This window comes from Rhineura floridana, chromosome 11 (genome assembly GCF_030035675.1).
Source record: "Rhineura floridana isolate rRhiFlo1 chromosome 11, rRhiFlo1.hap2, whole genome shotgun sequence".
Classification (NCBI taxonomy): domain Eukaryota; kingdom Metazoa; phylum Chordata; class Lepidosauria; order Squamata; family Rhineuridae; genus Rhineura; species Rhineura floridana.
Window position 1 is genome coordinate 29,571,896 of NC_084490.1, and position 72,089 is coordinate 29,643,984.

Sequence of the window (72,089 nt, forward strand, 5' to 3'; positions counted from 1 at the left end):
ATTTTTTAAAGATCTAATTGATTGTACCCATCGTTTATTTAGAGCACAATCCAAACCAAGATCTACTGGAGCACGAGTGTTGGGATCTGGCAGATCTCCAGCTTAATCGAGAAGAATATTAGAAATGAGGTTTAATAATTTATTTTCTTTATTACCAGCTTCTTGAAGTTAGGGCCAGTTCTTAGTACAATAATGTAACATTTGGGAAGGATGATACACTCCAGTATCCCAGTGTTAGAAGCCAAGATGGCAAACACCTTCACAGCTACTGTGATTTTCCCCTTGGCACTCAAGTAAACTGGCATAAAGGAGATCCAAACACTGCAAAAGACCAGCATGCTGGAGGCGATGAACTTGGCTTCATTGAATGTGTCTGGCAGTTTTCTGGTTAGGAAAGCTACAGTGAAGCTGATGATGGCAAGAAAGCCAATGTAGCCCAAAGCACAGTAGAACATAGTGATGGAATCTTCATTAAGTTTCAGTATGATTTGCCCAGTCTGTGAACGCATGTCAGCAACAGGGAACGGAGGGGAGGTCAATAACCAGACAATCCAAATACCTCCTTGAATGAAGGAGCAGGAGAAAACATTGGCATTTCCAACATTTTGCCCTAGTCATTTCCTCATCCTGTTGCCTGGCTTTATGGCCAGGAAGGCCAGGATCAAAATGGCTGTTTACGCCAACACACAAGAAACTGCAACAGAGAAAATGATGCTAAAAGACATTTGCTGGAGGAGGCAGGTCAGCTTTGCAGGCTCACCAAGGAATAGGAGGCAAGCCTTAGATCTTAGCAGCTTTGTGTTCATTGTCATATCCTACCTATGCCACAGGGTTGGGAATACCCTCCCTGGCAAATAGGCAAAAAGCTTTCTCTACTTGCATATCCCACATCACTGTTGTATCCATATTTTTTGTTACCAGCGTCTTTACTCATCTTATTCCAGCCCCTAACTCTCCATACATTCTGGATCAAGTGTTTGCTCATTTAACAGAAGTTGCAGAGGGATGACATTTTGGTGTGTATCTCTTGAACCAGACCACCTAAAAATTAATTTCTATTTTTAATGAAAACTGTGGGTCCAGAGATTGGGGTGACTCATGTGGAGACCCAGAGATGACCTCAAAAATCCAGAGTCTGCGAAAACCGGACTCCTGGCAACCCTTTCATATCCATTTGAAGCTGTTGGTAGCAGTTATCAGGAGGATTTGGACATAATGTCACCAGTATGCTGATAACATCCAGCATTATTTTTTTCATTAAATCTGAGTTGGGAGAGGCCATGCAAAAGCTGGACCAGTGGCTGGATGCAGTGGTGACTGGATGAGGGGCAATAGACTGAAGCTGTATCCTACTTTTGGGGTGCTTTTGGAACCATCTTTGTCCATAGAGGCCCAGCTGGCCTCCCTGGTGAAGAATGCTTATCACCAGCTTCAGCTGGTTCATCAACTGCTCCTTTTCCTGGACAGGTCTAACCTGGCCATTGTGACTCATGTGCTGGTAACCTCATATTTAATCTATTGCAGTGCATTGTCTGTGGGGCTTCTCTTATGGGTGGTCTTCAGACTGCAGCTGGTGCACAGTGCTGCAGAATGGGTACATCACACCACAGCTAAGAGATCTTCACTGGCTGCCAATTAACCACTGAATCAATTTTACATTCTTACTACTTACATATCCTCCTCACTTTAATGTTGTGAGGGGGTTTGAGAGTGTCGAAGAAGCTGAGAACAATGCTGTCAGGAGTCTAGACCAAGAGGCTAGACTACTAGCAGGTTCACCGAAGGCAGAATGGTCAAAGCTGAGACACCAGACTAGGATGTAACCAAACTCAGAGGAAGGCAATGGTAAACCACCTCTGAATACCTCTTACCATGGAAACCCTATGAATAGACTATCCAAAATGCAACACGAGATAGTGCTGGAAGATGAGAACTCCAGGTCAGAAGACACTCACTGAACTACTGGGGAAGAACAATGGACAAGTATGAGTAGCACTGTGACTAATGACACAGCTGGGTCAAAGCTGAAAGGAATCCAAGAGGCTGATATGCACTGATGCAAAAGAGTTGTACAACATACACAATAGGAACATGAAATGTGAGAACCATGAACCAGGGAAAGTTAGAAATTGTCAAGCAAGAAATGGAAAGTATCAACATTATCATATTTGGCATGAGTGAATTAAAATGGACGGGAATGGAACATTTTCATTTGGGCAACTACAAAATATTTTATGCAGGAAATGAGAAATTAAGAAGAAATGGCGTTGCTTTCATAGTGAGAAGTGATGTAGCAAAAGCAATTAGGAGCTATCATGCAAGGTCTGAGAGAGTTATATCAATGAGATTTAACAGGAAACCTAGTTTTAAGGTCTTGCTGCTCACATATAAATCCCTAAATAACTCTGGACCCGGACACCTGAAAGACCAACTTCACCTCCATTGTCTGGTAAAGGTATTAAGATCAACAAATGGAAACCAGTTATTTTTGCCATGGCCTGATGATTATCAGCTTGTGGTGACATGGACTTGGGCTTCTTCCCTGGTGGCACAAGTCCTGTCCTGGCTACCACCCAAAAGTGACAGCAGGTGCACTTTCTTGTGAAGGAAAGCGAACATTTATTATTACTGCAGGCTAATGGTACATACTCAGTGTCATGGAAAGAGCAGAAAACAGTCCAGGATTTTACAAGCCAAAGGGGTAGCAACAATAATTCTGGTTCAGGATCAAGGCCAAGGTTCAGGTGTCCAAGATCAGTAGAAAGGGTTTCAAGACCTTATGGAAGCTGCAAAGTTGTTTTACCTGATGGAACTCCTCTCCCAACACAAACCCACCCTTAAACTATGCTCAACATGAAAGGCCCTCCTCCAGGTGCCTACTCCAAGGGAAGCTAGGAGGATGGCAACAAGGGTGAGGGCCTTCTCAGTGGTGTCCCCCAAATTATGGAATGATCTTCCTGACGAGGTGCACCTGGAGCCAACACTGTTCTCTTTTCAGCATCAGGTCAAGACTTTCCTCTTCTCCCAGGCATTTCAGCATGTATTTTTAAATAGCTTTTTAAAAATGTGTCTTTTAAATATATTTGTTTGTTTGTATATTTGTTTTTAATTGTTGTAAACCTCCCAGAGAGCTTCAGCTATGGGGCGGTATATAAATGCAATAAATAAATAAACAAACAAGTTTCCTCACTATCTGCCAAGCTTTTAAGAAGAGATGGAGGATACCCAGTTACTTGCAAGCATCCCTGTCCCTGCAAGAATTGCTGGCCTGAACACAGGTAATCTGCCTAGGGAGATGAGACTCCTGTTGTCTCTTGATGCACTGCCTCTCCCTGGGAAACAATGCAGACCAGACTCCTCATCCTCCAGTGGGGAAATGGCCTCCACAGTTTTCTAAGGGTGCAGGAAAGGTAGCCTCTGGGACTCCAGCTTCATCAGAAGACTAGGGTTGGTCTGGAAGGGTGGGGGTGTTTCATCAAAAGAGCTCATCCCTCTCTTTTCTCCTTCAGAGTCCTCTTCATGAAGTGTTTCCACTTCCTGGTCTGAATCAAAGTATTCAGAGGGGATCATGACAAGTGTTGTGGAAAGGTTCCCCTCCTCAGATACAAAAGGCTCCATTGGTATTGGTATTCCATCAGCTGTTGAAGACACACTTGTTTAGACAGGCATTCCCCTGATCTCCTGACCTGAACCTTCTGTTTTAATTCCTGTTTTAACTGTTCTATTAGTCATGTTTTATTGTGTATTTTAGCTGTAGATTGTTATTTAAATATTTTGAAGGATTTCTTTGTGCATTTTTAAATTGGTTTTATACTTGTAAACCACTTAGAAGCCTCTTTGGTAATTAAGTGGTATATATAAAAAATGATGATATAACAACAACAGCAACAATCCTATGGGAATGATTTGAAATAGTTCTGTCTGGGTTTCATTGTGCATGCAGCTTGACAAAAATAGACAACTGGAATACTTGATGTAAGACAGCCTTAGATGACATACTTTGAAAGTGGTCCATTGTAGTCAGAAAAGTCAACTTTGTTGGTACTGGCTCTGGGCCATGAAAGCTGAGCTATTCAGGAAAACAAGGAGTTAATCTTTAAAGACCAATCAAAGTCAAGCATACAGTTCTGCCACATAAGCCTGCCACTTTCACTGCTGCTTGAAATAAGCCTTTCCTTCACCCTTGAGCAGAGGAGCAATGTAGTGAATTTGATAGGAGAGAGAGGAATACCCTGCAATTGCACAAAATACAAAAGAAACATGAACAATCTGAGGAGAGAACAAGGAAACAGAAGATGTATACCTGATTTGCTTTTACTTTATTGAGTGAAAGATGAAGTGGTGACACAAAAAGAGAAAGACATCTAGACCAACCCAAGTAAGTAGAAACCATTGTGCTGATAATGGATTTAGAACAGAATTGCAAATATCAATTTGACAAAATCTATAGGAAAATGCAGATGTGGCACTCAGATCCTGCTTGCAGTTTTCTTATAGGCGCCTAATTGGCTAGTGGGAGAACAGGACGCTGGACTAGATAGGCATTTGGTCTGATTCAGTAGGGAACTAAAATCAATAGATATAGAATGTAAGAAGCTGACTTATACCGAGTCAGACCACTGGTCCATGTAGCTCAGAATTATGCACTGTAAGTATCTCCAGGTTTCAGATAGAGGCCATTCCCACTCCCTTCTGAGATGTCAGGAATAGAACCTGGGACCTTCTGCAGACAAAGCAGATGTTCCACCACTCATCTATGTCCCTTCCCTAGTTTTTATTCAACAGGAGGGTCATCTCATTAGATGTTATTTCAAAAAGCTACATTAATAACCCTATCCCCCCACCAAAAAAATTGAAGTAAATAAGCCAGTGCACATACAATAATAATAATAATAATAATATAATTTGTGGGTCGCCTATCTGGCCAATGGCCACTCTAGGCGACATACAATTTAACAACAATACATTACATCATAATAAAATACATCATAAAATACAATATAACAATAAAACAATAAAACAATTCCAGTACAGAGTAGTAGGCTATTCGTCGTAAAAATTTAACCCTCCCCGTAAGTCCCAAAGGCCTGTCTGAAGAGACAGGTTTTCAAAGCTTGGCGGAATACATTCAGGGAAGGGGCATGCTGAAGGTCATATGGGAGAGAGTTCCAGAGAGTGGGGGCTGCCACTGAAAATGCCCTCTCTCTTGTCCCCACCAACCTAGCTGTTTTAGTTGGCGGGATTGAGAGAAGGTCCTGTGTGGCTGATCTTATTGGGCGGCATGGTTGGTGGCGCTGGAGGCGCTTCATCAGATAAACTGGGCCGAGACCGTATAGGGATTTAAAGGTTAATACCAACACCTTGAATTGGGCCCGGAAAATAACTGGAAGCCAGTGTAGGTCGAACAACACTGGAGTGATGTGTTCCCGGCAGCGACAGTTTGTAAGTAGTCGAGCCGCAGCATTTTGTATAAGTTGTAATTTCCGGACCATTTTCAAGGGTAACCCCACGTAGAGCGCATTACAGTAATCCAACCGAGAGGTGACCAGGGCATGTACCACCAGTGGGGGCTGATGAGTAGGAAGGTAGGACTGCAGTCTACAAATGAGGTGTAATTGATACCAAGCTGTCCGGCTCACTGCTGAAATCTGAGCCTCCATGGACAGCTTGGAATCAAGAACAACCCCAAGGCTGCGGACCTGGTCCTTCAGGGGCAATTTCACCCCGTCGAACACCAGGTCAACATCTCCCAACCTTCCCTTGTTTCCCACGAGTAGCACCTCAGTCTTATCAGGATTCAACTTCAGCCTGTTCCTTCCCATCCATCCACTCACGGATTCCAGGCACTTGGACATGGTCTCCACAGCTGACTCTGGTGAAGATTTAAACGAGAGATAGAGCTGAGTGTCATCCGCATATTGGTGACACTGCAGCCCAAATCTCCTGATGATTGTCCCCAGTGGCTTCATATAGATATTAAATAGCATGGGAGAGAGGATAGAGCCCTGTGGCACACCACAATTGAGAGGCCAAGGGTCTGAAACCTCCTCCCCCAATGCTACCTGTTGATGCCTGTTGGAAAGAAAGGAATGGAACCACCGTAGTATAGTGCCTCCTATTCCTGATTCCTCCAGGCTATGTAAAAGGATACTGTGGTCGACAGTATCAAAAGCCGCTGAGAGATCGAGGAGGACAAGAAAGGTGAATTCTCCCCTATCTAATGCCCTCCACATATCATCAACCAGAGCGACCAATGGTGTTTCAGTTCCATGTCCAGTCCTGAAACCCGATTGGTATGGATCCAAATAATCCGTTTCATCCAAGTGTGTCGACAACTGATTAGCCACCACTCGCTCAATGATCTTGCCCAGGAATGGTAGATTCGAAATTGGGCTAAAGTTATTCAGAACTTGGGGATCCAAGGAGGACTTCTTTAAGATGGGCTTTACAATTGCCTCCTTGAGTGCTAATGGCATTACACCCTCCTCCAAGGATGCATTGACCACCGCCTTAATCCCCTCGCCCAATTTCTCTTTGCAGCTCACAAGGAGCCACGATGGGCAAGGATCAGTTAGACAGGTGGTAGGCTTCACAGTCAAGAGCACCTTGTCCACATCCTCAGAAGGAAGAGGTCGAAACTGATCCCATTTGACAGGGTTGCAACTGGCCAACTCTGTTTCATTTACTGTATCCACAGCGTACGGAATTGAGCTCCGTAAATGTTCGATTTTGTCGGCAAAGTGCTTTGCTAATTTGTCACAGGAGGCCTTAGACTGTTCCAAGGGTTCCTGAGCAACTGGACCGACCAGGCTTCGGACCACTTGGAACAACCTCCTGGGACAGCACTCTGTGGACGCAATAGAGGCAGCAAAGAACCTCTTCTTTTCTGCCTTTATTGCCACTTGGTAGGCAGTTACTGCTGCTCTAACCTGTGTCCGGACATCTTCGGAACGGGATTTCCGCCACCGGCGTTCTAGTCGTCTCACCTCCTGTCTCAGATTTCGCAACCGTGGAGTATACCAAGGTGCTAACTGAGTTCTATTCAGGGGGAGAGGACGTTTCGGCGCCACGCGGTCCAGAGCCCTGGTGATCCCCTCATTCCACTCCATCACCAGGGTATCGACCGTGCGGCCTTCAGGAGGTTCCAATTCCCCAAGTGCAGTCAGGAATCCTTCTGGATCCATTAGGCGTCTGGGGTGGACCATTCTAATAGGTCCTTTTCCCCTACGGAGGGTGTGTGGTATCGAGAAGTCTATATTTACCAGATAGTGGTCTGACCATGACACAGGGGTGGAAGAAATAGCCCCCAACTTCAGAACACTTCTCTCCCCTCCCAGAACAAATATAAGGTCGAGAGCATGACCGGCTACATGGGTGGGCCCAATATTACTAAGGTGCAGTTCCCAGGAAGCCATGGTTTCCAGGAAATCCCGAGGGGCTCCTACGAGAGTGGCCTCAGCATGTACGTTGAAGTCCCCGAGAATTAACAGCTCTGGGGACAACGCACGTACAGCCGAGACCACCTCTATCACCTCGGCCAGGGAGTCTGCTGTGCAGCGACCTCCAATGGACAAAAATGATATTTGTTGGCCCTAAGATTGCTCAAAATGACAAGCTCATTGTGCTGCCCTTCCAAGTTATTCACACAAGTCAGTGATTTAGAACTTCTCGCAATTACTCCATTTCATTTGAATATACAAATACAGCTCCACAGCTGCAGACAGAAAGTGCAGGTTTGCAGGTTTGCAGTTTTCACTGCAGTGGCAAAGTTAAGTGACCACAACAATTTTTCACAAGGCGGCTAAAGTAGACTGCATCTTTATACAAAGAGTAACTGATCAGGCAGTTGTTACTTTGCTGTTACTTTGGAGATAATTGTGTTCACCTAAATCCAAACAATTTAAATATTATTTATTTGTGTTACTTTTGCCCTGAGAAAGATCTCAGAGTGCCTGACAATTGGTTCCTGGGCAATCTTCCATCCAGGCAATGTTTGTGGTGAAACCTGCTTCCCTTCAGGAACAAAAGCATCACATGCTTTTAGGCTATTTTCTCAGCACCAGAACACAAGAGGAATCACACAAATCTGATCTGTGAATATTGTCTTAAAGACTAAAGGCAGGATCCAGAGAAGTGTGAGAGGAACACTGTTTGCACAATGGGGCTTTCCCAGTTTGTTCTCCCTACTGGAAACCTCTGAACTTTGAGGACTGAAGGACCCTCAAGGAATGAGATGGAATGGGGCCCAACTGGGATGCAGTGAGATAAATAGATTGCCTATTTGTTCCAGCATTTAAAGATAATAATGTGCCACTAAAATAATGAAACTTGGAGGTAAACTTTATCTAAGTGGCAAAGTTTGCCAAGTTTTAGATGAAGGAGAAATATGTTGTACTACAAAATTGAAAAATGGACTTTTGCATTTGGAATATTTTGAAACTATCCATGCAAATACTGCCAAAGAAACCTGTGATTCTGGATGTTTACATGTTTAGCATAGAAGAATGGGGCATGCAAGCTTAGCCAGAATCAGTGCTCCAGAGAAGGAAAATTTGGCTAGAGGAATTAAAATTGGACAGTGTAAATCTACAGAAAATGTGAATGTTGTATAAAGACAAAAAAATGTGGAACCAAAATTTCCTAAGAAAAGTGAAAGGAAAACTATAAAACCTCTGGAATTAATTCACACTGACATTTGTGGACCCATGAGAATGCCATCACATTACACTTGCTGACTTTCATAGATGATTACTCAAGGTATACAATGTACCTATTGAGAGAGAAAAGGCAAGTACTTCAAAAATTGAAACACTATGTCAGAATTGTGTCCAACAAATTTGGCAGAAAGCCACAGATTCACATCTGCCAATGGAGGAGAATTTGTGTCCAGGGCTATGCAAGACTTTCTACGTGAGGAAGGCATAGACTACAGTTGTCTGTAGTCAAGAACAACATGGGGCCATGGAACTTATGAACTGGTTTCTTGGACAAATGATTCGTTCCTTGTTGGAAGATGCACAGTTACCACAGAAGTACTGGGGGGAAGCAGTGGTTACTGCCACCTATCTGCAGAACTGAATTCTGGCATCTGCAACCAACAAAATCCCTTTCAAGCTATGGCATGATGGACACCAAGAGTGCCTCACCTTCTTGCATTTGGGTGCATGGCCTTTGTGCACATCCCAATCAAAAGAAGTCAAAACTTGGCAACACTGCCAAGGAAGTAATATTCATTGGGTATTCTTAAGCCCTCCTAGTACAGCGTATGGAAGGCTTTAGGCATGAGATGGCACCCCCACTGAGAGTCTGCATAAATCATGAACTATGTTGGTTTATTAAAGGGGTATTATTTACAAAAGGGAATAGGGTTATATATATTTAACCAAAAATAATGTCCAGCTTTTCAATGGGCATATTCCAAGACCATTTTTGTAACTTTGTGGTTGTATTGCCCATGGTCTTTAACCACTTTAACACCTGGTGACCTGTAAGGATTGTGAACTCCTGCCCTAATAAATATGACCTAAGATGCTCTGTGTAGGTCTGTGAGTGGAATAGGGCATCTCTTAGCAACTCTCAGCGCCATTCAAAAACTACACTTCCCGGATTCTTTGGGGGAAGCCATCACTGTCTAAAGTGAAATAAAGGTCTGGTGTGGATGTAGCCAGTGACAGCTTTGGTTTAAATTTGGATGTGAGACTACCTGTGCCTGCTGTAGAATAAAACCTTGAAAAACAATGATACTGTTCACAATGTTTTGCTTTTGGAAATGAAAGGGGCTTTCCCTCTGCCCAGTGCCCACCAACCCAATCCCCTCCCCCTCTCTCCCCTTCACCTTCCTCCCTACCCCTATCCTTCCTCCCCTTCTCTCCCCCCTCTCTGCCCCTCCCTGAGGTCAGTTTCACCTATCCTAACCATGATTGTAAACCCCACTGAATAGAAAAATCATGCAAATAATCAAGCCTGCTCTCCCCTCCTCCTACCTCCTATCATCTCCCTCTTGCCACTTTTCTCCCCTTTCTTTTGTTCCTCCCACACCTTCTCTCCCCTTTCAATCCCCTCCCCTCTCCTCTCCCTTCCTCCTTCCCTCTCCTTTCCCTTCCTCCCTTCTCCTTCTCCCCCATGACCAGTTATACCTATTCTACGCATGATTGCACAGTGGTAAATCGGACTCAATAAGCATGCAAATAATCAGACCTGTCTTTTCCCTCTCCATCCCTCTGTCTCCTCTCCTTCCTTCTATCCCCTCCTCCCCTTTCCTTTACCTCCCCTCCTCTCCTTCCCCTCTCCTTTCTCCTCCTCCTCCCTTCTTCCTCCCCTACCCTCAGACTGATCACAATATGTTGCAACTTAAGCAACAACTCTAGCTGTTGGAGAAAACAAACTTGGCCTGCCCACATTGAATGTGTTCAGCCTGCTATGCTTAAACCACTCCACTTAAGGAAGGGTGGACAAGGTCAATTAAAAACTCTTGAGTCCAAAGAGCACATCTAGACATTTGCTAGAATATATTTCATCTCCCACTGTTTTAACTAGTGGAAACTGATACATCCCTCAAGCCCATTGGAGACTATTTTGCAGAATAATCAGTGCCATTATTCCACAATTGTTTTTGGAGTTTTTTTACTGTAAATTATGCGAAGTGATGCTGTACTTCACATATTCATAGAAACAGAAGCAAATTAAATGATTTACTATAGAAATCTTCACTAAAATTGCAAAGTAAACCAAACATATCTGAAGTGACTATCTGAACTACATCTACTATCTTAATATTGTTGCTTCCTCCCACCTAAAACAAGATCAGCACAGCACATGTCTTGTTTCTGTTATTTGGGATGATTGCAGGTGTTGCCACCACTCACTCAGAGGCACATGTTACCAAATTCTTCCAAGCTACACAGGAAGTGGATTGGACTGTGAAAGACCAACCCAAATTGTGTTTGCATTTTGACAAATTTGTAGGGCAGTACAATATCTCAGAGAGGAGTCCAGGTCTCCTGCCCCCCTGGTGCATTCACTATAGCTGCCCAGTTTCCCTGCTTTTTAAAGTTTGGTAGAAATCTGTCTTTGCGGGTGTCAATTCTCATCAGATGTCTAAAGAACATGTTATTAGTGGGATTCACAAGCTACAGCAAACAGACACCAGGGCTCTGTGTGTTGTTCACCAGACAGTTATCTGTCCTGCTCCATGGCCTCACATGTTGCACAAAAAATATGGGGAGAAAGGCAGTTGTCAAGTTACATTTCCTCTAAACAAGCTATGCTTGTTTAAGCATCCATTGCTATGTCGTGCATGTCCTCATAGTGGAGTGTTTGCCAATTGAACTATTGCTGCTTTCACACTGCACTTTATTCTACTATTCTTCAATTTCTTACCTTGTAATTTGTGCATTATATTTGATCTTTCACACAATGTACAACCTAGTTCTGGAATTCTAGTGGAATATAGTAAAAATTTAGCACTACTTTTCATGATACATAATACCAGAAAAATCTGTTTGTGACCTTGGGAACATGGAAAATATGGGAGTTTTTCGCTAGCTGCAGCCACTCACGTGACAGGCATCCCAGCATGCAGTGCATTCCCACCCTTTAGGCACACACTTTTTTTCCTGTCTGATGAAAATTGTACCACTATGCTGGTGTAGGTGTGGATAGCAGCGGCATTTTCCCCACACACCCCTGTGTCTATACAACTAAAAATAAAAAAGTCAGATGCTAAAGGGAGAGGGGTCGTATGGTGATGGGATAAGACTTTAGATCTCCTACACAGTGGGGAACTACAATGCACTTGTGTGTAATGGGTGATGGACAAAAACAAGACATTCATTGCATCCGTGTGAAAGACATTTGTGCGAATCGGCTGGAAAAGCTACTGTTCCTTAGTACAACAGGTACTGCAGTGTGAAAGGAATTTTAAAAATCGGGACAGAAATGCTACCATTTTAATTCATTTAACTAATGCAATAAATGCCATGTCTGAAAGCAGCCCATTGGTGAGGGTCCTGATCCAATGAAAACCAGGAACCCTTTTGAAATCAATAAGACTTAAGATAGTCACAGCTAAACTGGACTGCTGATCACAGTAAGACTTGAGTGCCACTATTTTGTAAAATTTGGTTGGCGTAAGAAAGATATTGCCCTGCTATAGATTTTTTCTTAGGGTCAACAGCAGACTTCTGCTTTTTGTGTAATTTTAATTGTATTCTGGCCATAGTCTGTCATATTCCAAACCCAAACCAAGTCAAGCAGAAACATAAGGATTTAAACTGACATTGATATTGATCAATCCCATTAATCTCACTGATTTAACAGCATATTAGTTATGTGTTGTTGTGTTACTGGTTGTTTAATTATATTAGCATTAAGATCAGAGATGGGTAGAGGGAGAGAGACCATATAAACAACAATGCTGAGCTTCAGCTATCTCAGCATAATACCTGTCCTCTTCCAAAAACTAGCTCAATGCAAATGGTGAATGCACATACAGTGTCTGAAAGAAATGATCATTCCCCTTGTTTCAGTCTGGTAGTCAGACACATACTGCTTCTGAACAGAAAATAATGGATTCCTAGCTTTTAGGCATGTACCAATTAGTGATTTAGGCTGCAATTCTAACCCCACTTACCTGGGAATAAGCCCAATTGAAATAATAGGACTTACTTCTCAATAGACACAGTTAGGATTGCAGCCTAAATCACACAAAGCAAAGATTTGGGAAGGATGTGATATGTGTTAAAACTATGCGGTACAACATTGTGCTGTTAAGTAGAGGGATTTTGCACAACTGGTCAGCATGCCTTCCCCTCAATCTAGTTTGGAATCCTAATTGTGGGGAAGTAGGGTGCTTTCATCCTTTACCTCCTCTGTGATCCCGATCTAGCTCCCCGCCTCTGTTATCTTTCAATGGGAGCTTTTTGGCTATGCAAATTGCAGTGCTTGTGGGACTGCAATCCAAGTTGGGACTGTAACGTATGTGTGTGTGTGTGTGTGTGTGTGTGTGAAAGGTTGAAACTCCCTATCCCACATACTAGGGTCCCAATGCATATCAGACCCCACAGGCTTGCAGTATTGGGGAGGGAGGACAGCAGAACTGAGGTCACATATAGCTTTGCCCTAGGCTAGAGAAGCTCAGGGATTGCACACTCTCCTTTTCCCTAGGTGACAGAACTTCCTGGGACTTACCCATAGCTCCAACAGAAGCTTTAACCCATCTTTAACTGCTTGGATGATATCCAGACTAGATGTTCCTTCATCTCTGTAGGCTGGATCCAGAGGATCTTCCTTTCACTGAGGAAGCTTTTCTGAATCCCATCGAGGGCCTTTTAATGTCTTGTGCACTGAATTTGGATCATGACACTGTTTTGATTGTGACATTTGTATTCAGAACCAGGGACTTACAAACTCTGGTAACATCACAATCACACTGGATAATATACTTCTGTACTATATTACATTTCAGGGGTGCCAAGTCCTTAATAAAGGGTGTTAGTAACTTGATAAACTGTTCCTGGAGTCAAAAAGTGGCCTCTACCATATGGCTGTCCATTGCCTGGTAAGGGCATAAAGATTCACAAATGGAACCTGGTTTGTTTTGTCATGGCATGATGATTATTGGTTTGTGGTAACATGGGGGCAGGCTTTCTCACTGGTGACTCCAGTGTTGTGGAATGTTCTCCATGCTCAAATACGAGAGGCCTAATTGGCACTGGCATTCCACTGACTGTTGAAGACACACCTGTTTAAAGAAGTATTCCCCTGGTCTCTTCACCTGAACCTCCTGCTCTAATGGCTTGAATTGCTCTTTTAACTGTTTGAATTGTTGTGTTGTTTTAATGGGCTTGTTTAATAGTAGTTTTTAATTATGGATGTTTATTGTAATGTTTTGGTGGTATCGTTTTATTGTGTATTTTAATTAGTGTTTTTAATTTTAATTTTGGTTCTATACTTGTAAAACACAGTTAAGGAAGCATTGTCTGGGTCTCACTGAGTATGCAACACGATAAAAATAAATAATTGGAATACATGATGAAAGATAGTCTTAGATGGCAATCTTTGAACGTGGTCTGTTGTAGTCAGAAAAGTCAATTTTCTTTGCATTGGCTCTAGGCCATTAGTACTGAGCTATTCAGGGAAATGGGGAGTTAATCTTTAGAGACAAAAAGAAGTGAGCCACATAAACTTGAAGGTTTCACTGCTGCATGACATAAGCTTTTCCTTCACCATCAAGTACAGGAGTTTTGTGTCTGATAGGGGAGAGAGGGGGGGAGATATCCAACAACTGCATGGAATATGAAAGAAAGATTAACCATCTGAGAAAAAAGAAAGAAAACACAAGATGTATACCTGATTGGCTTTTACTTTATAGAGTGAAAGATGAAGTGCTGATAGAAAAAGAGAAAGACATCTAGAACACCAGCCAAGGTAATTAGAAACCATTGTGCTGAAAAAGAATTTGGAGCAGAACTGCAAATATCAGCTTGATGAAATCTGTAGGAAAATACAGAAAAGGTTTTATCTGTATTGTTCAGTCTTGTTGGAAACTGTTTTTGCCAGAACCCCATTTCTCCTTCTTTGACAGATTAAATTATTGCTATATTTTCACCATCACCATCATCATTCCTTTCTGTTTATAGCTGATTATCCTTTCATTATATGTTCTGTTTCCCCAGTACTATTATATCCAACATATATAAGCTTAATGATGTATCCTCTGTTATTTTCAGTCAATTCCTAATAACATTATAGTTCTGTTTTTCATTCCCATCAGGCTCTGAGCTGATTTTCTGCTGAGTTCTCCACTTCTTTACTGATAACTTAAAACAGGGGTTCCCCAGTTTTGGTCCATGAACCACCAGTGGTCCATGGGCTTCAATCAGGTGGGGTACACCATGTCTGTATTAAATATTCATATATTCATATTGATTGTGTATTTCCATTGTTTGCCACCACACCATAGAAGACTCATGACACAGATATGGAATAATGATATATTTATTTTTGTTGTTTGTTGTTATGTGCCTTCAAGTCGACCACGACTTATGGCGACTCTATGAATCAGTGACCTCCAAGAGCATCTTACATTTATTAAAATATAACAAATAATGAACCCTTAGCCAATTTAATCCAAATAAGCAGATTCAAACTGCTTCAGGCAGGTAAGGACAAACCTAACTGCGAGGGGAGTATTCCCTCCAATCCTCTGGGCATGTCAGTCATCATGGACTGTAACTCACCAGTCAAGGATGTGGGAGAATTAGTCTCTCCTTGCTAGTAGAGCCAGGTATGTGGTTCTAACCTCCGCAGCATGGCCCCACCGTACAGTCGTTCACTCCGATGAGCAAGTTGGTCCCACAAGGACACTCGCCAGATCCCCACCAGACCGTCAGCACTGATGGTTCCCTAGCAAGTGCCCTTTACCAAAATGCCTCAGTCTCCTGTTTTTACCCCCTGCTTCCTCACCTGCCCAAATTCCATGCCAGCCAAGCTAGATGACTTCAACCCCCCCAGAAGGCCAATTGAATCAACCCAAGCAATATGGAGTAGGCAAAACAAATTCTGATTTCAGAATCCCCCCCCAAAAAATTCCTACTCAGTCCCAACAGGCGACTAGCAAAGCCCATACTGACAAGGGAGGGAGGGCGAGTGCCGCAAGGCAAAAGATGCCAGTTCCAAGGGAGGAGTGGGCTTTTAAACCCCGCTCGTCCCTTTTTCCTATTGGTCAATAGACCCCACGTGACCTCACTCAAACTTTTGGGAATATTCCCGAGTCTTCCAAAGAATGGGGGATGGTGGCAAACACGCCCCTGCACGAGGAGGAAACGCCATTCTTTTATTATATTGCATTTTAATGTATTATTGTTTGAATTCAGTGGAATGCAAATTGTAATATAATCAAATACAATATAAGAAATAAAAGAAATAATTAAAATTCATAACAATTAGCACAGCACATTACAATTGTACAACAGGCAGAAAAATCATGAAGTGGTCTTCCAAGACCTACAGAAATTTACAAGTGGTCCATGAGCAAAACATTTGGAAACTGCTTACTTAAAACACATCACTCTATATGTGGAGTTGTGTGTTGGAGCCAAGGCTTGAAATAAATACATGGACACAAAAAGATGGGTTGACCTCAGTGTAGATTACTGACAGTCATTGAAATTGAAATTTTTCCAGTTGACCAATTGGTAACAATGTTTTGACAAGAAGATGTTTGGGCACAGGAACATTCTGGCTCCGACAAAGAAATTGGTTCTTAGTCTAGTCAGAGTGCTAAGCGGACTCTCGCAGTGATGGCCCAATGGTTTTGGGGGGCCTGAGCCAGAGAGTCATTTGGGGCCCCTTAAAAGTCTGAAAGCAAGTCAGGCATAACATTTCTCATAAACAATTAACACTTATACAGAGGTCCTAACAGTATTATAATTTTGTGTGCCACAATGGTTCCATGGAGTGTCTATTCTTTTTCTTTTGTCAACATAATGATCACATTATTGTTCTTCCGAACCTTATTCAACTAGTTGTGTCTCATAAGTCTCATGTTCAGGGCTACACTTATGCTGAACAATTTCAGAGAGCCCAGCATCTGCATCTTGAACTTGTGAATCAGGGTTTGTGCTTTCCTTCTTTTGGCTGATTGCCTAACTCTGATCGCTTGCTGCCATAGCTTTTCTCTTTGTTGCTACAGAATGGTAATGACCAGCTGCCATCTCAATTTGGGGGTTAATTTAATGAAACCTCTCATTTTGCCACTGTATTTTCAACAATAGTAAATATCTAAGGCAGAAGACATATCCTGCCACATGTCCCCTTTCTTAAAACTCACTGCTTCACATACTGATCAGAAGAAAAGAGAGGTAATGAAGTGTAATCATATGCATGTTTACTTGGAAGTAAGTCCAAGTATGGTCAGTAGGATCAACTCTCAAATAAGTGTGTATAGGATTGCATCCTGAAGTTTTCTTTGGGCAAGGAAGTTTCCACAAGGGGTAAGGAAGTCCAGCTTTTCCCCTGTCTGAAGCCAAAATTCTGTTCAACAACTGAGTTCCCTTCCAGCACCACTTCCCCCTTTCTTCTTCCACTTCTGGTCAGAATGAGCAGAAAAGGCTGAAAAATATTTTCTTCACTCTGTTGAGATTTCATTGTGAAACAATACTTGTGAAATTGTGAATCTCTTATCCTTGCCTCTCATATTTGAACAAAATGGCTGCTGCCTTTTCCTGATGGCTTGAGTGAACTGGGCAATTGAGCATGTGCAGAAAAAAAGGCATAAGGACAGCTCCTACCCAAGGAACTAGCGTACTACTCATGTGAATGGGTCTATTTAAGGGGAAAAGGCCCTGTACCTGTAATTTTGTAGGGAAAGACTCACTTGCCAGTGATGATGCTGAGTTATAAACAAGACAGACTGAGACTGATTGTCTATAAGAGAAGGCAAGAATTTGTACATAACTTTGCCCACTTTGCACCTCCTAAAGCCACCTCTGCTTATTGTCTATATTATTTTAATCTCTGAACAAATTATGAATAATTCTTGACACTGATTTTGCACCTAGTTACTTTTTTTTTTATTTCCAAGCATCCCTGCAAAGGGAAGCCGGTTAAGAACGATGGATGTAAATGAAAAAGGATGAGGCTATCAATGGCTGCTAGCCATCATGGTTACAGTATGTACTACCTCCAGTATCAGATGAAGTATACTTCTGAGGTCAACTACTGCCTGGTCACTTGTCACAAACTGAGAGAGTGCTATTGTGCTCAGATCCAGTTTGTGGGCTTCCCATAGGCACTTGGTTGGCGGCTAGGAGAACAAGATGCTGGACTAGATCTGCTGATTCAGCTGGGTTCTTCCTACAACTGAAATGAATCAGTTTGTATAGATCATAGGATGCTGTTGTATGGAGTTAGACCACTGGTCCATGTATCTCAGTACAGTTCACACTGACTGGCTTTACTCTCTTTGGTTTCAGACAGGGGCCATTCCCAGCCCCACCTTGAGATGCTGGGAACTCAACCTAGGCATTCAATAGCAGATGTTTTACCACTGAGCTACACCCCTTCTGTAGTTCTATACCAGCTGAGGTGGCATCTCTTGAGATGTTGTTTCCAAAAGCTACATTAATAATCTTATTTTCTCCAAATGCTAAAGGAAACATGCCTACATCAACCTCCAATGTACAAAAATGATATTAATTAGCCCTAAGATTGCTCATGTTAGTCATGCAAGTCAGTGATTAGAATTTCTCCTACTTATTCCATTTCAATTGAATAAAGAAGCATAGCTTCATAGCTCCAGACAGCAAGTGCATGAGTGAGACAGTATTGCCTGTGCAAAGATTTGCCATTGAGATGGTAAGTACACCAATTTCCCCATGATGACAAAGTCAGAATGTATCTTTATACAAGAAGTAACTGATTACACAGTTTTTGAAGTAGGGAGGGAGTTTGCTTGTAGGTGCCAGTTCTGATCTCAATTTACTGAATTTGAAGGCCATTATATTTCATATTAATTGATTTTCCACTTTTTTTTGCTGTTATCAGTTCAGATGTTTCCTTCATGGAAAATAATATTATTGCTATCAATCACTGCTGCAAATTGCAACTGTTTAATAAAAGGTGATGGAGGGGCATGAGAGAGAGAGAGAGAGAGAGAGAGAGAGAGAGAACACGAAAGGAGGCAGCTTTTGCTTTTGGGGTTGCTGTTGAGGGCGAGGGAGAAGGGGAGCCTGGGCTGGATTGGACTGCCACAATCATGTTTGTCTGTGTGAGAAGACAGGATGACAGGGAAGGGGGTTGCAAAATCAGGGAACCAGAGGGAGGGTAGATCAGCTTGTCTCCCTTTAGCCACCCTCTTAGCTTGCATGTGACATCTCGGTTCAGAAATTGGCTCAAAAAGCCATGACGTGTGGTGTGAGTGTGTTTAGGTATGTTCTTTTGCTAATCGTGAAAGTGACCAGCATGAATCTGTTTTTCTTAAACAAATTAAAAATTGAAAAAAGGGAAGAAGAAACAAGGTGGAAATAGGAGGCAAAATTCAAATTCTAGTAGAACAAGGAAATGGATACCTTAAAAGTAAAAATAATCACATCTCATAAAATCGATAAAATATTTTACCTAACCCCCACCTGCTTATTATTCCAACATTCTATAAATTGTGCCCAGTCCTGTTCAAATCAGTTTCGCTACTTTTATTCTTAAACCATGTAAACCACATAATTGTACCCAATACATTCATTTCCAATAATTTGATATGCCATTCTCTCGAATGGGGATTTATTTTGGATATCCATGCCAATGCTATGATATGACATATAAAGTCAGAGCACCCTAGCGAGGGAGCCTGCTCCACGAGCTAGAGGGAGCCCCAGCTGATGAAGCATCAAGGCCCCAGCTGACAAAGCATCAAGGCAAGTTAAGCAGCAGAGCGAGTTCGGCAGCAGGGCGAGGAGGCCAGGGCCCCCCACGCTGCCCGTCTGTTCCCTAACCTCAACTAAACCGCAGTCTCCAACCCATTGATGTAATAAACCTTAAACAAAACTATGCAGGTAAGAAGCCAGCAGGGGTGTGGGGGCTTTCCAGTGTTTTGCACCACCTGCAGCATGTACGACTATCTGCCTGTTGGACAGAAGTCGTGGGTGTGCTCTCGGTGCAATGAGCTCCTGGCTCTCCGGGAACAACTTCATTTCCTTGAGGCCAAGGTAGCAGACCTGGAAAAGCGGAGAGAGGCAGAGAGGTGTGTGGAGGAGGCCTTCAGGGACGTTACAGCTGTGTCCCACTCCAACGATGATAGCTCTCCTGCTATCATGGAGAACGATGGTCTCGGGGAAGGAGAGCATCCAGCTGAGGAAGAGGGAAATGATCCCTTAGAAGGGACCCATTCCTTGGGGGATGAGCAGCTATCCTCTCGTGCCGAGGATATATCTCCAGGGGGTGGAGGGATCCTTGTAGTGGGTGATTCGATCATTAGGAACATAGACAGTGGGGTGTGTGATGGGCGTGTAGACTGCAAGGTGTTTTGCCTGCCTGATGCGAAGGTTGCGGATATTGCCCGTCGTTTAGATAGTTTGGTAGACAGCGCTGGGAAGAAGTCAGTGGTCGTGGTGCACGTTGGCACCAACGACATGGGGAAATGCAGCTGTGAGGTCCTGGAAGCAAAATTTAGGTTCCTAGGTAGGATGCTGAAAGCCAGGACCTCCAAGGTGGCTTTCTCTGAAATGCTACTGGTTCCACGCGCCGGACCAGCCAGACAGGACCAGCTTTGCAGTCTCAATGCGTGGATGAGACGATGGTGTCGGGTGGAAGGGTTTGGATTTGTTAGACACTGGGGAACATTTTGGGACAAGCCGGGCCTGTACAAAAGGGATGGGCTCCACTTGAACCAGAATGGAACCAGACTGCTGGCACTTAAAATTAAAAAGGTGGCAGAGCAGCTTTTAAACTGACTGAGGGGGGAAACCCGACAGGAGCTGAGGAAGGTCCGGTTCGGAATAAACCTCCCCCCTGGGATAAAAACCAAAGAAATGATGAAATTTTAAAAGGGGTAGGCCTAGAAGTAGGCATTGTGAGAGCAGGGGCACAGGATATAAATTCAGAAGAGCAAAATTACCACAGGCCAAACCACAAGTGCCAAAGACACTTGAAGAGAGACACTGCTTACAAGTGCCTGTACGCTAATGCTAGGAGCCTGCGAACCAAGATGGGAGAACTGGAGTGCTTGGTCTTAGAGGAGAGCATTGATATAGTGAGCATAATGGAGACCTGGTGGAATGGAGAAAACCAGTGGGATACGGTTATCCCTGGATATAAACTATATTGGAAGGACAGGGAAGGACGTATTGGTGGTGGAGTCGCTCTATACGTGAAAGAAGGCATTGAATCCAGCAAGCTCGAAACCCCCAAAGAGGCGGACTCCTCCACAGAATTGTTGTGGGTGGTGATACCATGCCCCAGGAGCGACTTAATACTGGGAACGAGCTATCGTCCCCCTGATCAAAATGCTCAGGGAGACCTTGAGATGAGATATGAAATTGAGGAAGCATCCAAACTAGGAAACGTGGTAGTAATGGGTGACTTCAACTACCCGGACATAGACTGGCCGCACATGTGTTCCAGTCATGACAAAGAAGCAAAGTTTCTAGATATTCTAAATGACTATTCCCTAGACCAGTTGGTCATGGAACCAACCAGAGGGATGGCAACCCTGGACTTAATCCTCAGTGGGGACCGGGACCTGGTGCGAGATATAAGTGTTGTTGAACCGATTGGGAGCAGTGACCACAGTGCTATTAAATTAAACATACATGTAAATGGCCAATTGCCAAGAAAATCCAACACGGTCACATTTGACTTCAAAAGAGGAAACTTCACAAAAATGAGGGGATTGGTAAAAAGAAAGCTGAAAACCAAAGTCCAGAGGGTCACATCACTCTAAAATGCTTGGAAGTTGTTTAAAAATACTATATTAGAAGCTCAACTGGAGTGCATACCGCAGATCAGAAAAGGTACCGCCAGGGCCAAGAAGATGCCAGTATGGTTAACGAGCAAAGTCAAGGAAGCTCTTAGAGGCAAAAAGTCTTCCTTCAGAAAATGGAAGTCTTGTCCGAATGAAGAAAATAAAAAGGAACACAAACTGGCAAAAGAAATGCAAGAAGACAATAAGGGATGCTAAAAAAGAATTTGAGGAGCACATTGCTAAGAACATAAAAACCAACAACAAAAAATTCTATAAATACATTCAAAGCAGGAGACCATCTAGGGAGGCGATTGGACCCTTGGATGATAAGGGAGTCAAAGGTGTACTAAAGAACAATAAGGAGATTGCAGAGAAGCTGAATGAATTCTTTGCATCTGTCTTCACAGTGGAAGATATAGGGCAGATCCCTGAACCTGAACTAACATTTGCAGGAAGGGATTCTGAGGAACTGAGACAAACAGTGGTAACGAGAGAGGAAGTTCTAGGCTTAATGGAAAATATAAAAACTGACAAATCACCGGGCCCGGATGGCATCCACCCGAGTGTTCTCAAAGAACTCAGATGTGAAATTGCTGATCTGCTAACTAAAATATGTAACTTGTCCCTTGGGTCCTCCTCCGTGCCTGAGGACTGGAAAGTGGCAAATGTAACGCCAATCTTCAAAAAGGGATCCAGAGGGGATCCTGGAAATTACAGGCCAGCTAGCTTAACTTCTGTCCCTGGAAAACTGGTAGAAAGTATTATTAAAGCTAGATTAACTAAGCACATAGAAGAACAAGCCTTGCTGAAGCAGAGCCAGCATGGCTTCTGCAAGGGAAAGTCCTGTCTCAGTAATCTATTAGAATTCTTTGAGAGTGTCAACAAGCATATAGATAGAGGTGATCCAGTGGACATAGTGTACTTAGACTTTCAAAAAGCTTTTGACAAGGTACCTCACCAAAGACTTCTGAGGAAGTTTAGCAGTCATGGAATAAGAGGAGAGGTCCTCTTGTGGATAAGGAATTGGTTGAGAAGCAGAAAGCAGAGAGTAGGAATAAATGGACAGTTCTCCCAATGGAGGGCTGTAGAAAGTGGAGTCCCTCAAGGATCGGTATTGGGACCTGTACTTTTCAACTTGTTCATTAATGACCTAGAATTAGGAGTGAGCAGTGAAGTAGCCAAGTTTGCTGATGACACTAAATTGTTCAGGGTTGTTAAAACAAAAAGGGATTGCGAAGAGCTCCAAAAAGACCTCTCCAAACTGAGTGAATGGGCAGAAAAATGGCAAATGCAATTCAATATAAACAAGTGTAAAATTATGCATACTGGAGCAAAAAATCTGAATTTCACATATACGCTCATGGGGTCTGAACTGGCGGTGACCGACCAGGAGAGAGACCTCGGGGTTGTAGTGGACAGCACGATGAAAATGTTGACCCAGTGTGCGGCAGCTGTGAAAAAGGCAAATTCCATGCTAGCGATAATTAGGAAAGGTATTGAAAATAAAACAGCCGATATCATAATGCCGTTGTATAAATCTATGGTGCGGCCGCATTTGGAATACTGTGTACAGTTCTGGTCGCCTCATCTCAAAAAGGATATTCTAGAGTTGGAAAAGGTTCAGAAGAGGGCAACCAGAATGATCAAGGGGATGGAGCGACTCCCTTACGAGGAAAGGTTGCAGCATTTGGGGCTTTTTAGTTTAGAGAAAAGGCGGGTCAGAGGAGACATGATAGAAGTGTATAAAATTATGCATGGCATTGAGAAAGTGGATAGAGAAAAGTTCTTCTCCCTCCCTCATAATACTAGAACTCGTGGACATTCAAAGAAGCTGAATGTTGGAAGATTCAGGACAGACAAAAGGAAGTACTTCTTTACTCAGCGCATAGTTAAACTCTGGAATTTGCTCCCACAAGATGCAGTAATGGCCACCAGCTTGGATGGCTTTAAAAGAAGATTAGACAAATTCATAGAGGACAGGGCTATCAATGGCTACTAGCCGTGATGGCTGTGCTGTGCCACCCTAGTCAGAGGCAGCATGTTTCTGAAAACCAGTTGCCAGAAGCCTCAGGAGGGGAGAGTGTTCTTGCACTCGGGTCCTGCTTGCGGGCTTCCCCCAGGCACCTGGTTGGCCACTGTGAGAACAGGATGCTGGACTAGATGGGCCACTGGCCTGATCCAGCAGGCTCTTCTTATGTTCTTATGTTCTTATGTTCTTATGAAATAACAAGCTTTCCCCCTCTTGGGGCACAGGGTTTTCCAGATATGTAAGCAGAAATATTTATGGGTTCATTCATTTAACAAAAAAGTAATAGATTACAGAATTTAGAGTGAACTCACATTTGTTTATATGCATGGGACTTATAAATATTTATCCACTTCTTCCAACAGTCAATATATTATTGATGCCATGTCCAACTTAACTGTCCTAGAAAATTTTCTACTTCTGGGATTTTCTGGGAGCCAAGAACTTCAGGTTTTGTATTTTGTGATCCTAGCAATGTACCTCATTGTCCTGATTGGAAATCTTCTGATTATTACCCTGGTAGCTGTCAACAGTCACCTGCACACCCCAATGTATTTCTTTCTTGTCAGCTTATCAATCCTCGACCTTGGATCAACCTCTGTCATCATTCCAAAATCCATGGTCAATTCTCTCATGAACACAACATTGATTTCATATTCTGAATGTGTCACACAAATGTTTTTCTTTCTTTCTTTTCTGTCATCGGATGTGTTTCTCCTCACTGTCATGGCCTATGACCGATATGTAGCTATCTGTCACCCACTGCACTACACATCTGTGATGAAGTGGGGAAGGTGCATCCAGATGGTAGGTGGAACATGGATGGCAGGTTTCCTTAATGCTGCTTTGCACACCAGTACTGTTTTTTCAATGCCCTTCTGCTCCAACATCATCCATCAGTTCTTCTGTGAAATCCCACAAGTTGTGAAGATCACCTGCTCCGATTCATACCTCAATGAGATTTGGGCTCTTCTCTTTAGTGCAGCCTTAGGTGTTGGTTGCTTTGTGTTCATTGTCATGTCCTATGTGCAGATCTTTACCGCAGTGTTAAGAATGCCCTCCATGGCAAACAGGTGGAAAGCCTTCTCTACTTGCATTCCCCACATCACAGTTGTCTCCATATTATTTGGCACTGGCCTGTTTACCCACCTTTTACCAACTTCTAACTCTCCATACAATCTGGATGAAGTGCTTACTGTGTTATATACCGTGGTGCCTCCAATGATGAACCCAATAAACTACAGCATGAGGAACAAAGATGTCAAAGCTGCCTTGTGGAATTTGCTTGGTTTTACTCTTTGTAAGAAGAAGATGCATCCCATTTCTTTATAACCCTGTTCCTTTTTCATATATATAAATTTTAGCACAGTATTAAGTCTTGGCTGCTTTTTGTTCATTGTCATGTCCTATGTGCTTGTGATACAGCTTAATTTTTAATATAACTGCATCCATCTAACATTGTAGCTTTTTATAATAATTGTTTTCTGTAATAATTTGTATTGTCATTTTAAAATCCTTTAGCTTTAAAAGGGATATGTCTCGTAATTTGCAGAATCTAAAGAGAGAACCCTCTCTCTGTAATTCTGTCCCTTGCCTCTGGAATTCCTTGCCAGGGAAAGTCCAACAAACAAAGGCATTTTTATTTAGATTGTCCTTTGCCTCATAAGGTGATTTATTAACATGTTGTAATTATACAGCCACGAGAGTGGCTGTGTACTATAGTCAGCGGGGATTTTTCGCATTCCGCAATGTTAAATGGAAAATACCCCCATGCCATTCTGATGCTTCCCATAAGCTCATTTCAAAACAAAACCTTACATAATTTATAGTCCTGAACTCAGAAACGCTTGCTTAACAACCCTGTCAATTTTCATGGCGATACACAAAACAGTCAGAGAGAATAGACAGTTCAAAGTGTAAAAAGAGAGAGAAAAACCTCAGAGCCCTTTTGGACTTTTTTCTCTGAGAGTTATTTATTTATTTATTTATTTAATTACATTTCTAGACTGCCCTATAGCAGAAAGCTCTCAGGGTGGTGTACAACAAATAATTATAATCTGTTATAATCTGTTATAATCTGTTATAATCTGTTGTCATTAATTAAAAATCAGCCATGTTCACAGAGTACCTGTAATCCTAATACTGATGTTGCCCCATACTCTGGCCTACATCTGCTGCAGTTTAAAAGTTTAAAAAATGCCTGGCTGATTTTTAATTAATTTAAGAAATTTTGGCTGGGACCCAATCATAGCGCAGAGCATGCTCTGTAAGAACCAACTGTCAGTGTTCTAAAAGCCTCATAGCTGCTGGGCTTGGCTAATAAGAGGGCCACACCCACACCAGACTTGATTTCACTTGAGACAGTCATGGCTTCCCTGAAAGACTCCTGGGAAGTGTAGTTTGTGAAGGGTGCTGAGAGGAGACTCCTATTCCCCTGAGAGAATGGTTTAACAGTCAGCCACTCTGACTGAAGGTCTGTGAGAGAAACAGGGTGTCTCCTAGCAACTCTCAGCACCCTTCACTAACTACACTTCCCAGGATTCTTTGAGAGAAGCCATGATTGTCTTTGAGCCATGGCTTTGAGAGAAGCCATGATAAATTGTTTTAAATTGTTTTTAAAAGATGTGTTTTTTATTTGTATATTTGTTTTTATGTTTTTATTTATTGTAAACCGCCCTGAGAGCTTCGGCTATGGGGCGATATATAAATACACTAAATAAATAGATAAATAAATAATGATTGTCCAAAGTGTAATAGAGGCCTGGTGTGGATGTGGCCAGGGACAGCTTTGTTTTAAATTTGGGTGGGAGGTAGGGTTGCCAGGTTCAGGGCCTGAGACTGATCCTGTATCTTTAGGAGAAGAGAAAGTCAGCCAAGTGCAGGTGTTCTTGCAACACTGTAATGGGAAAAACCACAAGGTAGAATTGTCCCTTCCCCCTGCCCAACTGTGAAAGATACAGAAGACGTCTTGGTTGGCAGGCCCAGCCTGGTCAGTTTTACCTATCCTAATCATGATTGCATAGGAGTATATCCGATTCAACTCAATAATCATACAAATGATCAGACCTGCCTTTTCCCTCCTTTCCCTTTCCTCTCCCTTTCTCCTCCCCTCTTCCTTCTTCCACCTTCCCTGCCCACTCCAGCCCCCCGTCCCTCCCCCCCAGTCAGTTTTACCTATCCTAAGCATGATTGCACGGGAGTAAATCCCACTGAACTCAATAATCAATAAACATGCAAATGACCACATCTGTCCTTCTTCTCCCCTCCCCCACCTGCCTGCTCCCCTTTCAGTTCTCCTCTCTGCCTTTCCACCCCTCCCGCCTCCCTCTCCTACCTTCCCCATCCCCTGTGGTCAGTTTCACCTATCCTAAGCATGATTGCCTGGTGTGTGTGTGTAAATTTACCATTCTTAGGCAAGGTGATAGAGCAAGTGGTGGCTAAACAACTACAGACGCACTTGGATGAAGCGGATTATTTAGATCCATTCCAATCGGGCTTCAGGACTGGACATGGAACTGAAACAGCCTTGGTCACCCTGGTAGATGATATGAGGAGGGCGTTGGATAGGGCAGAATATACCTTCCTTGTCCTCCTGGATCTCTCAGTGGCTTTTGATACCGTTGACCACGGTATCTTGTTAAACCGCCTAGAGGGATTGGGGATGGGGGGCACTGTTCTACGGTGGTTCCATTCCTATCTCTCAAGCAGGTACCAATGGGTAGCATTGGGGGATGAGGTTTCAGACCCTTGGCCTCTCACTTGTGGAGTGCCACAGGGTTCTATCCTATCCCCCATGCTATTTAACATCTATGTGAAGCCGCTGGGGGCCATCATCAGGAGTTTTGGGCTGCAGTGTCACCAATATGCGGATGACACTCAGCTCTATCTCTCATTTAAGTCCTCACCAGAGTTGGCTGTGGAGACCATGTCCAAGTGCCTGGAGTCTGTTAGTGGATGGATGGGCGAGAACAGGCTGAAGCTAAATCCCGATAAGACCAAGGTGTTACTCGTGGGTGATAAGAGAAGGTTTGGAGACATCGACTTGGTGTTTAACGGGGTGAGATTACCCCTGAAGGACCAGGTCCGCAGCCTAGGAGTCATTCTTGACTCCCAGCTGTCCATGGAGGCTCAAGTTTCGGCAGTGAGCCGGGCAGCTTGGTATCAACTACATCTGATACAGAGGCTGCGACCCTACCTTCCTGTGCAGCTACTCCCATGAGTGATACATGCCCTGGTCTCCTCTCGCTTAGACTATTGTAATGCGCTCTATGTGGGGTTACCCTTGAAGTCGGTCCGGAAACTCCAGCTGGTACAGAATGCGGCAGCATGCTTGATTACGCATAGCCATCGCCGGGAAAATATCACCCTGGTGTTGATAGATCTTCACTGGCTACCAGTGGTTTACCGGGCCCAATTCAAGGTGTTGGTATTGACCTTTAAAACCCTATACGGTTTCGGCCCGGTTTATCTAAAGGACCGCCTCCAGCATCACCAATTAAGCCGCCTCACAAGATCAACCACGCAGGATCTCCTCCCGGTCCCACTGGCCAAAACAGCTTGGCTGGTAAGGACCAGAGAGAGGGTGTTCTCGGTAGTGGCTCCCACCCTCTGGAATTCTCTCCCCTACGATCTTCGACATGCCTCCTCCCTGATGAGTTTTCGCCAAGCTTTAAAGACCTGGCTATTCAGGCAGGCCTACAGGAACTTCGAGCTAGATTAGTTTGTAATGTATTAACTGATGTTTTTGATGTTAGTTTTAATTGATGAATGTGGTTGTATTTTATTGTATTGTGTATTGTATTTTATTGTATTGTGTATTGTATTTTATTGTATTGTGTATTGTATTTTATTATCCTGCTGTAAGTCGCCTAGAGTGTCCGTTAATTCGGACAGATAGGCGACTAACAAATAAATTTTTATTATTATTATTATTTATTATAAATCCCACTTAACTCAATAAGCATGCAAATGATCCATCCATTCTCAGCAAACTTGCACAGGATCCCATTTCTTACCTCCCGTATAAAAAAGCAGGGAAATTCACTAATAGGCAAAAAACCTTGTGGTTTAAGAATGTACCTATAGCCCACAGATATTTCTACCAAACTTTAAAAAGCAGGGAAATTGGGCAGCTATAGTGAATGCACCAGGGGAGCAGGAGACCTGAACTCCTCTCTCAGATGTTGGACTGCCCTACAAAGTTGTCAAAATGCAAACACCATTTGGGTTGGTCTTTCACAGTCCAATCCACATGCTGTGTAGCTTGGAAGAATTTGGTAACGTGCCTCTGAGCATATGGTGAGTGGTGGCAACACCTGTAATCAGCCCAAATAATAGAAGATATGTCCTGTGCTGATCTTGTTTTAGCAGGGAGGAAGCAACATTATTAAGATAGTTGATATAGTTCAGATGGTCACTTTAAATATGTCTGATTTACTTTGCAATTTTAGTGAAGTTTTCTATAGGAAATCATTTTCTTTTGCTTCTGTTTCTATGAATATGTGAAGTACAGCAACACTTTGCAAAATTTATACTAAAAAATCTCCAAACATAATTGTGGAATAATGGCACTGACATCTGCAAAATAATCTCCAGTGGACCTCAGAAGTGTCTCAATTTGCACAAGATAAAACAGTGGGAGGTGAAATATATTCTAGCAAAATTCTAGGTGTGCTCTATGTTTTTAATTGATCGTGCCCACCTTGCCTTAAATAAAGTGGTTTAAACATAGCAGGCTGAAAACATGCATCCTCTTTTTTCCAGCAACTAGAGCCGTTGCTAAAGTAGCAGCATATTGGAATCAGTCTGATTTTACATTAAACTGCAGTTTCAGGTCCAACTGTTAATGCACCCAAAATAGAAATAGACCATAACCTCCAGTTTGAAACAAAAAAGGCTATCTTCACCATCATATGACATTAACCAATAAAAAGGCTTTGAAATTAATAAAAATAAATTTGACACAGATTTCTAGGATGAATAATGAGGGAAATAAAATTTTCTAGTTTAGATTCTCTGTAGAAACATTAGTAACACAGGAAAGAAGCAAAGTAGGAAGAACACCAACAAACATACAAAAATATAATTCTCCATCTTTGGAGATGTCAGGTGTTGCCACCACTCACCATATGCTCAGAGGCACATGTTACCAAATTCTTCCAAGCTACACAGCAAGTGGATTGGACTGTGAAAGACCAACCCAAATTGTGTTTGCATTTTGACAACTTTGTAGGGCAGTACAATATCTCAGAGAGGAGGTCAGGTCTCCTGCTTCCCTGGTGTATTCACTATAGCTGGCCAATTTCCCTGCTTTTTAAAGTTTGGTAGAAATACCTGTGGGCTATAGGTACATTCTTAAACCGCAAGGTTTTTTGCCTATTAGTGAATTAGTTTTAGCTGTTCATTTTTTTATTTTATCAATGTTTAACCTGCCTTGCTTTTATATTCCTTTATATTATATTGCTGTTTTGTTGTGTTTTATTATATTTTAATGCATTTGCATTATTGCTGTTAACCTCCTTAGGCACCCTTTGGTGGAAAGATGGAATACGCACCCAATACTTGAATAAGAAATGACTGAATACAGCTTTATTGTTTGAAATTATAGGCTACTGCAATATAAATAAATGCATGTTTTACAATTGTTTTTTAAAATCCCTTCTGTCATCAGCACAACAGAGATTTTGATGCTTGGTTTGTTCTATGTGGCACTATTTCCCAATGTTATTTACTGTTTGTTTCACATGTTGAAAAATTGTGATTTGTCACATATGTAGGGATGGAAAGATATGTCAGTTTCGGTTCTCTCAGTTTCTCATTTTTCTAATCTTAAATTTGGTTCACATTTTTGGAGCAATTTGCAATTTTTAAAAAAAATATCCTCATGAGAATTCTTTAGCATTTTAGTGTGAAGTTCTCATAATATATTATTGTATGCTGTTTTGACTAATGTCCACATTTTTGTAAGCAATATATCATAATAAAATGCATTTTTGTATGCTGTTTTCACCAGTATATTCATTTTGTGCACATTGTCTTCCATAATATATGCATTTTTGTAAGCATTGCTTGGTTGGAAAACAGCAGATCCCTGTTCCCCTCACAAAGCTACAATTCTCAGAGTTCCCTGGAAAGAGGGATTGACTGTTAATGCATGCTGAGAATTGTAGCTCTATGAGGGGAATAGGAGTCTCCTAAGAACTCTCAGTGCCCTTAACAAACTACAGTTCCCAGGATTTTTTTTAAAGAAAGCCACGACTATTTAAAGTGCTATGATATGTCTTTAACTGTATCATGCAGAAGCAGCTTTTCTCAGAGTAAACCCACTGAAGTTAAGCATGACTAACTTAAATTCATTAATTTCAATTGGTCAAATCTGAGTAGTTGGGTACAACTGATAATGTCACTGATGCAAAGGATAATACCTTTAGTTTCTGTAAGCCCACCAGGCAGTTTAGCACATATATTTGTTACTAGACTATTGATTTTACCTATATTTTGATACATGTTATGTCTAGACTAGACACTAGGCTAGATGACTTTGGTCTGATCCATAATGTTTTGTTCTTCTGTTCTCCTGCTGGGAGGAAGGGAGGGATATAAATTGAATAATAAATAATAAAAATTATTAGTGAGGAGTAACGGCACATGCTTAGATTAACACAGGGAACTACTTACCCTGTAGTAATGTTTGTCTATTTATTTATTTAATTTATATCATGCCCACCCTCCCAAAATGAGCCCAGGGTGGTAAACAAAAACACTAAAAACACTAAAACATTTTAAAACAGACTTTGAAATTTATTAGAACAAAACATCTTTGAAAACATATTAAAACAAAAATCTTTAAAAACATTTTTTTAAAAAAGCTTTTATTTATTTATTTATTTCATTCCATTTCTATACCGCCCTTAGCCAATGGCTCTCTGGGCGGTTCACAGCAAGGAATAAAATACAATACAGTAAAAAGAAATCAAATAAAATCCCTAAAACAGACAACTTAAACATTTAACAACTTGATATAAAATAACTTAACATTAAGCAATTAAAATGCCTGGGAGAATAAAAAGGTTTTAACCTGGCGCCGAAAAGACAGAAGAGTAGGCGCCAGGCGCACCTCATCGAGAAGACTGTTCCATAATTCGGGGGCCACTACTGAAAAGGCCCTGGATCTAGTAGCAGCCCTCCGAGCTTCCCTATGGGACGGGACTCGGAGGAGGGCCTTAGATGTTGAACGTAGTGAGCGGGTAGGTTCATAGCAGGAGAGGTGTTCCACTAGGTATTGTGGTCCCGCACCGTGTAAGGCTTTATAAGTCAAAACTAGCACTTTGAATCTGGCCCAGAAACAAATAGGTAGCCAGTGCAAACACGCCAGGACAGGTGTTATATGTGCGGACCGTCTGGTCCTCGTCAGCAGTCTGGCTGCTGCGTTTTGCACTAGCTGTAGTTTCCAAATTGTCTTCAAAGGCAGCCCCACGTAGAGTGCATTGCAGTAGTCCAATCTCGAGGTTACCAGAGCATGGACGACTGAGGCGAGGTCAACATTATCCAGATAGGGGCGTAGCTGGGCTACCAACCGAAGATGGTAGAACGCATTCCGTGCCACCGAGGCCACTTGAGCCTCAAGAGACAGGAATGGATCGAAAAGGACCCCCAAGCTACGAACCTGTTCCTTCAGGGGGAGTGTAACCCCATCCAGAACAGGTTGAACATCCACCACCTGGGTCGAGAAGGCACCCACCAACAGCGTCTCAGTCAAGTCAGGATTGAGCTTCAGTTTGTTAGTTTTAAAACACCTTAAAAAGCAATTCCAACAGGGACACAGACTGGGATAAAGTCTCTACTTCAAAGGCTGGTTGAAAGAGGAAGGTCTTCAGTAGGTGCTGAAAAGACAACAGAGATGGTCCCTGTCTAATATTTAAGGGGAGGGGATTTCAAAGGGTAGATGCCACACCACTAAAAGTCCACTTCCTATGTTGTGAGGAAAAGACCTCCAGATAAGATGGTATCTGCAGGATGCCCTCACCTGCAGATCACAGTGATAACCTGGGTATATAAGGGGTAAGACGATATTTCAGGTTTAAGGGGAATAGTGAGGCAGAGACCATGATATGGTCAACAGCACTAGCACCTCGTTTACTCAAGTAGGTGAAATAGCCTCTGGTTTTATCCACTGAACTCCCATGAAGGGAGTATAAATTCAGATGATATATAAATTCTAAGAATTTTAGTCCTTGCTGATTATATTTACTATCCATGGAGGTATGGGATGCTAAAAATATCTGTTCCAAGTCTATGCCCAAAGGTTGCAAGAAACCTTCAGAATTTGCCCCGATTCAGGCACTGAAGTCCCCACATATAAAAATATATGCTTGTAGGCACAGCTTGGAAAAGTTACTTTTTTGAACTACAACTCCCATCAGCCTCAGCCAGCATGGCCACTGGATTGGGCTGATGGGAGTTGTAGTTCAAAAAAGTAACTTTTCCAAGCTCTGCTTGTAGGAACTTCTGATCTATCTGCTCCAGCAGAAGGAATATATCTTTTCATATCTTAGGGGCTATTTGTGGACAGTTAGTAGATGGAAAATAGGTATTTATACAAAAAAAAAGGGACCCCCAGTCTCTGTTTTGAGTTGTAATGACAAAAGATAGTTGTTTTGTAGTCTAAAGTTGGCCAATTGAGATTCTCCTGCTAATTCTAATGACATGAAAGACGCCAGGCCTCTACTTCCTCTTCCCTTCTTGTAGGACACACAGATTCAAGAGGGCTCCTGTTTTGCTAATGCTTCGGTTTTAATTTGCTTTGCTGCTCAGGAGCATCCCACTTCATGGGAACCCTTCTGAAGCTAGGCATCTTTGCTCTGGGATGGGCTGGCCTGCAGGAGGAATGGAAGGAGCAAAACTGGGAATCTGGAAGTGGTTGCAGGATAATGCTCTTCTCTTCCCACCTTCTCCCAGAGTAACCTTTCTTTGTAGCTGGCTGGCTAAATGTTTTATAATCCAGCAGATGTTGGAGATTATATTCATAAATCCAGGTCTCTTGCAGGCAGACTATATTGTGTTGTTGGAACATTTCAATAAGTTCTTTATCTGCCATTTTATTTTCCCATCCTGCCACATTCCAAGAGATTATGTTCAGCCCTTTGTGCTTTGTATCTAGTCAGTTGGAATTGACTGGAAATGTTTTAGGAGGCTCATCATTAAACCTTCTATTATTATCCTTAGGCCAACGTTTATCTTGGGTGGCAGGCATATAATGTTTTTTCTGGTTTTCTTGTCTATTGGTATACAGCCTGATATTATTCGGATATGTGACGAACGAAGGGGTCTTATTTCTCATATTCTTCCATCTCCTACTTTTCCAGATGCTATTTTTAGGCTTTCTTTCTCTTCGATGCCCGTATTGAAGAGGCACTATGCCCTTGATGGAACATTTTTGTTGTCCTTTCAGCTCAAATAGCAACCCTCTGTAGGAAAACCTATATAATAAAGACCAAAATTTACACCTTACCTCCGGGTCATGAAATGTTAGTTCAATGCTGCCTCTCTTTCCATGATAAGACAGGCATTTGCAGGAGACACCTTTTCTTAGGTCCAAGGCTACCCTCAGTACAGTTTGAATTTCAGCTAAGAGTTCAGTCTCAAATCTTATTCCTCCTCCTAGTTTTCTCACTGACCAATTATGAATGACCACTTGGAGTTCATCAGGAGGTCTCTCACTGAGTAAGCTTTTTTTTTAAAAAAATCGGGATTGAAATTGTTCTCTTTTTCTCTATTTTCTTTGTTTTGGGAGATTTGATAGCCCTCCACTCTCCACAGTTTCCCCTGGACTATGTTGCTATACCGGGCAGGTGGAGGGTCGGTGTATCATATTCAAACCTTCTTCTGTAGATAACATGTTGGGGCTTTGTATGATGACACTTGACAAAGTACTCTTGTGTTTCTCTTGTATTGGAAAAGAGGTCATGTCTGAATATTCATCTACTATTAATAGCCTTGGATCAGAAGGAGTGAGGTTTAAGATGAAGGAAGTGTTATCAGTACTAAGGGCTTGCTCATTACTACAGGCATAAAGACAAGTTTCTGAGTTCATTTTCCAATCTCCAAATATGTCATTTAATTGTTGGGTTACTATGTTTTTATCTAATTCCTCAGTTTCTGGCTTATCCCTATCTTGATGATCTTCCAGTCCCATGCTATCCTCCATTCCTTGGGTAGGGCCATTTGTCTGAGAGGCTACAGTCAGAATTCCCAACTCTACGAGCCCAACTAATGTTCCTATAGTGGCTTTCAAACCAAATACTTCCTGCCACAACTAATCCATTTTGTAAAAAATTCTTTCTGCTGTCTGCTTAGATAAAAAACATTGATCCCATAAGAACCCCCACAAAGAGGGAGCTTCTTCCTCTATTTCTCCTAAATCGGGCTTACCTATATTTTTCTTGAGAATGTTTCATATTTCTTTATATGCAGTAAACTGAGTTTGCTTGGGTGATGAGGAATTACCTTCTATCAGGTCTGGGTCAATAGACCAATTGGTTGGACCTTCATTAAAGGGATGCATGTCTGAGTTTCTTCCTTGAGCTGCTTTGTCTCCTACCCCAGTTGTTACACAAACACTATTTAAAAAACCCAAACTGTCCGTAGATGTTAATTCTGGGATCTCTTGGTCCATCCACTGCTCCTTTGCTTTGGACTCATTTCCTTTTATTTTCCTGCTCACAATAGTCTATTATTGGTTTTTAAACTAAGTTAGATGGTGAACTGTTGAATGCGGCACTACGATATTGAGCATGCGTAATAACCAGGTTAAAACTAAAGACCGATCTAGTCTTCAATGAGTGAAACTATGGTCAAACAACTCTGTTTTCAATAGCTAAAATTAGTAAATTTCACAAATACATGTTAAAATACAAATTCACATTAAAACCGGAACTCTTATAACCCCCTTTCCAACCTACACGTCAGAAGGGGCGGGAGAAAGTTCAGACCAAGTCCCGCCTTTCTTAAAAGGGTATCTATACAGTTATTACTTTTAAGGACAGGCTTTTAAGCAACCACATCCTTTTACTTTACATTATTCAAGAGGTAACCTGCAGTTAAGCTGACCAAGGCTGCAAGCTCTTTCTGTAAGCAGCTGTTCATATCGAAACCTCTATCAGCATAGTCTCCCCAAATTACTCCTCTTTCTCGAATACACTGTTATTGTTGTCCTGCTTGAAGTTCTTTTCATTGCCCTCTGTTGCCTCAGGTTCAAAGAGGAAGAGAATCGCAGCTACCTTCGTGGGGGAGGGAGTAGGCAAAGTGCATAAAAGCACAGGAAAGTGCAACAATGCCAAACTTGCTGATGTAACTGTCTGGCAGTCAGGGTGGATTATTCTCCCCTCCTCGTCCTCTTTCGCTTTTCAACATCCTTAAGAGGCAGGGGAGGAGAGCTCAGGTTTGTCTCAGCTTTCTTGCTCTTCCTCCTGCGTAACTTCAATACTTCCAAGCTTCTCCAAGTTTACTGCTGCTGTATGAGTATTTAGGCTAATTAGACAGAGTGGCAGGCAAAATGGTGGTAAATAATGAAAAAATACCTGTCTATGAGGGCTGGCTTTTAGTCAGTTCAGCTGTAAGGAGATCTTTTAAGGAAACAAGAGTCTTTCAGCTTCCAACTTCAAAAGGTTTAAATAAACGTTGGTATTTTCAGCTTCCTGCTCCAAAGATTTGGCTCCTCAAGAGGCTGGCGTGAACCAGTTCGCAGCTTATCTCTCCCATTCCTTTTCTCTTCTTTTCAAGACAAATCCCACAAAATACAATGCTGAGATTCGAGGTTCAGGGAATTCAGGAGCTCAGCAAAGGTAGAGGAGTTATCCAGCTATCTTCATTAATTTTTTCAGAGATAACGTTAAATTCCAAACAGTAGATTTTATTTCTAATATCCATAAACTCCAGATCTTTTTCCAATTCCACATTTGTTCCAATCTCCAGGGCTTGTATCTTCCCTTTATTTTTTCTTTTCTCATCTCTGATCTCATTCTCCTCTCTCACAGGATCCCCTATTTCTTTAAGCTCCTGCGTCATTTTGCTCAGTTCAATTTTCAGCTCCTTACTGCCCTGTTGCAGGGTTTGTTTCATTATCTCAATCTCATCCATTATTTTCTGAAACATAATTACTTCCAGATTCTCAGCCACTTTCTTGATTGCCATTTTTAAAACCACGAAAACAAAACAAAACAAAAATAAAGAAGAACCACTTCTTATTTCAGCAACAATTGGGTTAATATTCCAGGCTTGATGACATCACAGTATAAACAGAGCAGCCTGCCTTATCTCTCTATGTTCAAGAATACAAAACAAATTTAGTTCCCAGCGTCAAAACAGTTAGTGGCATCGTGAAGAAGCAGATTCGTCAAAATAAAATAGACCAAAAAGAGAATAGTCCCAGACAATATAATGTTCCAAAGTTCATATTTTTTATTTTTTTCTCCTCGGAATAGAAATCCCTCTTCTGTTTATATCTTTAGAATGCACTTCCAGGACAGCTTTTTGCAATAGAAACAGAGATAAGCTGTTAATTTCGTGAATAACAGATAAGAGTTATAGCTCACCCAGAAGTTCTTTAAAGCTGATTCATTTGACAAATCTCTTTTTGCTGTAACAATTTAAACCAAGTAAAAAAAAGAATAGAAAGAAGAGTGCTTGCCTGTTAGTCCATTTTCTCTTTGAAGAAAAGATAAACGTGTCGCATTAATCAGATAGAGCTTGTTCGGAAGTCCGTCCGGCATTGCTGGCTGGACCTTGTCTCATAAATTAATGAAATCCAGTCCTCCCAACAAAAACAGGCTTTTGAGGTTGATCTCTACATTTCTCCCTGCCCGGGAGAAATTTCATCAGTCAAAAAAAAAATGTTCTGACTGATTTATATCTGAATAAGCTTCTTCTGTGGTGGGAACCCGTCTCAAAAGCAGGCACAAGCGAAGTCACCCTTCCCGGAAGTAAAAAAAAAGAATGCTTTTCTGTAATAACAGCTTGTATTGACATTGTACAGTACTTCAGTATTTGTAAAATATAGTCACTGGTTGGAACTTGACAGATGATCTGCTTGGATGCGCTTAAGTGGGTTGGGGCAGATTAGGGCATGGATCCAAAGAATGTGCTACCTTCTCAGATCTCCAATCTGTTCTCAGATATCTTAGATCCTACTGATTATTTCAAATGGCATTCTACCAAGAAAGCATAAAGTCTGTGTTGTGCAAACAACCACAAAACCAGCACAGCACCACTGCCCAGAGATGCGGGGAGTGGGAGAGGAAAAATGACAGCATGTATTTGAAATGCTCTTTACTGAGGGAGTTACTGAAGAATACCTTGGATGTGAGAATTGTTTCCAAAACCTTGTTGTCGAAGAAGGGATTTTACAAACTGTATTAGGCCTACAATAAACTACATTTCTATCACCTGGAATTCTCTCTCTTTCTCTGTCTCTCTCTCTGTCCTTTATTACAATGGCAACATCTTCTTGGACTATTTAAGTAACTTATTCTCACTTGAGTACAGTGCATAATGTCACTGATGCAAACTCTGATACCTTTTGTTCAAGGAAGCTTACCTAAACATGTAATTTTATGGTGTGTATTTGTTTTAATGCTATTGATTTTACTTGTATTTTATGATAAAATATTTTATTAAATTTTATGTCTACTTATTTTTATGGTTTGATTTTACCTGTCTTTTATGATAAAATATTGTTATTTCATAGTTATTCTGAATGAAAGATGTGGATCAGTTCTACAGATCTGTTCTCAATGTTAGTATGAAATTGCTGTTGGGAGGTCTGACTTCATAGTCAATTCCATTTATACTTGAATCCCGTTGAATCAAGATCCATAATCCATAAAGAGAGTGTGCACTATGGGAAGCAGTTCTTTAAAATATCTCACAGATTTTATCAGCTGTTCAAACTTAGTCAAATTTCTTAATTTATTTTGATTTGTTAATATTTGATTACATTTCTTGGGTTATGTTCTGATTTAGTCATAACTACCTACATTTAGTCATAACTACCCTCAATCCCATTGATTTCAGGGAATAGCAGTGTGTAACTCTGTTTCTACACTTTGGCAACTTAGTTGTGGGATGCCACAAGACACTATTTTGTCTCCAATGCTATATAACATCTATATCTATAGTTGTTGTATAACATCTATTAAGATCTACAGTTGGTAGCAGGAGATTTGGGACATGGTGACACCAGTATGCTGATGACACTCAGCTCTATTTTACTGTTCAATCTGAGCCGGGACAGGTCATGCAAAAGCTGGGCCAGTGGCTTGATGCAGTGGTGGGCTGGATGAGGGCTAATAGACGGAATCTGTATCCTGCTAAGTCAGTGATGCTATGGGTGAATGGCCCTCAGGTCTGGGAATGGGGGACTTTGCCTCTTCTAGATAGGGTTGCACTCACTCTGAAGGAACAGGTACACAGTTTAGGGGTGCTTCTGCATGGGGACACTAACACTCTTCTTTAGCGGGGCCATGAGTTTTCTGACACAACCCCCTCTGTGTATGAAGTTAGGGCGCGTGCTCTGTCTCAGCAAGATCCTCCCCATCAGAGGGAGGGGGCTGCACTGGGGTGGCGGTGAAGCAGGCATTGGAAGGGGATGAACACGGAGAGGAGAGGAAACTGCCTGACAGAGTTGAGCCACCTCTCGGGTAACCAGAGCTACAGGGGCAGAGCTGTCATTATCTTTGGTGTGAAAACTTTCAGAATCCAGTGCACCTGTCAGCCCAACACTGGAACCATCATCCCATTCAAAGTCTTCCTCCTCTTCCTCATTCTTGCTGCTTCATCCCCTTTCTGCAGGGCTCATGGCATCGGGGGATTATGGGAGTTGCCTGGAATGTGGGATGTTTGGGGAGTTGCCTGGGAGAGGCATTCTGGGAAGTGAGTGAATGTGTGTGGTGTTTCGGAGTCCTGGATGAGGGGAGACTGGGAGTCTCTCTCTCTCTCTCTCTCCTCTCTCTCTCTCTCTCTCTCTCTCTCTGTGTGTGTGTGTATTAATATCATAGAAGGCTATATCGAGACGTACTATTATGTGATTAATATCTGGAAATACCATGACTGATTTGGATGTTCATGTCATGTTTTCTGTCTCATTCTCTATGTTTCATTGCACAAAATTAACTAAGTCAGGGGTTCCCAAATTGTGGTCCAAGGACCACCAGTGGTCCTCAAGCTTCCTTCAAGTGGTCCACGGCAAATTTGCATTAAACATTCATATTGATTTTTAATTTTAATTTTATTTTTTTATTTCTTAAATTGTATTTTTGTATTACATTTTGAATTCTATGGAATGCAAACTATAACACAATACAATATAAGCTGTAATAAAAGCAATAAAAGTACAATGAAAAATCATTCAGCATCTAGCACAGCATGCAACAATTGCTAGAGCACCTGGAAAAATCAGTAAGTGGTCCACCAAGACCATCAGTAATTTTGAAGTGGTCCATGGGGAAATAAGTTTGGGAACTACTGGGCTAAGTAAAAGCTACTTCATTTAGTGTCTATTGTTTGCATTCTATGAAGATATCATGGGATCTCTAATCCCAATTATGGCCACAGTCATCTTGTTACTCTGTCTAATGATTGCATTCATTTTCACCCATTTACCTTAAGGTACCTTGCTGGTTATTCTAGAAAGGTGAGTTTTTATTATGAGACGCACAATTTTGCTTTGCACTCTCACAGTGATGCTTCATAGCCCTAACTCTAACCCTGACCCTTGATGAACAGACGGAAGTGTCACTATGCAATATAGTAGGGGCACTTTGAAAATACACACACGAGTTCCCTGTCAACTTGCTTAATTTCCCCCCATTGATTTATTTTAAAGGTTAGTTTTTGAATCTCCACCAAGATTGTTTATTAGTTCAGAGCTATCATTCAAATATTATTACCACCTCTTTCCCAAATGGAAGTATATGAGGCCTCACTCACCGCATAGCTGATGAGTGGGGCCTAGTTGCAGCCGGAGGTGAAGCTGCTGCCTCCATCTTCCGTTGGCACAAAGTCGAGCATCACGTCTATTATGCGTGTGCGATGTGCAGCGTGAAGGGGCGGGGTTTAAGGGCCAATTTAAGCCCAGCCGCTCCTTCCTACCCCCTCTTTGCTCGCGCGACGCCCACCCCACCCTCCCTCTTTCATGGTGTGCCTAGGGGTCGCTTCGGGGCTGAGTAGGAATTTTTATCCTGCCCACCCTCATTGGCGGGCAGGTTTTTTGCCTGCTCCACACTATGGGGAGTGGGAGGGGATCGGGTTAGGGGGCGTTGTGATCAATAGGTGGTTTTGGCTAATTTGGCTAATTTGCATTGGAGGTTAATGCCCTACCGGGCAGATCATTTTAGCACTGGTGTGGGAAGGTGCGGGAAGGGAAATAGGTAAGGACAGCTAGGTGGCCCCCTTAGGCACCTTTGGAGGTGATTGGCAGTTTCGGAGGCCTGTCTGCCAGAGCTTTCCGGCTTGAGGGCAGGATATGGGCTGCCTCTGGGGCTGTCGGAAGGCAGAGCTGGGGTCCCAATCCCGGGGAGCTGGATCCCGGAGAGTTGGGAGAAGAGTATTCGGATGGATGGCAGAGGGAAGGGGGAGGAACTTCCCCCCTTTGGAGCGAAGACGAAACAGAGGAACTGCCAGTGATAAGGTCGCTTAGCAACGGGGAGCCTGAGCCCTCCCTGGACATTCTCACGCCTCCCCCTCTTTCAGGCTCAGAGCAAGAGGGGGAAGAGGGAGGGCTGCTCACAGCCGAAAAGCGGGGAGGCAGTTTACCATCAGCCCCTCCCCTATCCCCCATCCTGGAATCGGAAACTTCAGAAGAGGAGGGGGTGATGCTTCCCCCCTCACCGCGCACACGCAGACAGCTGAAAAGACAGGAGAGAAGGGGGGGAAGGCGGGCAGTACCTGAGGGGCAGTTAAGGAGGAGCGAAAGATTGCGCGCCTGTTTGGACCCTTCTTAAAGAACAGGCGGGAAGAAGTCCCTTGCTCTGTCAACTTTCTCCCAATGCCGCAGGACCTGTATCCCTGTATTGCTTCATGAGAAAACGCAGTCTTTGTTTGGACATTACCCTAATAAAACACGAATTAACTACAGCTGTTGATCTGGTTCCTGAGTCACAGCCTGGGCCTGACAGGGGCCAACTTATCTCATCTACCCAAGGTTTATCTGGCCTCGGGTGGGGATGATGTAGGAAGCCCCCCCTACTCACCTACAAGGTGTGGCCTGGGTAAAGGTAAGCACATGGGGTTGCCCTTCCTCCGGCAGGGGCTGGTCGCCCGAGAGCTGTATGGCAAGATACTTGCTTATAGACAGTTCCCGCGCCTAGGTTTTCCTTCTGCAGGACTTTTCTTCATAGCACTTTTACAAAAGAACTGGACACCCTCTATTTCACATCAATAATGGCTGGCAGACTCTGACTGAATCTCTCCTCAGCCATCTTCTCCTGAGATTTCCATTCAGCCATGCATTATACTTGTGGTTATGCTAAATGGACATCTACTTCAAAGCACTCTGACCCAATGGAAATACCATGAGAAAGGTAATATTATTGGTACCCAATATGTTTTGTATTTTGTTCTGCAGTAATCCTGGCACATTAGTAATCTCACTTAGTCAACAGAAGCCATTAAAGTTGGGAGATCAGAGAACTAGTTCAGTGGCAACATACTCCTCTAGGAGGTACCACTTGGGACTTATGAAACATATGTGTCCTCATCTCTCTGGAAACAAGCAAGCAAACAAAGCTGCCCCTCCCACAGCAGCAGTATCTGGAGCTGATATCCTAAGTGGATAAGGTTAGGATGTGGAATTCTTACTTGGGTTCAAACCTCATCAATGTCAAGTGTCCATACTATGATCTTGGGCAAATCCCCTTAGCTCAGCCAAAAGCAGTCAAACAGAATAACCAGTTTTATGGGGTTCTTGTGAAGGACAAGAAGAACATTTATAAAGTCCTTTAAACATGCCAACCAACACATAAAATACTATATCCAGAATTCTCTTTTAAAGTTTAGTTTTGCACATCTCTCAGCTTTCATCAAATCCTAGAAATGTAGTGACAGGAAGTGCAACTTAGAAGGTTCAAGGAAGCTGTTAGTGATGAGGAAGTGGACTTTTCGTTTTTATTCATTTAATTTATATATTGCTTTTCTAGGGTGGGTCATGCCCAGCACAGTTTCTAATAAATAGATAATAAATACCACAATAAACATACAATTTGTTATAAAACATGAACACATTCAAGTAGCACAAACAAAACACAAAAGAGAGACAGAGAGAGATATTGAGAAAAATATTTTTGTTGGGAGGTGATATGATTGGTGTGCTTGGGTTGTTATATTTTATTTTTGTCTGCTGCGGCATATTCCTAATGCTATTTTTGGGCATTGTTTTGGGCCTTATTGATTTTTTAACATATTGTTATTTTATTGTTAGGTGGTTATTTTTTAAACTGTGTGTCTATGTATATTTGAGAAGTTTTGTATTAGGCAACAAAAACTGAATAAATAACAACAACAAGAAGAACTGACTTAAGTATTACTAATCACTGGAGAGAAATCAGCTACAAAAATGTAAATGCTCTTATTACCTATTAAAATCCAAAAAAAGAATGGCATCCTGTTTGATAAGATTGACCCTAGGTCTAAAACGGCAGGGCTCTTATATTTTTTTCAGTGGTATGGAGAAAACCACAAATAGAATTAAGGAACTGAATGACAATGCCTGTCTGACACATTTTGTTTATTTGTAAATACTCCTGCCACTCTTTTTACAGAACTTGTGCATCCTCGTGACCCCCATATAATTCTGCATAGGATTTAGTACAGTTTTGGTTTTTATTGAGCATGCCTGCGCTTTCATAGACTCCAATGTTAAATTTCTTAAATTAATTGAAAATCAACCAGGCATTTTTTTAACTTTTAAACTGCAGAAGATGAAGGTCAGAATATGAGGCAAGGTCAGTAACAGGATGACAGGTACTCTGTGAACATGGCTGATTTTTAATGAATTTAAACCAATTATGAATCCCCTGACAGAGGAAGTCCAACAGGGTTCTGGATTTTCCCCCCTCTTGTTTTACACTTTGAACTCTGGATTCTCTCTGAGTATCTGAGTGTTCTGAGTATTGCTATGAAAACTTAGAGAGTTGTTAAGCAAGCATTTCTGAGTTCAGGACTATATGTTTTGCAAGATTATGTTTTGAAATGGGCTTATAAGAAGCAGCAGAATGGCTTGGGGGTATTTTCAATTTCACATGGCAGAACATGAAAAATCCATGCTGGCTATAGTATACAGCCACAATTGTGGCTATATAATATACACCCCACACCCCTGTGGCCTCTATAGAACCTTTTAAGAGACACTGGACCTTCCATTCAAATGCAAGTTGCAGCTACCTAGCTATGATTTCTATCAACACCATATCAGGTACCAAAAATTTACCCCCTTCCTGCTTCCTTCAGTCTTGATCCTAAAGAGTCTGTTCAACCGCTCCATTCATGCATGTGATGTAAAATCACTTTTTAAAGTCACACACATGTAGGGCCAGACAGTGATCTTATCCACTCCCCAGATCTTAGTAAGAGACTTCTAATATGGGGTTTGTTATTCTTTTGCTGAGTGTTTATTTCTTCTTCTTTCCTTGGTTAGCTGCAGCAGGGAATAACTGACACTTTGGTAACAGCTCAGCGAGTACAGCAATAAAATGATATTAAAATTGCTCCTCTCCCTCCCTCTTCGCTCCTTACTGAGCATTTAACAATATCCTCACATCTCAGTTTGAGAGTAGCAGTAATATTTTAGCCACTATATTTGCTCAGGAGAATTCAGTATTTCTACTTTGGACAGCGAGCCAAATAATAAATGAAAAAATAAAACCTCATTAACTGGTTATTTTGATGTTTCACAATTTAATGCAATCTCTGACTAGGTTATTTATTTTATTTATTTATTTATTTATTATACTTGTATACAGCCCCATAGTCGAAGCTCTCTGGGCGGTTTACAGTAACTAAAAACAAATACAATTTAAAATACATCTTTTAAAAAACAATTTAAAACTCAATTTAAAAATTTAAAACAATATAAAACAATGTAAAACACATGCTAAAATACTAAAATGGAGAAGAGGAAAGTCTTGACCTGGCACCGAAAAGATAACAGTGTTGGCGCCAGGCGCACCTCGTCAAGAACATCATTCCATAATTTGGGGGCCACCACTGAGAAGGTTATGGTGAGAAAGTCTGAGCTTTCAAAGTGCACAATGTCCTTTCTTTCCAAAAACATTCAGAAATGCAGCCTGCATTTCCTTGTTCTTGAAGCTGTAGATGAGAGGGTTTAGTAAGGGAGTGATGACAGTATACAACAGAGCGATCAGGCGGTCCTGCTCCATGGAGTGCCAGGAAGAAGGACGCATGTAGGTGAAGATGGCTGTGCTGTAGAAGATGCTCACCACAGTAAGGTGGGAGGCACAGGTAGAGAATGTCTTGATCCTACCTTGGGCTGAATGAATTTTGAGTACAGCTGAGACAATGAGGATGTAGGAGAGGACAATCAAGGAGACTGTTGTTATCATGATGCTGCCAGAGATTATAAAAGTCATCAGCTCAGCTAGGGAGGTATCCGAGCAGGAAAGATGCAGGACAGGTGGGATGTCACAAAAGAAATGGACAATCTTATTGGAATCACAGAACCTTAGGGAGAAGACAAAGGCTGTGTTGATGATGGCATTGAGATGGCCAATGGTCCACGAAGCTGCCAAAAGCCACTTGCAGACTGGCTGGCTCATGTACAAAGTGTAGCGCAGTGGGTGGCAGATGGCAGCATAACGGTCATATGCCATAACAGAGAGCAAGGCACCTTCTGTGGCAGCTGTGGTTAGAAAGAAGTACATTTGGAGCACACAGCCAGTAAAGGAGATGGTCTTGTCCACTGACAGGAGGTCCCACAACATCTTTGGCATGGTGGTAGTGATGTAGCAGATCTCAGTAAATGACAGGTTGCTCAGCAAGAAGTACATGGGAGTGTGGAGGTGCTGATCAGTCTGTATCAAAGTAATGATGGTTAGATTCCCTGTCAAGGTGAGTACATAGATCAACAGTCCTATTGCAAAGAGGAGGCTCTGGAGTTTAGGATCATCTGACAGTCCCAAAAGGATGAATTCTTTCAGAGTTGTTTGGTTTTTTCTTTCCATTTTGCTACTGATTTCTGTCTTCAGATGGGACTCCTCAGAGGGCTTCCATCACTGCATAAAGAGTTGTACATAAGAAGGGGGGTTAAGTATTGACAACTGTTCAGTAGGGCTTGGATGTCTGACAAATCTACTCATAAAATGCTGAGTGGCTTTGATTGTACCTAAGAAAAATGGCTATCAGAACAACTCCATGGATGATTTTTAATCATATTGAAGGATTGACTAATTGTAAGATCTAGATAGATCCCAGAGAGAGAGAGATTGGCTAGCAAATTATCAAATGTCCCTTTCCTGTAACAAGTGACCTGGCTCGTTTGTGCCATTTGGAACAATTTGTTCTACAGGAGTCTGGTCTCTCTCTTTGCTTGTGGTCCACGATTATCTAGTGTGCTGATCTATGAGGTTCTGAAAGTAGGAAGTAGGAAGCCAATTCTCTCTGACTAAGGTTCTTTCCATCATGCCTGTCAATTATGTGGAGACAGATCACTGTTCTACTGGTGCTAGATCAAGTCTAGAGTAACACCAAATAGGAACTCTGTTCCCTCCTTCCATTTGAGAAGACCTAACAATCCAGGAATTTGGTTTCAGAGTTGCTCCACTCTTTCCCTTTGGTTTCAAGGATCTTCAGAACCCCAGTGTGTCTGACCTTCAGAGAGCTCCTGATGAGCCCTTCCCCTTTGAGCTTGGGAGTCCTGTTCATCACTAAATCGTGTTCTGTTTTGTTTATCTTCTGTACTGCTAAGTCCAGCTTATTCACTCTCCATCTTTTCCTTCTCTCTGTAACTTGCTACTGAGGTAATTGGCCCCAGATGTTATCCTATTTTTCTCTCTGTCTTCCCACTTTCCCTCTGAGGTGATGCATGCCACTGCTGCTTCTCAAAGTCTCCTCTTATTTCCTCCCTCGGTTCTCCTCCCTTTACTTTCGCCTTGTCCTTGGCACTTCCTTCACTCCCCCCTCTCTATCCCCCCTACCAACAACTCTCTCTTCCCTTTTAGGACCTGTCCAGATGTGTATTGGCTTCCGTCATGTCATGGAGTCACCTTCCCACTTCTGGTCTGTCCTGACCGGTTCCCAATTGAGACACAAGATTAAAGGAGAAGTAGGCCATTTGTTTCAATGCTGTTCCTCTATATTTCAATTAGAGATAGCAAATACATATTGATATACATATCACAATATTCATTACAATATGTGTATTGATAGAATCCCATAATTTCCAGAGTAAACATCTTTATGTGGCGCAATATCAAACAGATTAGATTGATTAACAAAAGAGATTTGATCTATGAAATTTCCTTTCTCCACATAAATTATCTCTCTCAGCAAAAGGATTATCAGATTAATTGGGCATAGTCTACCTCAGATAATCTAAGGCTATCAGTCATCCCATGTGCCATCAGTAGCCAACGTGGTTCCTTGCATATTTCTTTGGAGTACAACACCAGTCATCCCTGACTTATTGGCTTTGTTGGTTGGGGCTGATGGGAGTTACAATCCAACAACAACTGGAGGGCACCTTGTTGGCTATCCCTGACATGTTCTATTTTATCGTAGATAATTTAAGTCCCATTTAAGTTCATATTATGAAAGTGACAGCTCCTACATACACTTTAAAGCTACATATTATTGCAGCATCTCATCAACCCAAACTGATTCCAATATCACGAACAACCTGGGAGCCCTTAGCACAGTTACACCTCCAGCACATTTTACTCTGTTCCTGCTTCAGTTCAGATATATAGAAAGTAAAACTATAGGAAGCTGACTTATACCGAGTCAGATCATTGGCCTATGTAACTCTGTATTGTCTATGGTGACTCTCCAGGATTTCAGAAAGGGGGCATTCCTGGCCTTACCTGGAGATGCTGGACATTGAGCCTGAGTCATTTTGCATGCAAAGCAAGGTCTCTACTACTGAGCCCTTCCCATGTCGAAGATCAGGGTATAGCCAAATCTGTATCTGTTCCTTATGTGCCGCTTTTCTCTGCTTCATTCCTCCCAGGCTGCTGTATGCATCTGTTTCTTAAGAACATAAGAACAAGGCTTCATTGAAAACATAAGAACCCTGTTGGATCAGGCCAAACACCTATCTAGTTCAGCACCTGTCATCAGAGAGGCCAACCAGATGCACACACACTCTCACCCTCACTCGCACACATTCCCCATTATATAGATAAAGCTGATAACAAATACAAGAAACTGGGAGAGTGGCTGGCATCGCCCAGAGTGGCTGGATAGCCAGCCAGATGGGCGACTAAGAAATTCAATAAATAAATAAATAAGAAAGGGAGAAGAAAACACCTATAAGAAGAGTCTTCTGGATCAGGCCAGTGGCCCATCTACTCCAGTATCCAGTTCTCATAGTGGCCAACCACATACCCATGGGAAGCCTGTAAGCAGGACCAGAGCACAAGAGCACTCCCTGCTCCTGCAGATCCCAGTAACTGGTATTCAGAAGCATACTGCCCCTGACTGTGGAGGCAGAGCATAGCCTTTGTGGCTAGCAGCCTTTGATATCATTGATACCCAATTAATCAATCCAGCTATTTCATGTGTCCACAATAGCTTTCATCTTGCATTTCTCTAACAGCAGCTTTCGATGTCACACTGAGGTGATTTTCAGAAGAAGTCTGAGATATAGCACAGGGTCTGCTCTTCAAAAGGGACACAAAAGAAGCCAACAATTCTTGTCATGTGCCCATGGACATGCCTAAAGAAGCTGTTTGGATCCTAGCAAAAATCTCTTCAGGATCTAACTGGACAAAGGAAGTCTGCCCCAGTTATATGAAGGAGAGAGAGAAGTCCGATTCGGAGAGCTAAAGTGGAAATGAGAAACAAACCTGCTTTATTCTATTGCTATTTTCAAGTGGATCATCATTTCATTTTGGGTGGTTTTTTATTTGCTATTCGCCATCTCTTGTCATTGACAACTAACTTCACAGCAGGCTGCTAGTGAGATGCTACTTCTAACCTCAGATTATTTCTCTGTGGGACTGTTGGAATGTAAAGAATCCTTTCTAGTCATTAAAACAATCTCAAGTGGGAGCTGCACAAAGAGCTGAGGGGATAAACGCAATCAGTGCACATCTATAGGTAATGGTAGGGAAAAATGTGCTTGCATTTTCCAACTTCAAGTTAAAGCATGTCAAAATTCTAATAGAAAAATTAAAAATGTGAATGATGACCAGTGCAGAAATCCTTAAGGTTATGCTTGAAGGTCAAACATGCCATGCCATGGAATGTCATAGAGAAACACAGGAAGCTTTATACCGAGTCAGACCATTGACTCATCTAGCTCAGTATCATGTGGCAGCTGCTTTCCAGGGTTTCAGGTGGGGAGCCCCTCCAACACTTCTTGGAGATGCTGGGGACTGAACCTGGGATGTTCTGCATGCAGTGCAGATGCTTTACCACTGAGCTACAGCCTTCCCTAAATTGCTTTTGTGAATGGAAATCTGTGAGAAAATTAGGGGAGCAACATGGCTTCCCCCCTCCTCCTGTTTATTGTAAAAAAAAAAAAATCCCCAGATCCTTTTCTCTATCTGAAGAAAAATATACAAGGCCTTATAACTGTTTCTTTGTGGATGGGAATTGGAAAAACAACTTCACATCTTTTTCTTTAATGGGCAAATCATAGGAGTGGAAAGAAGCTTGTCCCTTACCATTCTTCCATGTCAAATTTTAGCATTTCAAAACTGTGGTTTTTTTTCAAAAAAAAAACGAGGAAACATGAGAGACAGAATTATCTTTGGCTCTCAGTGTCTAACAACCTATTACAGCATCACAAGTAACTATGGGTCACTATCTCAGAATGGAAAGACAGTTTTTTACATAGTGTTGTCACCTCAAACTGAGTACTTCTGAAGGGATTTTGTCATGGCTGCACTGATTCATCCTAACCTGTTGGGGTAGTGTCTTACTATGTCCTGGCTAAATCAACATTTCAAAACAAATTCATGATCATGTCAAATGAAAGCTCTATGAACATAATAATAGTGGGGTATTAAGACTGCAATCCTAACCCGATTTACCTGGGAATAATCCCAATTGAACTCAATGGAACTTGCTTCTGAGTAGATATGGTTAGGATTACACTGTCACTGATTGAAAATAGATTGCTTAAGCATAATATGGAAACAGTCAGAAAACTAGTTTGCCATACCAAAATCCCATATGAATCATTTTGTCATGACACACTGTGAACTGTTATATGAACCTTGACCATGGACAAATCTAAAAGGATCTTGCCCAGTTCAATATGGCCAAAAGAGATGGATCAGCTGTGGATAGATCAGTAGTCTATATCAGTGGGTCTCAACCTGGGGGCCATGATCCCCAGGGGGGCTGCAAAGAAATCCAGAGGGGGGAATGAACAGTAAAGAAATCAATTATTTTTTTTAAAAAAAGTATTCATTCCCTGGACACTTTCTGCTTCCTGCTGCAGATGACACCTCCCCCTTGCTCCAAAGAAGAGGGGAGGACTGTTGCTGAAGTGCCATAGCTTATTTCAGACACACCAAGGGTAGGCATCTTCCTATCAAATACATGGCAGATGCCAAAGGAGGCTGAGGGTAGAGATACCAGGAAGAAGAGGGGATTATTATTACTGACTCCTGTCTCCTCGTACTGCTGCTACTGCTGCTGCCCTTCCTCAGAATGAGAGGCTTTTTGTGAAGCAAAAAGAAGCAAGACTGCAAGGAAAGGCTGCATTCTCCCTTCCTTCCTGTTAGCCAGCCTGCCTCCCTGTGGGGAGGGGGTCACACAAATGTTTGAGCTTATAAAGGGGGTCCTGTACTCATAAAGGTTGGGAACCACTGGTCTATGTCATGCAAAGATAGCTATCAGATTGTATTTATCAATCATATTTATAACCCATCTTTTCCCTTGGGAGCTCAAGGTAGCATCCCTACTTCAGCTACTTCTGGTAGTTAGTTGGTTTAGTAAGGGCACAATCCAACTCACCTTTCTGCGGGGCTGGGGGAAGTTGAATGCCATGGATCCCCAGCTACACTGGCAGCCTGTGTTGGCCCCTGCTGGCCTCTGCCAACAGCAGCCCTCCATTGCAGCTCAGCTGTGGTGGTGCCAGAAGTCCACCAGGGATGGCCAGCCCAGCAGATGGAGGGCGGCAGAAGCCCTAAAAATGGGGCATTCCAGGAGCATGGTGAGGCGAAGACTTGGAGGTGGACTTATGTGACATCCTCCCAGTATTTGGAGCTCTCTGCTAGGTCCCGATCCACCCAGAAGCTCTACCAGCCAAAAGTCTGGTGCAGTAAAAACATTCCCATGGTGGCCTATGGGGAGCGCTTATTCCCTGGGACACTTGTTCATGGGAGCTGGTGCTTCTTGGCTGGCTCATGCACACAACTTCCAATGGAGTTGGCATTCAGCCAGGGTGGCAGCTCCTGATCAGGAGGAGGATCCCATGGGGTTTTCTGCCGGCTCCTCCTCCACCGGCCCCCCTTCCACCAGCTCCCTGTCATTTGAATTGCTCTGCCCATTTTTTGAATTTGTGAATTGCTTCCCACAACAGACACTGCTGGTCATATGACTTACTTGTCATAAGGCTACAGGAGAGGAAGAGATGGACTGCAGGGCCTTTCCCTTGGCAACACTAAGAGACCAACTTCCTCAGGTTCCTCCCTCAACTATCCTCTCTCAACATCCATTCCATCAAGCTATAGGAGATGTCGAGAGATGGGATTGCAGGCATCTCCATCAGCTGAATTGAAAGGCCAGGAACTTTTGACTCCTCCTCCTCTTCAAATTTCCATTCCATCTAGTCATTACAAGAACACTGAACAGAAAACTAGTGCTTGAGTTGATATACCCCCTACTCCATCCCAATCCCTTTTCCTTTTGTGTTGTGTCTTTTAGTTCTGCCTATGGGCAGAAACGGCCTTATCACGGATATTTTTAAATCACTCTGGGAGCCTTTATTTAGCTGATGAGTCAGATAACAATGTTTAAATAAAATAAAATAGATAAGTATAAAGAACCTTGGCACCGGGAACAATTGTACTAGTATACAAAGTCCTGAATAACTTAGGCCCTGGATACCTTAAGCCTTACCCTGTATATCCCAGTGGATCCCTGAGGTCATTTGGGGGAGCACTCTTAGTGGTTCCCCATGGGCTAGAAGCATGACTCACGTCATGAGGAGTTGTGCCTTCAATGTTGTGGGCCCAACTCTATGGAACTGGCTCCCACTAGAAGTTATACAGACACCATCCCTGCTGAGTTTCAAATGCCTGATTAAAACCATTTTATTTCAGGAGGCCTTTCCATCATGAACGCTCCTCTGATGTTTAAAGGAGATACCTTTATCCCAGTCTGCATCTATAATGAAATTTTTTTAAAGATGTTTTTAAGATATTCTGTCACTTGTTGTTTGCCACCTTGGGTTCCTTTTGGGAGGGAAGGGCGGGCTATAAAACATAAATAAATGTTTTACATTTGTTGATTTTTTTGTTTATTTTTTATTTCTTTTATTTAGTTATTATTTTTATCATTATAAGGCGCTTTGAGACCTGGATGGTGAAAAGGGGCATATTTTTTTTAAAAAAAATAAACAGTAAATAACAAATAAGAATTATATCAGGTTTGTGATTTCCACCTCTACAGTAGGTATGAATACAGAGATGGCAGGTGATATATGTATATTCCTGCAGTATCGTGAAGAGATGGTCAACGTTTCTGGTTTGGACTGAATCTATTTCATAAGCATAGTTGGCTGGGGAAAAGAGGGGTTAAGTAAAATGTAAATAATCCTGGGTAGACTTGGCAAAGGTGTTTGTGTAGGCTTCCAAGCTTCCTTCTCAGAGTGTGAACCTAGAGTGTCTTCTTCCATCTGTCATGCACACAAATGCTGTTTTGATATACAGGACAGAGCCTGTAATAAGGCAATTTCTTCCCAACGATGTCTTCTTCCTCAGAGAAGCCTACCTATTAGAATCCACTTCCTCCCCCCTCCCAACCTCAGAGGAAGTACAGAGAAGGGAGGCATTGCAACCAACCACTGATAGGAGTTGGACCCTCAGGCATCAGCAATAATATGCAAATTCTTCTTCTTTTTTTTAAATCCACATGAAAAGTCACATTTACAAGCATAATTGTAAAGCTGCCTCACTTGCGGCCGAGGGCTGAAATAATACACAGACACAATAAGCTGGGTTGAACAAAGGGCCACTTTATTGAGTTATAAAACCAGAAATCTAGGTGCGGAACTATCTATAAGCAAGCTTTGTTTACAGCTCTCGGGCAACCAGTCCCTGCTGGGACAAGTGTAAGCCATTTTATCTTACCCCTTACCCCAGCCACACCTTTAGGTGTGGGTGGGGGGCTACTTACATCACCACCCCCAGGGGCCATACAGCCCTCGGGTGGATAAGTTAAGAAGGCCCCAGAAGCAGTCCATATCCTGCTCTTGGGCCATAAAGCTCTTCCTGGCAGGCCTCCGGAACCACCAATCACCTCCAAAGGTGCCTAAGGGGGCCACCAAGCTGTCCTTACCTACTTCCCTTCCTGCACCTATCCGCACAAGTGACCAAAACTACCCCCTTCCAGGGATTAAATGTAACTTGTTGAATTAGCCAAATCAGCCAAAATGACCTATTATAAAGCAACGCCCCCTACCTGATTCCATCCAGCCACTACCATGTGGAGTAGGCAAAATCCTACCCGCCAACCTGGGGAGGTAGGATAAAAATTCCTACTCAGCCCCGAAGCGACCACAAACACACCATAGTAATGGGAAGGCGGGGTGGGCGTTGTGCACTGAGAGGAAGGTAAGGAGGGCGGCACAGGCTTAAATAGCCTAAGGGCCACCCTTCCCCTTGATGCAGCACAATGCACGACCGCTGCCCATTCCTTGAATGGCATCTGGGCCTTCAACCCCAGGCCGCAAATACGCACCGCCCGTCCAGTTGTTTCTATCAGGCAGGCGGAGCGGGATGTTTCCATGTACATTACCCCTGGACTTTGAGGCTATATGCAGAGATGGAGAGCCTGCAGTCCTCCAATTGTTGCTGGACTCAAGTCCCATCAGCCTTAGCCAGAATGGTCATAGTCAAGGGTGATGAGAGTTTTAGTCAGCAACATCTGAGAGGGTCACAGTTTCTCCACCTCTGCTGCACTGAGTCTTCTGTTTTTCTTTCTTAAGCAGAAATAATGAAACATTCTTGAGTAGTGATAATGACAAATACAAATAACAAAACATATCCAATATTTTTCAACTAATATTATGGGTTTTTTTTCCTTTTGTTGAATTGTTGAAGAAGCCAGTCCCATTTTTTGTTCTACCTGTTCATCCCAAAAACTCTACGAAGAGCACCTTGCACATCCTTGTTCCTGAAGCTGTAGATCAGAGAGTTCAGCAGAGGGGTGATGATGGCATAAAGCACAGAGACCAGCTGCTTCTGTTCAGTGGAATGGCTGGAGGATGGAGTTAAGTAAGTGAAGATGATGGTCCCATAGAAAATGCTCACCACAATGAGGTGGGATGCACAGGTGGAAAAAGCTTTGATCCTACCCTGAGAAGTACGTATTGTGAACACAGTGGGTACAATGAAGATGTAGGAGAGAAGAATAAAAAAAGACATTGAATTGCCACACCCAGAGACTGTTAAAGTTACCAGCTTGCTCAGTTTTGTCAGAGCAGGAGATGTGCAGGAGGGGAAGAATGTCACAGCAACAGTGCTCTATTTGGTCTAAATGGCAGAAGTCAAGGGAGAAAACCAAGGCTATGTTGATGATGGAGTTAAAGCTGCCAATAGTCCATGAAACGGTTAGCAACCCTTTACAGGGTTTACAAGTTGGCTGGCTCATGAGCAGAGTGTAGTGCAATGGGTGGCAGATAGCTGCATAATGGTCATATGCCATGAAACACAGACAAAAAAGGTGCCCCACAATCCCTTCATTTTTTAACATTGAGAGGAGCAGGGGTGCTTGACAGGCACCAAACAGGGTTCTGAGGGCACTGTGGTTCCCATAGACACTATTTTGTGGAAAGATATAGAAGAACAGAGAGGTGAAAAAGACTTCTGGGATTTTTCCAGCCATGCAGACTTCACTTTTTAAAATATAAGTTCCATTTCTTCACAATCATAAAACCCAAGAGTAGCAGCAAGATATGTCAGAGACCAACGAATATCTCATAGGGTGCATCCAGAAATGTGCTATAGGAGAAATGTGCTATAGGAGCAAATCTCTCTGTGGAAGCACTCTTTTCACCTGACACATAATCTTTTCTTCCTCCGGAGAATGAGGGTTTATGTTTACACTCTTTTACAAAACAAGGAGAGGACAAGATTAGTCTGGCCCAGCCTTCCCTGACCTGATGTCATCCAGGTGTGTTGGACTCCAACTCACGTAACATGGCCAATGGCCAGGGATTATGGGGGTTGGAGTCCATCAACATCCGGTGGGTATCAAGTCGACAAAGGCTGATCTGTGCACAAAAAAATTTCATTGCTGACTTATCTCATGTTTCTTCCCATCTTTGCCTTCCTTCATTCCTTGTGAAGCACCTGACTATCTAAATGTCCTATCCACGTAGAGAAAAGTAAAGGTCACATCATTAATGAGGAAGGATGTGACCCCTTGAGCTCTCTTATTATGGTTCTTTATTTTTAAACCAGGGTTGGATCGGATAGTTTGTTAAAGGGAGGATTCGTTAAAACTGAAGCTTGTTCCAAGGGTCATAGGATTTTGTTCATCTCCCTCCCTATGGGTGGAGAGAGGGGTCTATCCTTGGCAACCTCCTTCTAGCTGCTGTGGAAAAGTCTGCCACAGTTGGTTTGCAGATGGTGGAGAAGGGGAAAAGGAGTTGTTCTGGGTGTGTGATAGGACAGTTTTGATCTGCTTGATCCACATCTCCCTCACATACTTCCAGCATGTCCCTGAGACGGAGTTGGCAAACTTATTTTCCTTCCAACCAACCACCCCTGTGCTCTGGCAGGCACAAAACTAGTAAGACTCAGAATTTGGCAGAATCACCACAGATTTTCCTTTTCCTGATCTTATCAGAATGCTCTGTTACAGCACAACCCTGCACATGCCTACTCAGAAGGAAACCTTTTTGAGGTAAGTGGGTATAGTGAGCTATCAAAATGATGAGTAATAATGGCTATAGACCTCACAAACTGTAAAGTCCAGCTTTACCTTTGCCATGTTCTTTACCCTTAATTGCAAGGAGTCATCCTTCCTGTAACCTTATTCAGGAAAAAAAGATCTTTAAAAATCGTAGATTAATCTCACACATCAAACTCAATAGATGACCTGCTTCTTCCTTCTCTAAGATGAAACTCCAAACTACATTACACCAGGTGCACTAAACATGGAAGTGTTCATCTAAGGTCAACCTAATATACAATCTATGCTTGTGATCCTTTCTGACCTTTTGCAGACCACAGAAACACAAAATTCACACTGAAATTTCTGATAAGCCTTTATTGACCTTAGTGATAGACCATAATAACTTGTTATAGAAAGAATTGGCAGATATATAGCCAGATATCCTACATATATAGATTTAGCAGAATCATGCTAATTTGTCAAATAAGGTTCACAGTAAAGGTAATTCTGTCTGTACATTGTGTTGAGTTTTTACATGTATCCTCCGATTTTATTTTTTGTAAAATCACTATTTCACATTTTGCACTTGGAACATTTAATGCACTATGGAAATCACTTGTGGAACATGGGAATCAATCCTGGGAGTTTTGAGTGGCTCAGCAGGCTGATGGCAGCAAAAGTAGAATGCAACATGGCACAACCATTAATTGGCATGTGGTTTTCAGGTCATGGAGTGTAATAAATTCCTTAGGTTGTGAAAAGTGGATTGCAGCCTATTGCCGAAATAAACACAGACACCGTTCATTGGGTAAATCATGGGCCACTTTATTAAAAACAGAGTCAATTATAACCAATGAACCTGCAGAGGGACAATACAGTGCGGGGGAATTCAGCTGATCCAGGCGAAGCCTGCTTGCAGCTATAGGGCAACCAAACCTTGCCAGAGCCTGGGGCTGCCCTGTGCCAGGCCCCAGCTCCGGCCACACCCTGAAGATGTGTAGGGGGTCCAACCCGCATCACCGCCCCCCAGAGCCGTGAAACTCCGAGCGGATGAGGCACGTTGGCCCCAAAAGCGGCCTGTGTTCTGCCCCCCCGGGCCGTATAGCCCAGAGCTGCAGGCCCCGGGACCGCCAATCACCCCAAAGGTGCCTAAAGGTGTCACCTAGCTGCCCTTTCCCTTTTAACCTTTCCCCCGCACTTCCTTGCCACAAAAGGGGGACAAGCCTCTGCTTAGTCTCCCCTTGCCCCACACCCGATAAGAATCCGGTGCACACCCCTCTGCAGGTCCATTAGGAAGATGTCATTGCCCTCGTCAGTCAAGTGCACGCCATCTGGCCTAAACAACTCCAGCCTATCTTGCTTGATCTCTGGGTGGTGTAGACAGAACCCCCCAGGCCCTTCATGGCCCTCTGAATCTGCCTATTAACCTTTTTCCAAGCCCTGTCCATTCCCCATGGGCCATCAGCCCAATTCCACGTCCTGCGCGGCGGGATGTCGGACCATACCAAGTGCACCCCAGGCCAGCGCAGCGCAATGGCCTGGAGGTCACTACATGCCTGTTCGATTAGGGCTTTGCCCCTCAACAGACCCAAATCATTACCTCCCAGGTGGATGACCAGCACTTGGGGCACTGCCCAGTCCACAGCCGACCGGAACAAGGTAGGCAGGAGGCCGTCCCAACGCATCCCCCGTCGTCCCAGCCACCGCACTGAGGCCCACTGACTGAGCCCCAGCTGCGTTCCAATGTGGGACTTCACCGCCCTGCGGCCTGCCCAGAAGATCATGCTGTGGCCGCAGAGGAGGATGCTCACTTGTTCCGATCTTTCCAAGCAGCCTGCCAAAATTGACAATATTGCCATTAGCTGCTGGCCTCATGCATCTCCATTAGTGGTCTAACGTACGTCTTATATGCATCCGACGACCACCTGCCCACTGCCTGCAGCTGCCCTTTGGAAAAACCCAGGTGGGCAGCGGTGGAAGCTGCACCTATTCGGAAGGAGTGTGTCCCGAACTTGCGGGCATCCACACCTAGCCGCTGGAGTGCTATCTTAGCCACCGACCAAAATTGGTAGTTGGTAAGGGGCTGGAGGTCCCTGTGCCTGAACAGGTACCCTGGCTGCAGCCCGCGGGCTGCCAGAAAAATGCATAGGGCCCTGACCAGGCAGAGCTCCTCCTGTTGGCATGGGGATAACACAATCAGGTGACCCTTTTGGCGTTGGTCCATCTTTGACTGCCTGAGTCGCAGGCGGGCCCCCCCTGCCTCCCAGCTGAGATCAGAAACCTGGAGGGCCTGGAGGGAGCTATCCGTCTTAGAACCTGCCACCACCTCCCCTATTCAGAAGGCCCCGAAGAACAAGGTGAGGGCCGCAGCATGGTATAGCAGTGCCTCAAAATGGGAAGAACATAGCACCCTCCACTGTCCCCGCAGACCCAACAGTAACTCTGGGGAAAAGGGGGCGCGCGCATCAGGTGTGTGCGGGTGCTCACGGGACCACCCTTCCAGCATCCGGCGTACCCTAAAGTCACCGGAGTAGTCCTGAAAGCCCCGTGCTTTCCCTAGGAAGGATAGACCTGAGAGCTTACCTCTGATGGTCCTGACTGAAAGCCCCCTCCGCTTCCCTTCCACGCAGAACTCCATAAGATGCTCCACGGGGATGGGCCACTCCTGGGTGTAGCCTCTGGACTCCCTGAAGGTTGCCAGGTCCCTACCTGCCCCCTGGTAGCTGGCCAAAGTGCTGGGTGCCACAGAAAGGCTTATGGCCCGTTCTGATTCGGTCCTCCAATCTCCCATAGCGCTGGGGGTACCACGTCCGGCTGAGCCCTTGCCCACGGTGCCAGCTGGTGAAATCTCTCCATCTGGTTCCATGATAGAGCATCAGCAATGCTATTATCAATACCCGGGACATGGCGCGCAAGGAACTGTATATTATAGCGGAGACATTGGAGCACAAACACTCGAACCAAACGCATAACATTGGGATTTCTAGAGGACAGGGTGTTGATGACATGTACCGTGGGGAGGTTGTCGCACCAAAAATGGACTGAGGAATTGCCTAGTTTGTCCGGCCAAAGGTGTACGGCCACGACAATGGGGAAGAACTCCAGAAGGGTCAGGTCTCTGGTTAGGCCAGCCTGCGCCCAATTCTGTGGCCAGCTGCCATGACACCATGAGTCATGGAAAATGACCCCAAAACCGCAGGAACCTGAGGCGTCGGAGCTCACCTGTAGCTCCGCTTCCAACAGGCGATCTTTTCTCCATAAGGAAACCCCATTGAATTCCCGCAGGAAGGTGGACCAAACTGCCAGGTCCTCCCGGAGAGCGGCTGTAACACGTGTGTGATGGTGGGGGCGTGATAGGCCCGCCATGGCATCGTACACGTGGTGCAAGAATGCACGCCCGGGTGCTACCACCCTGCATGCAAAGTTCAAATGTCCTGCCAGCTGTTGAAGTGTGGCCAATGTCACCTTCTTCGCCCCAACCACCTCTGAGATTTTCCTCTTAAGGGCCCCCAGCTTATCCCGCGGGAGCCTACAGCATTGGGCCACTGTATCGATCTCTATGCCCAGGAAAGTGAGGGTAGTGGACGGGCCCTCAGTTTTCTCAGCCGCAAGGGGAACACCCAGTTCCCCCGCCATCCCTGCGAACTGCTCCATAAATGCCTGACAGGCACCCGAGTCTGCAGGGCCCGCAAACAAGAAGTCATCCAAATAGTGCACCACTGATTGCCGGCCTGCCCGTCTCCTGACTGCCCACTCCAAGAAAGAGCTGAAGCGCTCAAAAACCGAGCATGAGATGGAGCAGCCCATAGGCAATGCCCTATCCACATAGTATTTGCCCATGAAGGCAAAGCCTAACAGCTCAAAGTCCCGTGGGTGCACAGGGAGGAGACGGAAGGCAGATTTGATGTCACACTTTCCCATGAGGGCGGCCATCCCGCAGTCCCTAACCATACGAACCGCACAGTCGAATGACGTGTAGTGGACAGAGCAGAGGTCTGATGGGATGAAGTCATTTACTGACCCACCCTGGGGAAAGGACAGGTGGTGTATAAGGTGAAATTCGCCTGGTGCCTTCTTCGGAACAAGGCCCAGCGGGGAAACTCTGAGTGAAGGGATGGGTGGTGCCGCAAAGGGGCCCAGCACGCGGACTGCCATGACCTCCTTCCTAACTTTTTCCCCCACGACCGATTCCATACCCGCCACTGATTTTAGGTTGCGGGACATGAAGGGGTGCCTGGGACCCAAATAGGGAATCTGGAAACCCTCTGTAAAGCCCTGTAGCAAAAATTGGGCGTCTTGGACTCGGGGGTAACAGCAGAGCAAGTGCTGGAGTTCGGAGAGTTTAACTGGACTGGGGCTCCTTTCCTTGAGCTGCGCTAGCAGCTCCCGGTCTCCTTGCGCCAGGTGAGTCCCTGTTCCCACCTCTGAAAGGGTGGCCCCTGGGGCAGGCAGCGCAGGAATGCGGGCCCCCGCATATTGCGCACTCATATCGGAACCTGCAGGGGTTACGACCACAGCAGCCTCGGGAGCTGAACTCCCAGCAGAACAGGTGGGGTTGAACCCCCTGCCCCGCAGGCCCGCGGGAAGGAGCTGCTGCTGCCTGGCAGGCCAGGAGGTGGCCGCTGTCCGTTCTATCCCCGGCTATGGGCTTGGAGTGTGACATAAACTGTAGCCACAGGTCCGTTTCCTTTTTGTCCCAGGGGAGGGAGGTATCAAAGGCCGCCCTCATACGAAACGATTCATCATAGGCGAGCCATGCTGCCCGCTGGAACTCGGAGTAGCCCCGATATATAATATTGAGGTATTTAATCAGAATAGGGCCCCTCTGTGGCTGTTTCTGCATCACCACCCCCATGTATGTCAGAAATGCAGGCAACCAATTAGCCCAAGAGTGTTCAATGCGCCGCCTCTTGGGCTTGTCAGGTTCTGCCTCTTCGCCCTTATCCTTCTCCCTCCTCACTGGTTCCCTGTACAGAAGTGAGAATAAGTCGACGTACTCTCCCTTCCAAATTTTTTCTTTTGTAGCAGGCAGCAGGTGAAAGCCCAGTGGGGCTGATGTCTCCCCGAAAGGTGTAGCCCCTTCTCTCATTGAGGCCAGAGGGTCAGTGTCCTCTGCTGGGGACCAGGAGGGCTGAGCCCCCACTCCCATCCCGCCCCCATGGTGATCCTTGCTTGCCCATAACGCTCGGTTTCAGCTGGTGGGGAAAAGGGCCAGTATGGGAACCCCCACGGGGGCCAGCCCCACTGGGGCTGCCCCTGTTGTTGTGCTGCCCAGGGAGACTCACCCCCTATGTTGTCCGCTGAAGGCCCATGCCTGGGCTCTGGTCCTGGGGCTGCATGTCCTGCTTCTGCTCCGGGCGCTCTTGCTGCAGCCCCACTAGGCCCTGCCTCCAGCGCATCCAGTCGCGCTAAGATAGAAGTAATAGCTGCAGAGTTAGCCCCGCCAACTGGACGTTGCACTTTCTCCCGGGGCCGCTTGGGGGGTGGTTCCTTTGTTCTCCTAGTTGCCGGCTGGGCAGGGCCCCTCTCCAGGGCTTCTAACCTAGCCAGTATAGTGGTCCATGGTATGCCTTCCCCTTGTCCCCCATCCTCCGCAGCAGGGGGTGGGCGTCTACCCTGTGCCCTGGGGGCCCTTCCCTTCCCTTTTGGCCCACCTTGGCCTTTTTTGGGTGGCATCCTGAGCTAGAGTGTAGCCGGGTCTATCCTTACTAATGACCCCCCAAGTCCTATGTCCGTTGCGGAAGCAAGAGGGGGGGCCAGTACCCTCACAGTCCAGGTGGACCGTGTCCCCTACTTGATCCAGTCCCCTGCCTATGGCCCCCTTTATCTCACCCCAACAATCCTGACCACCTGGGCCGTTAAGCAACAAATGGGGTGGTGGTGTGCAAGCTGGTGCCGGGACCCACTCAATCCAGTCCCCTGCCTATGGGCCCCTTGCAAGATGGGGCTGGGACCCACTCAATCCAGTCCCCTGGCTATGGGCCCCTTTATCTCACCCAACAATCCTGGCCACCTGGGCCCTAAGCGGCACAATGGGGGTGTTGTGCAAGATGGGGCTGGGACCCACTCCCTTGCTATGGGGTGGGTGAGGGGCTAAAAACCTTCCCACAAGGGGCCCCTGGGAAGTAATTAAAGAAAAAGAACGCGGCCACAAGGCCGCCTCGCCTGATCCGCCACTGCCGCTAGGCCGGAGGGCTCTCTCCGCCACTGGATGGCCGCTGGATGGCCGCTGGATGGCCGCTGGATGGCCGCTGGATGGCCGCTGTCGCCGCACCTCCGCTACTGGACGGCCGATGGCCTAGGGCTCTCTCCGCTTCCCCACCGGGGCCTCCCACAGGCTGCACCTCCGCAGCTGCCTAGGGCTCACCACTGCCCCAGCCGCGCCGCACAGTGATAGAGCCGTGCCGACCGCTCCTGGCCGTCGGCGCCACCGCACCAAGGCCTGGCCCGCAGGAGCCCGAAGGAGCCGCGTGCGTCGACGGGCGATTTGAGCCGCATCGCACTGCCGATGCAGGAGCCTCCGTTTGAAAATGCCACCAAAATTTGCAGTGAGGGTGGGCGGCTGGCGGTACGGCCTTAAATGGCTGTCTGCCGCCCCGCCCCGTCGCTGCGTGCTATGTGAGCGCGCGAGCGCGCTGCAAGCATGCCTCCCTCACAAAGATGGCGGCTCGGCTGCGGCCACAAAACTCGTCCTTTCGCCGGTAAGTCCCGGCGTCGAACGGGGGTTCTCTTAATCAATAGGCAGGGGAATTGCAATAATTGACTTTTATATGGTTTGAAAGCTAGGTAATTTAAAAAAAATAGCTTAAGCAATCAATACCCAAACCCACTTTAAAAATATATATTAAGAAAATAACCATCTGAAAAGTGGGATAAAAATACAGTATGTGAATAAACAAAGAAGTAAGCAAACACATACATAAATTGCAAAATAGTGGAAAGATTCAGCTAAGGCTAATTTCCATTGATTTCAATGGAATAAGTTTAAGCTTAAGGTGCTTAATTTTCCCTTGGGGATTGAAGGAACTTAAAGTTATTTAATATTGGCTGGTGTTTGCTCATTATTTTGAATACAAAGACCAGTGTGTCTTTAAGTTTTAAAAATGAAATATTAAATAGAAGTGGAGCTCTGCAGCAAAAGGTGTTCTGTATCTTAAAAGTTGTGCAGGAAAAAGGGAGAATTCCACCTTGTGTTTTTTCCCATTACAGCGTTTCAAGAACACCTGCACTTGGCTGACTTTCTCTTCTCCTAAAGATACAGGATCAGTCTCAGGCCATGAACCTGGCAACCCTAGTGCGGAGTGCTTCTGTGCAGGGTTCTAGCCACTCCATTATACCCCCTCCACTCCCAGTTTTCCTTCTCTCTCTCTCTCCCCAGCAATCAGTCCACATTCTGTACCAGCTGTGCATGCTCTGTCATCATTGGGGTTTTTTTGGGGGGGTGTTCTACACAAGCATCTCAAGATGATGTACAATCAAAATTCCAAAAAAGTTAAACATATAAAAAGCTAATATACTAAAACAAAACAAAAACAATACTAAATAGATCCCATGGCAGAGACCCATTAGAACAAGAGTGTCTTGTTTCTGCAAGGTGCAGATTGTGGACGCCTTCCCTGTTTCAAAGAACAGGGGCAGCCACACTGAGAGCACTGCTCTGAGTTACCATGGAGTGCCTTCTGTTATCTATGCAACTTGCCAGAGAAACTCTCCCAAAAGCTGCAGTGACTTACTAGGTATATAAGGGACAACTCTTTGATGTCTAAGAGCAGCTTGCCCAGAGTAAACCAGGAAGTGACCTATCAAGACAATGAGATGGTTCTTTCTATGCATACAGTATAGAGTGCCTTGCAAAGTATCAGACCCCTGACCAATGCTCTCATACTACTGAATTACAAGTAGTACACTGTAATTTCGTTCCTTCCTTCAACTTAACTTTGCTGTTGCCACCTTGTGGATATCTCACCAGTGCTACCATCAACAAGCAGCCTTTCCCAACTGTTGTGTTCCCATATGTTGTTGGACAACAACTCCCATCAGCCCCAGACAGTATGACCAATGGTCAGGAATGATGGCAATTTTAGACCAGCAACATCTGGGGACTAAAAGGTTGGGAAAGGCTGCTTTAAAGAAAAGATATAGAATTTTTAAGGGAATAGCTTATGGGTCTCTAATGAACTGCTCCTCTCCAGACCCCCCATGAACAGCATACTCATGCCCCTTGTAGAAGTGAACTGTCATTTGGGACCTGAAGAGGGACAGTAATTGTGTCCTGGGAGCTTCCACAGCACAGGGGTTAAATACTTATGCAAGCAACGTGTTTCAGTTTTTTGTTACTTACAAACATTTCCCAACATAAAACCAGTCACCTTACAGTAATTGAATATGAGTTTCAGTGTTTCAAAATAAAATATCATACGGAACGAAATTACAATGTACCACTTGTAATTCAATAATAAGAGAGCATTGGTCAGGGGTCTGATGACTTTTGCAAGGCACTGTATCTCTGTCCTCCTGTTCCATCCACTCCATTATGTTTCTATCTAGTTATCACTTTCCCTCACTCTCTCAATATTCCATGCCATTGTTTTTATGAGACTGGCTTTTTCCTACAGATTTTTCACACATTCATTCCTTGGGGATACTTCTGGTCTCCCAATAACTTTCTCTCGTGCATCAGTGGTGCAGCTTTGGCTACATAAATATGAGCACAGGAGGACTCGATTCAGTATTGGTAGATAGATCTATCAATTTCTAATTATATTGCAGTGGTAACATAGACTAAGTGGGACAATTGAGGTTATTCTCTTTATTACATGTATTTCACAATTCAAAATAAGAGGAAAAATAAATGAGAATGTACATGCTGATCATCTTGTTTGGTCACTTGCGCTAGTCTGGATGAACAAAATGGTTTTAAGGAGGGTGTGTTAATTTAACTGCATTTGGCCCTCCCCAGAGAATTTTGTTTGCAAATCTTCTCTTAATCTTTCCATACACACACCAAATAGATACTTTGTGACTTTTCTGCACTAGTCCCTTAGATTCTGCTTTGCTTTCAGATGTCAAATATTACTTTAGTACCAAAAAGTACTAAAAATATAGTATTAAACTGCAGTTTGTGATATTTTTAACATATGGAACAGATTTCTTTTTAAAAAAAATCAGTGAATGTTATCCAGACAAATCATTCTCAGAGCAGACCCACTGAAATTAATGGACTTAAAGTTTATTATTCTTATTATTTCAGTGTGTCGACTCTGTGTATGACTTACAACAGCTGTAACCAATGTGATGCCTTCCTGATGTTCTTAAGATTGTGATTCCCATCAGCAGGCAGAATAGCCAATGATCAGGGATGATGGAAGGTGTAATCCAACAACATCTAGAGAGTACCACATTGGCTATTCATGACTTAAGATATCATCTAATGTCTTTTAAGCCAATCTAATCTTGTGGTGGATCTCAACCTTTCAAGATCCTGTTCCCATACCTATAACCTGCTCTTCGCAAGTGCTCTCTGAAGTGCCCCCTGCACTTCCTTGTTCCTGAAGCTATAAATCAGAGGGTTGAGCATTGGGGTAATGATGGCATACAGCACAGAAACAATGTGGTCCTGTTCCATGGAATGAGTGGAAGAGGGCCATATGTAGGTATAAATGATAGTGCCATAGAAGATACCACAGTGAGGTGGGAAGCACAGGTGGAGAATGCCTTGATCCTACCACGAGCTGTGCGGATTTTGAGGACTGAGGAGACAATGATGGTATAGGAGAGAAGGGTCAGGCTGAATGGCACAATGATAACACACCCAGAAATGGTGAAGGTTACCAGCTGGCTGACAAATGTGTCAGAGCAAGAGAGTTGCAGAAGGGGAGGTATGTCGCAGAAGAAGTGGTCAATCTTATTGGAGTGGCAGAAATTTAGGGAAAAGACCATTGCTGTGTTGACAATGGAATTGAAGTTGCCAATAGCCCATGAAATTACCAGCAGACTCCTACGTATTGGTGGGCTCATGAGCAGGGAGTAGCGCAGTGGGTGGCAGATAGCTGCATAATGGTCATACGTCATGGCTGAGAGGAGCACACATTCTGTGCCTCCCAATGTAACAAGGAAATACATCTGGAGTACACACCCTACAAAGGAGATTGTCTTGTCTCCCAACAAGAGGTCCCACAGCATCTTAGGGACTGTAGTGGAAGTATAGCAGATATCAACAAAAGAAAGGTTGCCCAGGAGGAAGTACATGGGCGTTTGGAGGCATTGGTCTGCCTGGCTCAATGCGATGATGGCCACATTCCCTGTCGAAGTTAAGATATAGACTAACAAGCCAATGGCAAAGAAAAGAGACAGATTCTTTGTATAAATAGAGAAACCCATGAGGACAAACTCTGTGACGCTTGTTGTATTCTCTCTTCCCATAGACTTGAAGGTGTCCATCTTCAATCAAGATAGTGGGGCTTCTTATGTGGAAGGGGGGTCACAGCACTTTGACCTGTTAATGCTGGTAGTTTCATAAATAAGAAGCAGTGAGTCAGTTAGTATGTTTGTAAATCAGCTTTTATTGTTCACCTCCAGTCATGATTGCAACTTCACAAGCAGGCAGCAGGTCTAGGCCAGAGCAGAAGTTACACCATCATTCATTAGTAGACCACTGGCCAATTTCCAGTGGAACACCTAGCTTCTTTTGGTTGTTAGGATTATTGCAAAGAATCTTGGACCCTGAACTTAAGACATTAATTTTGTTCTTAAGCAACAGTGCATACTGACTTAACAGATAATAGTTATGCCTTAATTTTAAAGATTTTGAGTACCCGCTCTTGCCATGTACATGTAATATATACTGATAAACCATAAGGATTATAGTAAAAAAAGAAAAGAAAAGTGGGCCATTCAAGGATGAAACCTGACTACGCTAGTCTAGGCAAGATGCCCACTGCTCTTTCAGTAAATTGAAATTCTATTCAGCTAGACAGCTTCATGTGATCATATGATAACAAAAATGAAAAGAGAGTGAATCATATCCAACATTAGACATACCCAGAGACTCGTTGAAATCAACTTCAGTCCATTGATTTCAATGGGTCTATTCGGAGTAGGTAATGTTGGATATATCCCAGGGAAAGGCAATAAACTAATGAGAGCATTAAATACAGAATTCTCCCACGGGATTAAAAGTATAAATGCTAAATAAATCAGGAAAGATGATTGTAGTATGATTTTTCACAACTACTTTAGAAATCCATACATATAAAGTAAACCCATTAAAAACTACAGATCTTTAAACTAGAAATACCAGGAATAATTAAAGATGTATAAAATAAACAAAAACAATTCATGATACCAGGTTCAATAAGTAAATCTCAGTATTAGACAGCCATGTCTAATTTCTCTTTCTTTACCAGGATGCTAAAGGGCAAATGCAGTGACAGCTCATTACTTTGATATGGTACTCTCGACTGGGGATCCCCCCAGTATTGTTCATATCCATGCCACCCCTATGATATAAAATAACAAACTTTCCTCTTGGGGCACTGCATTTTCCAAATGTGTAAGCAGAAATATTTATGGTATAATTCATTTAACAAAAAAGTAATACATTACAGGAATCATACTTGAAAGTTTGTATACTTCTGAAAACGATTGAAAAAAAATAGAATTTAGAGTGCCTCACATTCTTTTATATGCAAGGCACTGATAGATATTTATCTTCTTCCTCCAACAGTCGATGCTTTATAGATGCCATGCCCAACATAACTCGCATATAAAATTTTCTACTTTTGGGATTTTCTGGGGGCCAAAAATTTCAGGTTTTACACTTTGTGACCTTCCTAGCAATGCACCTGATTGTCCTGATTGGAAATCTTCTGATTATTACCCTGGTAGCTGTCAGCAGTCACCTGCACACCCCAATGTATTTCTTTCTTGTCAACTTATCAATCCTCGACCTTGGCTCAACCTCTGTCATCATTCCAAAGTCCATGGTCAATTCTCTCATGAACTCAACCTGGATTTCGTATTCTGAATGTGTCACACAAATGCTTTTATTTATTTCTTTTCTGTCATCAGATCTCTTCCTCCTCACTGTCATGGCCTATGACCGCTATGTGGCCATTTGTTACCCACTACACTACACTTCTGTGATGAAGTGGGGAAGGTGCATCCAGATGGCAGGTGGAACATTGATGGCAGGTTTTCTTAATGATGCTTTGCACACCGGTACTGTTTTTTCAATGCCCTTCTGCTCCAACGTCATCAATCAGTTTTTCTGTGAAATCCCACATGTTGTGAAGATCACCTGCTCCAATTCATACCTCAATGAAATCTGGGCTCTCCTTTTTAGTGCAATATTAAGTCTTGGATGCTTCATGTTCATTGTCATGTCCTATGCACAGATTTTTACTACAGTGTTAAGAATGCCCTCCATGGCAAACAGGTGGAAAGCCTTCTCTACTTGCATTCCCCACATCACAGTTGTCTCCATATTATTTGGCACTGGCCTGTTTACCCACCTTTTACCAACTTCTAACTCTCCATACAATCTGGATGAAGTGCTTGCTGTGTTATATACTGTGGTGCCTCCAATGATGAACCCAATAATCTATAGCATAAGGAGCAAAGATGTCAAAGCTGCCTTGTGGAATTTGCTTGGTTTTACTCTTGGCAAGAAGCATAAGAAGAAGCATCTCGTTTGCCTATAAACCTGTTCTTTTTACATATTGTGATACAGCTGAATTTTTAAAATAACTGGATCCATCTCAGATAGCAGCTTTCTTATATTAATTGTTTTCTATAACAATTATTATTGTTATTGTTATATCCTACCCTTCCTCCCAGTAGGTGCCCTTTGTCATATTAAAACCCTTTAGGTTTAAAGGGGATATATCTTGTAACTGGCAGGAAGTAAAGAGAGAAGCCTCTCTCTGTAATTCTGTCCCCTGGCTCTGGTAGGTCCACCAGGCAAAGGCATTTTTATTTAGACACACTTTTGCACCATAAGGTGATTTGTAAATCTGTTGTAATTCATTTTAGCTGCTTGTTTTGTTGGTTTCATCAATGTTTTATCTGCCTTTTTATAGTGTTCTTTTGATTTGTATTATATTGCTGTTTTGTTGTATTTTATTATATTTTATTGCATTTGCATTCCTGCTGTTAACCACTTTGGGCACCAATTGGTGGAAATATGAAATACACACTTAATAAATGAATAAGAAATGAGTAAATACAACTTTATTGTTTGAAATCATAGACCACCACAATATAAATAAATACATGTTTTAATTTATTTAAGCCTTCTGTCATCAGCACAACAGACTCATTCAGTTTGATGCTTGTTTTTTTATTGTAGCACTATTTCCCAATGAATGTTATTTACTGTTTGTTTCACTTGTTGAAAAATGGTGATTTGTCACATATGTAGGGATGAAAAGATCTGTCAATTTCTGTTCTCTTAATTCCTCATTATTCTAATCTTAAATTCAGTTCTTCGGATTTCTGCAGCAATTTGTGATTTTGTAAAAAAGTGCTCATGAAAATTGTTCAGCATTCTCGGTGAATTTCTCACAATACATTATTGTATGCAGTTTTGACTAGTGTACACATTTTTGCAAGAAATTTATCCTAATAAAATGCATGTTTTTGTATGTTATGTTTATCAATATATTCATTTTTGTGCACATTTCCCCCTAATATATGTATTTTTGTAAGCATTGCTTGGTTGGAGAACAGCAGACCCTTGTTCCCCACACAGAGTTCCCTGGGAAGAGGGATTGGCTAATAATCCACTCTGAGTATGGTAACTCTGTGAAGGGAATAGGGGTCTCCTAACAACTCTCAGTGCCCTTAACAAACTACAATTCTCAAGATTCTTTTGGGGATGCCATGACTCTTTAAAGTGGTATGATACTGTTTTAGGTATATCGTGCAGAAGGAGCTTTACTCAGAGTAGTCCCATTGAAGTTAATAGGCATAAGTAACTTAAATTCATTAATTTTAATTGGTCAAATTTGAGTAGAAATTAGTTGGATATAATCCATAATGTCACTTATGTGAAAGATAATAACATTTGTTTAAACAGGCCCACCAGACATGTAATTTTATTATATATATTTGTTTTAAGATAATTGATGTTACCTATATGTTGCTTAGGGATGGAAAGATCTGCCAGTATTGGTTCTCTCCATTTCTCATTTTTCCAATCTTAAATTCAGTTCTCCACACCTCTGCAACAATTTGTGATTTTTTGAAAAAAAATCCTTATGAATATTCTCCAGCATTTTAGTGTTAATTTTTTCTAATAAACACATTATTGTAGTCAGTTTGGGCTAATGTACATATTTTTGAAGCCATTTCTTTTCATATATTGCATTGTTGCATGTTATTTTCACTCATTTCCTTTTTTATGCACTCTTTCCCTAATATATTCATTGTTGTAAACATTTTTTGGTTGGCGAACTGCATTGCAAAATTTGCATAAGTGCAAATTTCCAAGGATGCCTGTATTTTGTTTCTCATATTGTTTTGGAAAGTGTGAATTTAATAGATTCAGCTTGAAATGCAAACTGAATAGAATTCTCACCCACGCCAATGTTGATAAATGTTATGTCTGTTATTTTAAAAAATTATTTTATTTATATTTCATTATGAATATTTTCTATTTTTGTAAACTACTCAGATTTCCCCCAAAATTAATTATATTAATTAGTTTACAAGAATATAATTATTGTTAATTAAATAAATACATAAATAATATATTTTATTTCATAGCTAATTCAAATGAAAAATGTGGATCAATTTTACAGATTTATTCCCAAATGGTTTGGTGGGGTCACCACATTGCCAATTCCTTTTATACTGCCAGTGTTGATGCTTTATAATCCCATTGAATTAAGATCCATAAGGACAGCACACACTTTAGAAAGTTCTCCCTTTAAAGATGTAACTGATTTTACCAGTTGTTTACTTAGGGTACTATGCAAACCAATATCCACTGGAGGAAGCGAGTTAGGATCTGGCAGATCTCCAGTTCAGCTGGCTGGTTCCTGGCTCAGCTGGGCTATGCTGGTATATGGGCTATGCTTATCCTGGCTCATCTGGAAATATGCCATCTTAATTTGTTCATCCCAGCTCAGCCAGGAACCAGCTGGCTGAGTCTGAGTTCTGCTAGATCCTCACTCGGTCATCCTGCTGGAGCTTGGCTCAGCAGGCTGAACTGAAACTGGTGTACTTATGCCGGCATAAGTTGAAAAGGAAAATAAAAGTATTCAAGGGGAGTGGCAGGGGAAGAACCTGGGGGGGAGGGTTACACTGACTCCAGGATTAATTCTGCCGGTTAAGATTAAACAGGTATAAAGTTGACAAGATCCAAACCCCATTCAGTGTGGGGCTACTACCAGCTGAGCTGGTTCAAGCCTGTCAGAGGGAAAACAAGCCTGTAAAATGGAGCTTGATTCACACCAATGTAAGTTGTATTGGATTGCCAGGTCCTGTGACTGAGGAAATTTCTAGCCACTCCCCCTTTGCCCTTGCTGCTCCCAAATCAGCTCTGGAATGTTAAGGGACCCTTTGAAGAAGATTTAAGGGCCATGGAGGCACGAGGAGCAAGGAGGAATCACCAAGACCTGCCTCCCTTCCTGTTCCATTGACAAATTCCTTCCATCAGTACAGCTACCTCAGTTGGATACCATCCAATATAATTCATATTTAATTCTATAACATTTTTTGTATGTCGTCACACTCTCACTTGTGGGAGGCAGGCTGTGGCACCAGGACAGCAGGCAAGCAAGGTGAGGGGGTGAGGGAAGCAAAGATGACAGGCAAGTGAGTGGGTGAGTGGGGGCATTGAGCAGGTGAGCAGGGGGATGAGTGGGCAAGTGAACAGGGGTGGGTGAGCAAGAAGGGAGAAGGCAAGCATGGAGGAAGTTGGGAAGTTAGGGGTGGGCAGTCAAGCAAGTGGGGAGGCAGCTGATGGTAGCAGGGGCAGCGAGCAAGCAGATGGCAGCAACAATGCAGGAAGCAGGGAAATGGTTGAAGTGGGGGAGCAGTAGCCTTGGCAGGCAGGAAGCCAGTAAGATGCCTAAACAGGGTGTTGGCAAGTGCCTGGGAGGCATTTTGGGAATTGCCTGGGGTTGGGAGATGTTTGGGGAGTTGTCTGGAGGTGGGTGTCCTGCCCAAACCCACTAAAGTCAAATACAAACAAGGAGGTGAGCTTTTCTTTAGTAGATTTAATAGAAAGTTGCAGTTCAGAGCACTTCGTGAATCAGCTTACAGGTTACACAGAATTCAGCAACTTTACTAGGAGTAAGT

At 43.3% G+C, this 72,089-nt stretch overlaps 3 protein-coding genes across 3 annotated transcripts; 1 reads left to right on the top strand and 2 right to left on the bottom strand.

Annotated features, from left to right (window-relative positions):
- The first annotated feature begins 23,867 nt into the window (after positions 1–23,867).
- On the top strand, positions 23,868–24,815 carry LOC133367680 (olfactory receptor 14A16-like). The gene has a single exon (XM_061591777.1). The coding sequence runs from the start codon at positions 23,868–23,870 to the stop codon at positions 24,813–24,815; it is 948 nt and encodes a 315-aa protein (XP_061447761.1).
- Positions 24,816–44,770: 19,955 nt separating this feature from the next.
- LOC133367681 (olfactory receptor 5F1-like) lies at positions 44,771–45,718 on the bottom strand. The gene has a single exon (XM_061591778.1). The coding sequence runs from the start codon at positions 45,710–45,712 to the stop codon at positions 44,771–44,773; it is 942 nt and encodes a 313-aa protein (XP_061447762.1). The 5' UTR covers positions 45,713–45,718.
- Positions 45,719–65,277: 19,559 nt separating this feature from the next.
- On the bottom strand, positions 65,278–66,206 carry LOC133367682 (olfactory receptor 5V1-like). Its single transcript, XM_061591779.1, is given in 2 exon segments — positions 65,278–65,465; positions 65,468–66,206. Coding segments are annotated over 2 exon segments (927 nt in total).
- Positions 66,207–72,089: the final 5,883 nt, after the last annotated feature.

What these genes read in the sequence shown, in the direction of transcription:
- LOC133367681 (XM_061591778.1), bottom strand. Translation starts at nt 45,712, where the DNA reads ATGGAAAGAAAAAACCAAACAACTCTGAAAGAATTCATCCTTTTGGGA.
- LOC133367680 (XM_061591777.1), top strand. Translation starts at nt 23,868, where the DNA reads ATGTCCAACTTAACTGTCCTAGAAAATTTTCTACTTCTGGGATTTTCT.